The sequence below is a fragment of the Halichoerus grypus genome, chromosome 5, assembly GCF_964656455.1.
Source record: "Halichoerus grypus chromosome 5, mHalGry1.hap1.1, whole genome shotgun sequence".
Taxonomy (NCBI): Eukaryota; Metazoa; Chordata; class Mammalia; order Carnivora; family Phocidae; genus Halichoerus; species Halichoerus grypus.
In genome coordinates, this window is record NC_135716.1 from 163474749 (window position 1) to 163546186 (window position 71438).

General features: G+C 44.0%; 2 protein-coding genes and 1 long non-coding RNA gene across 8 annotated transcripts in view; all 3 read right to left on the reverse strand.

Annotated features, from left to right (window-relative positions):
* Positions 1–335: 335 nt before the first annotated feature.
* Positions 336–58569, reverse strand: KPNA6 (karyopherin subunit alpha 6). Of its 2 annotated transcripts, XM_078073480.1 has the most exons (15): positions 58021–58569; positions 25036–25121; positions 17052–17185; positions 15817–15909; positions 15309–15408; positions 14159–14253; positions 12714–12845; positions 11283–11371; positions 10276–10375; positions 9793–9956; positions 9570–9648; positions 7723–7848; positions 7269–7396; positions 6090–6268; positions 336–5513 (listed from the first exon to the last, which is right to left on the reverse strand). In XM_078073480.1, exons 3-15 carry the CDS (start codon positions 17178–17180, stop codon positions 5326–5328), a joined length of 1602 nt encoding a protein of 533 aa, XP_077929606.1. In that variant the 5' UTR covers positions 17181–17185; positions 25036–25121; positions 58021–58569; the 3' UTR covers positions 336–5325. The 2 variants fall into 2 exon arrangements, with proteins under 2 accessions (XP_077929606.1, XP_035937724.1); XM_036081831.2 differs by lacking the exon at positions 25036–25121 and having other exon boundaries at positions 58021–58568.
* Positions 23570–44225, reverse strand: LOC144381950 (uncharacterized). The gene is made up of 2 exons (XR_013448290.1): positions 41786–44225; positions 23570–23822 (listed from the first exon to the last, which is right to left on the reverse strand). It is a non-coding gene; the product is annotated as an uncharacterized LOC144381950 (long non-coding RNA).
* A 2137-nt stretch (positions 58570–60706) lies between the features above and the next one.
* TMEM39B (transmembrane protein 39B) overlaps positions 60707–71438 on the reverse strand; it is a 19487-nt gene continuing 8755 nt past the window's right edge. For all 5 annotated transcript variants that reach the window (XM_036081837.2, XM_036081838.2, XM_036081835.2 and 2 more), the window contains 4 exons: positions 68647–68983; positions 67513–67700; positions 63042–63162; positions 60707–61159 (listed from right to left, as the gene is read on the reverse strand). In XM_036081837.2, the coding sequence (XP_035937730.1) occupies positions 60917–61159; positions 63042–63162; positions 67513–67700; positions 68647–68983 (889 nt within the window). In that variant the 3' untranslated portion in view covers positions 60707–60916. The remainder of the gene's footprint in view (positions 61160–63041; positions 63163–67512; positions 67701–68646; positions 68984–71438) is intronic.

The window sequence follows — 71438 nt, forward strand, 5'->3', positions numbered from 1 at the left end:
GTTTGAGACCTGTGTTGGGCGTAGAGCTTACTTAAAAGCAATTCTTGGGGTGCCTGGCTCAGTTGGTTAAGCATCTGCCTTCGGCTCAGGTCACGATCTCAGGGTCCTGGAATTGGCCAGGTGTTGAGCTCCTTGCTCATTGGGGAGTCTGCTCCTGCCCCTCCCCCCCAGCTCCTGCACTCTCAAATGATTAAAAATCTTAAAAAAATTTTTTTTTCTTTATAAGCAGGAGCAGGCTGCTGCAATCCTAATTCCACTGTTAAGCCACACGTTTAAACACCCTTGGCTCATTCATTTCCAAAAAATCCAGTTTAGGATGATTCGAAAGAAGACAATTTAGAACTTTGCAACAGGTTTTTATTTTTGCTTTATATCTAGTACAGTGTTTGAAACCTAAAGAAATACATTTTCTCTTCAAATTTGGATGTGTATATAAATATCATTTGTCTGGACTCAGCACACTCAATGCCACGGTTTCTTGGCCTATGTCTGCTCTGAAATCATCAAACTTTGTCCGTCTACCCAGGGGCCCTGAGAACATGGAAAATAGCCAGAGTCTATAGTTCTTAGAAAACTAAAAGCAAATGAATTTGGAAAGAATAAACCAATGGGGAAAAGTTTCGATTCACCTTCCTAGGGTCTTTAGCTGGGAACCCAAGCTGTTTTTGAAGGACATCCAGTCTGACCTCGGTGGATGGGACCTCATACCCACCTCCCACCCCTCCTTAGCTTCTTTAGTCATCAAAGGCAATTCCCACAGAAGCTGGCTAAGAGAGACAATACCTAACTCCAGGGTCTGAGGGTTCTGGTAGAGGTGGACTCTTTTTAATGACATCCTGAGTCAAGAAGTTCCCAGCCAATCTCAGGATCTGAGCTTTGACTTCCTTCACTGGCCCCAGGGCATGGCAGTTTTTTCTCCCCAAACCCAGGAGCTAAAAATCTAATCTACACAAGGGAGGAGGGCTAGCGTTAGGAAAGGGGTTTAGGTATATGCTAACATGGACATCAGCAGTCAGGCTGGCCCAGAAATACCGAGGTAGGCCCAAAACCACTGGAGACCTTTATGACACACTATAGGAGCCTTTTTCCTGGGTGTTCGGGGCCCAAAATTTAATGTTGCTGCCCACACCCAGTTTTGGTTCTGCACATACCCCAGGCCTGATGCAAAATGCCCTCTCAGAGGAAAAATAACAGCTTTAATTCGCAGACTTGATTGGTATTGACTTCAAATTCTTCCCTTGTCATGGCCTTAAAGTGGGGGTGGGGCTGGGGGTAGACAGTGGGATGACTGAATCACTTACAAAGGCCTTGGACAAAGAGCAGCTAGTGCCTACCACATGGATCCCCGCAGGGCCAAATTCTCAGCTTGCTGGCTTAACAAAAAGACTTCAAAAGTTAAGACACAGAAAAAATACTGGACAAGATTGGTCTAGAATGTGCAATCCTAAACGGCTGTGGAAGAAACCTACTCTGAGCAATTACTCAGTCTCACACTCACTCACTTCTAGGACAGTCCTACCTAGAAGATGTTGCTACTGGTTACGAGTACATCCTATGGTTCAGTGCACTGAGCCTCACACCTTTCCCCAGGCTGCCAGGGAGGCCTCCAGCCAGCCTGTCCTCCCTATGGCTCCCTGCCTTCAACTGAAAATCCAGAGTCTGGGCTCACAGATTATCTACTGAAGAATCCAAGATGATGGATACCAAGCTGAGTGAGTCTCAGGGAGAAGAGGAGGGAAGTACTGTTCATCTTCCCTTTTAGTTTGCTGGAAACAAGTAGCTCTAGGGTATAGAGAGAAACAGGTAGACATGAGAACATAGAAATCCAGTTCATTCTGTCAGATGGTTTTCATTTTAAACTAGTGTGACTTGAGAGAAAAAGTGTGCCTGAGAGCCTTCTTTCACTCTTCCTTGACCAAGTACAGTAGCAGCTATTATCTGTGCAGTTTAGCTCCAAAAAATAGGGCTCTTGGGAAGTGGCTTCCAGGGCAAAGAGTAGGAGTAGATCTAAGGTTCTTTGTAAAGGGGGAACAGCAAGGGTCCCCAAAAGCTGAGGTCATCAATGCCTGCTTTTCGGAAGAGTCATCTGTCTGCACTGCCCCAAGTAACCAGGCTGGCCAGCTGGAAGTGGAACCCATGAAGTTCTACCAGAAGGCAGCAGCCAATGCCAAGGCCATGCAGTCACCTGGGGGCAGCTCAGAATTGAAGGCAGACTTGTAAGACCAAAGACTATTAGTACTAGAGATGTTGGGGGTAGGATAACCAGAGGGGCTGGCAATAAAGAATAGCCAACAGTCTTTAAAACTTCAGCTAAAAGGATCCTTATCCCCTGATCCACACCTAGATATCTCCACCTCCAGCGGAGATCTTAAATGGATATACCAGCCATGTGCCAGCATATGAAGATTCCAAAAACAGGTCTTTTCAAGGCTATTCCCGACAACAGGCTGCGGAGCCCCTTCATCCCTACAACATCCATTCAGAAATCTACCGGAAAGCAGACTGTGACCTCACTGAGGCCAGGGTCTGAAGTCCAGATTGGGGCTGCCCACGAAGAGTGGCTGTCAAGGCTGGCCTATGGAAATAATGTTTTGCTTTCCAAGAGGACCAAAGGAGAGAGGAGACACTGAAGATGTTATTGCCCCTGTGGGCTGGAAGAATCTCACCTGCTGACTGAAACAGGGGTAGAAGGAAATAATGGGAAAATATGGTCTGAGGAAGACGCCAACAAAGGAAAGCTCCTAGAGGCCACTTTATCTGATGAGAAATCTGTCCTCATGTTGTACCCTGGGAGACTTCAGCCTTTCTAGTCCCTGGAGAAAGCTGGCTTGTAAGCAGCAGCCAGATGGATCAGAAAAGTCTTCCATCTGGTATAGGCCCCAGATCTGAAGTGCAAGATTTTAGAGTAGTTGGGAAAAGCAGAGTGTGTATGTCTCACAATAAAAATCTGGCCCCAATGACAGGGACTCAACTATTGCTTGAGATGTACACAATAGGTCCTACTAAAGTGCTTTGCCCTTTGGGAAGGACGGAGCGGGGGCAGGTGGCTTCTCTTTGAACTGTAGGGGAAAAGTTTTGTAATGGAGTCAGTGGGCCAAGTAACAGAGGTCCCGCCCCTTGTCTCCTTGTGGGCCGGTATCTGTCATTCCTAAGCTGAAGAATAGCATCTGACGTACTAAGGTCAGGGTACTAAAGTCTGACGTCCTGAAGTGGCACAGCATTGGTGTGACCTTTCAGTGATAACTGCAAGCCCCACACCACCTTCCTCAGCGAATGGTTCTGAAGTTGGATCTCAACACTAGGAGAGGGCAAAGTTAAGACCAGTGACCGACAGTGAGCACCTGAACTTTAGATCTGTAAGCAGAGGGGCAGGGATTTAACCTGAGCCAGAAGGGATTTGCAGGAATGGGAGTGAGAGTGGCACTGTCCCTGGGGACGGGTAACGACAGCTCGGCGCAGGCACAGGACTGACCGCAGTGGGGAAGCAGGGGCAGGGCAGACTGTGCCCACAGCTCCACAGTTGGTCTACACTTAGCCAGCAACTTTCTCCACTCCTCTCCCCAACAACTGGGCTTTATTCTCATGTAATCCACCAAAGCGTAGGCAAGCCACTGAGGCACTGCTCTAGCTTTACTCAAAGAGAAAAGGCATTAGGATTATAACTGTCACAAGGAAGGGAAAAACCCAAACCAGGCCCAAGGATCCCAAACAGGAAAGATACCAATAACTCTCACGAAAGTCCCGAGGCTGCTAAGTTTCTATGATCACTGGAGAGGCAGCTGTGTCTGATACTTTGTGTGGCCAGGGCCTTTGAGACTGAATCTGAGAAGGCAGACTGCTTTCTGGGTTTCCTGATATAAGCAGGACGCTTAGCAATAAGGACTAGAGTGGTAGACTTCTCCGGGCCCTGGGGCCATCCTTGCTCCCTTCAGGTACTGGGACAATTAGACCAGGCTGACCTGCTATATGAAGGTTCCAGAGCTAAGGGTTGGTCCCAGGTGGTGGCCCAGAACCTAAGCAGAGAGGAAAAGGACCAAGCCCAGGCTCCCTGAGCGAAGCAGCTTCCTCCTCTCTTTTTGGTCGTCCTCACAGTATCCTACTTACAGAAATTACAGACAGTTCTTCCTCTTGAGACCAAATAAGATTGACCTACCTAATATATAGAATATAAAAAAATACAGAACTTTTTGACATTCTCTCCTTTGGAAGTAAAATATACATGATCCAACTATGGAAGAGGAAGAGGAAGAAGGAAGGCCAAAGGCAGGGATCCCTGGCTATCCCAATACATGACACTCTCACTCCACCTCCTCTGCAACTTATGGGTCACCAGAGCAAGGACTTTCTCCTCAGGAGAGAGGAAGGACCACTGCCCCCGTCTCGTGCTTAGGAGAAAATACAGCTACCTCAGAGGTTCATTCAACTCCGAGGGGAATTTTCAAGTAAACAAATGAAGTTGGGTCGCACCACTGGAAGGTGGGTAGGAAACATGGGATCAGTAGCGACACATGGGAAGACCCACCTGAAGGCCTGCGCTCCTCCCCTCCACGCCCACTGGTGTACGTGCCCCTGGAGAGAAGGCGAACCCCCAAACTAAAGAGGTCTGCGGAGGGGTTAGAGGGAGGAAGGAACCTTTGTCTCATGGTGACCTCCCCCTCAGCCTCTAGTCCCAGACCATGCTGGCAGCTGGGATTCCTAAAACCAGGAACTCATGGCTCTTGGAAAGAGCAATCTTAATACAAGAAAAATGTGCAAAAGAAAAAAAAAATTAAATAACTCAATCCAAGCATACAAGATTAATATTCTGTCAGAGCAAGAACACTTTGTTTTGAATTTTTTCCCTCCCCTCCCACCCCCCCACCTCTGGAATAGTCCATCTGCTCAAGTACCCAAGATAAGAGTTACACAGATCAGGGCAGAGAACTGGGAAGGATGAAGGAAGATAAAAGGGAAGGAAGTCACCACTAAAGGAAAAAAAAAAAAAAAAAATTAAAAAGGTGCAAAATTGATTACCTCAGTCCTCCTTTGTCTACCCCTGGGCTCCTGGGTTAAAGACATATGTGCAGCCAAAATATAGTGTAAGGAAGAAAAACCCAACACGTCCCCTTCTTGTCACAAAACCCAAATGTGAGCCTCAGATGGTTCCGTCTGTCCAGAGGGTGCTCCCTCCAGGGAAGGGGGCGGAGCAGGTCAAGAGCACAGTTTCCAGGGCAGCAGAGGTGTGTGGTGGCTGATGATGGGGGGGCTGGTTTCCCGCCCACCAGAGGGCTGCTTTTCCGCTGGTTGGTGGTGCTTCCCATCCCCTCCCCTCCCCGGAGGCAGACATTATAGCTGGAAGCCCTCCATGGGGGCCTCAGGCTGCTGGAAGATGAACTGCTGTTGTGTCTCATCCACTTGGGGAGCCAGGCTGCTATCATCATCTTCTACACCAAAGTAGTGCTCAATGAGGTCGAAGGCCTTCTGGTAGATTTCCTGGTTCTCATGGCTCTGGAGAAACTCAATTTTATCCAAGCCTACGATGGCGGTGGCAAGGAGGAAGGAGGGACAAGAGTAAAATGTAACTGCTCTTCTATGGGGCCATGAAACATTTATGTTTTTCTTTCCCTGAGGTATGTTAGTGTTTATCAACATAAGTAATACGATCAGATCTCTCTTTGACAAGAAAGAGGAGAGCCAAGACTTTTTCCTAAAACTACATAGCCCCAAAGGAAAAAGACCAAAATGTCAGTTATAAATCAGAAGTTCTAGTCCTGCTTTAAATACCTGTGTGGCCTGGGCAAATCATTAGCTTCTCTGAAGCTCTCAGAGATGAGTGATGAACACTCTTACTGGAACTTGCTAGAAACTGGAGCTCTATTTTTGCATCAGCGCCATGCCTACTTACTGGGGGCAGAGCCTATCAAAAAGAGAAGTGGATCTATTGCTCCTCAGAGGGAGAATGAAATGATGGGATAAAACCTTGTTCAATGATGACCCCCCAAATCCCACAGCCTTACATGTAAACTACCTTGGAGGCCCTCAGTCCCTGGGGTCCTGACCTGGAACCTCTCTACTTAAGGCAGAGGTGAGGCTAAAGACAGGACACATACCATAGGCTTCCTCAATGAGGCCACAGTAGGGGTTGACCCCTGAGCCACTGCGCTTGCCCTCTTGCTCTCCAAGCCGAAGGATGTTCTCTAACCCATTGAGGGCCACCTGCACAATCTTCGAATCCATCACAGTCAGCAAGTCACACAAGGGTTTGATGCAGCCCAGTGAGACCAGGTACCTAGGGGCAGAGACCAGGGAAGTTCTAAATTAATGCAGGGCAGAAGAGGTGCTAGGCAGGTGCCGTAGGGCCTGTGGGTCTCCTTCACACATGTCAATACTCTCAGCAACCCCCTTTTGCTGAGCCTTCATATCCACTTCTTTATCTCAGTCTCTCCACTCTTCCAATGCTCTGGGTCTAGTTCATTTCCATGGCGAAGGCTGCCATAGATTGCTCCTCCTTGTCTCTATTGTCCCCTTGCTGTAATGTTACCACTCTGAACACATCACTTCCCTGCTTAAAATGTTCAGCCCAAGCTCTACAAGCCTGACAAAACAGACCCTCTCCGATCTGGTTCCTACCCTCCCATCATTCCCTTCCAAGGACATTACATTCCAGTCAAACAAGTAAACATCTCCAGGTTTCTGATTCTTGTACCTTTACTTATGTTTTCTCCTGTCCAAAAGGGCTTTTACAACCCTAAATCCTTCAAAGTTTAACTTAATGGTTATTCCTTTTCTCCTAAGGCTTTAAATATGCTGAATATATTCCTACTCCTCTTCCTGGGCAACAAGCTGAGGGCAAAACACTTGTCCAGTTCCCATCACTCCTACTCATGCTGATGATGGAAACCAAAATCAAAGAGCACACACACACAAAATGGCTATTTGCTTCTCCCAAGTGTCAACCCCCAAAAATGATTTCCCCCAAAAGTTGCTATGAATGAATCACAGCATGGTTTCTCCTTCATTTGTATGGGTGATTCTCTGGAAGGTGGAAAGTAGAGGAGAGATGGATGTCTGTGTCCTAGGTTTCTATTCTCTTGGAAGAAAAGAGGTACATGCTTTAGAGGAATCTATTCCAGATTCCAATGCCAATCTAGTAGCTTACCAGTTAAACCTGGTGCTGTTGGACTGGGGGCAGACCTATCCCAGGAAAAGCAGTTTAGTGGTTACTGTAGACCATGAACCAAGAAGGAGAGTACACATATCACTCAAGACAATGAGAAACAAATGGATACCTGATCTGCTCAGGTGTTCCTCCTGATGTAGCATTGGTGATGGCCCAGGCTGCCTCTTTCCTTGTACGGAACTCTGCTTTCTGAAGGATTTCGATCAACACAGGGAAGATATTTGCATCTATGACAGCCTGAGAGAGGATGGGGGAGGGGGAAACACACAGCGAAAGTCACTTTAAGAAGATTAAGCTTACAAAAAGCCTTAACAAATCTAGCCTACAAAATCAGCTAAGATTCAGACATCTTCCTCCTCCTGGGGGTCCTTTGTTCTTCCCATAGACTAAGAGGATACAGAGGAACTGGGCTTCTTAAAAAGAATATTCAACAGCACATACTGACCCCAATTTCTAAAGGGGAACAAATTATTTCTTCTAGAAGCAAATATCCCACAACCTCTCATGTTCCCTTGCCTTCCCACCTGCTCCTGCCCCGCCCCCTTCCCTCCTGCTTGTTTTACCTGTATTTGAGCCCTGTTGCCAGCAGTGATATTTGAAATGGTCCAGCAAGCTTCCTTTCGGATTGACTCCTTGGGGCTGCTCAGCAAGTGGAGCAGACAAGGGAGGGCTGAACAGTTAAGAATGACCTAGAACACCAAAAGCACAGGCAACAACAAAAAAAAACTAGGTAAACAGGACTTAATCAAAATTAAAAACTTCTGTGAATCAAAAGATACCATCGACAGAGTGAACAGGCAAACCACAGAATGGGAGAAAATATATGCAAATCATGTATCTGATAAGGATTAATATCCAGAATAAAGAACTCCTACAACTAACAAAAAAACTGAAGAACCCAATTTAAAAAATGCTGAAAGGGCTTAAACAGACATTTCTGCAAAGAAGAAATACAGATGGCAAGTGAGCATATGAAAAGATGCCAAACATCGCTAATCATTAGGGAAATGCAAATCAAAACTGCAATAAGGGGGCACTTGGCTGGCTCAGTTGGTGTAGCATCCAACTCTTGATCTCAGGGCTGTGAGTTCAAGCCCCACGTTGGGTGTGGAGCCTACTTAAAAAACACAACAAAACAAAAAAACCACCAAACTTCAATAAGATACCATTTCACTTATTAGGATGGCTATTATCAAAAACCTCAGACAATACAAGTGTTGGTAAGGATGTGGAGAAATTGGAACCCAGTACATTGCTGGTGGGGATATAAAATGGTGTAGCCACTGTGCGAAACAGCAGGTGGTCCCTCAGAATCTTAAACATAAAATCAGCGTATGATCCTGTAACTCCACTTCTGGGTATGTACCTAAAAGAACTGAAAGCAGGGACTCAGACATTTGTACGCCACTGTTCAATGTAGCTTTATTCGTAATAGCCAAAAGGTGAAAACAACCCAAGTATTTATCAACAAGACAAATGGATAAACAAAATGTGATATATGCATACAACAGACTACTATTCAGCCATAAAAAGGAATGAAGGCATGCCACATGCTACGTATGAACGAACCTTGAAGACATTAGGCTAAGTGTAATTAGCTGACACAAAAGGACAACTATATATAGTTCCACTTATATGAGAGACCTAGAGTAATCAACTCCTAAGAGAGAAAAAGTGTTATGATGGCTACCAGGGACTGAGGCCCAGGAAAGAGGAAACAGGGAGTTATTATTTAATGGGCACAGAGAAATCAGTTTAGGATGATGAAACCCTGTGGGGATGGGTGTTGATGACAATTAAATAACAATGTTAATGGGCTGAATGTCACTGAAGTGTACACTGAATGGTAAAAGCAGTACATGTTATATTATGAAAATTCACACATATATGCAACACACACACAATGACCTAGGAATTGAGTGTGGTTTGAATGAGATCACTCAACTCTTAGAAATTTGTCAAGAATCCCACAGAATTATGCCAACTTCTCAAGACCAAACGAATACTCTGATCTCTAGCATTTGAACAAAGGAACCCTTTTTACTGTGCCCTCATCAGAGGTGTTATTAACATGAGGAAGTGTCTGTAGGATTCTAAGGGTGTAGGAAGTAGAGGTAAGATTCTACAGCTTTGTGTCTCAAGGGGACCATGACTCAAAAACTTAAAAATTACCCTACAATGTCCCAGGTAGTCAGTCTATGACATTTAGTTTTCCTTCAGAAGCACCCAATGGACAATGATTTGCTTCCAACTTATAAAAGAAATTAAGGCAATCAAGTCAATCATTCAGGAAGTGGCAAAGTTGGAATTTTTCACCCAAGCCCATGCTTTGTCTCCTGGACCATGCTGCCCCCCAACAAGACCCAAACCCTTGGTTAGGGCTTTTGTCCCTAAACAGCTCCCTCCTTACCTGGGTTTGGATGTCATCCCCGGTGACAATGTTACCCACTGCTCTCAGGGCAGGAGAGGCCACTTTGTAGTCATTGTGCCTATAGAGGGGGGAGACCTGATCAGCAGAGGGCCAGCAGCACTGTCACGGCTCCAGCCCTCTGCACAGAGCAGCAGACTGCTTACGGCAGCTCTTTAGTTGGAGCTTGGAGAACTTTAGGGAATCTTTCCAACCAGATACTCACATTAGAAGCTCTACCAATCTTCGGCAGACTCCAGAATCTATGACTGCCTGGATCTTTTCGTTGGGGCCATCGGACAGATAAGAAAGGGCCCAGCAAGCATCTGCCAGCAAGTCTGAGTCACTGCTGAAGAGTAGGCGAGACAGCACAGGTAAACAAGGGGAGACCTGTTGGAAGCAGAGTGAGAGGGACTCATGAGGGGACAGGGCTAATCAGCTCTACCACTAACCCTAACATCGTTGTCTCCTCCCCTACAAGTAATTCTAAGCCCTAGAGATTTCTGCTACATTAAACCATCAGGACTACCTTTTTCACTTTGCCATCCAAAGCACACAAGATCACCTACTTCATTGACAATTGCCTCTTTCAGTTTCCCATGGACTGAGACCCTAAGGGGTCCCCGAAAGACCTGAAAACTCCTATATCAAAATGCCTGCATATGAAGGAAACTGCTTTCATTCAGAAACTGGTAAGAAGCTCTCTCACCTTTGCAAACTCTGGGGGTGGGTTCTTTCCTCGGCAGAGGTTTGACAGGGCCCAGACTGCATTCCTTGTCATTGTCAGTCGTGTGGACTTGGTAAGGAGTCTGAAGGAAACAGCAAAGCCAGACAGATCCTAAGCAATGATGCCCTTGGCATAGGGCTGTCACCTATGAACCCCAGGAGCAAATCCAATCAGACCCCTAAGACTCTAGCAGCCTCACCGTGTCTTTCTACCCATAGACCTAAGTTAACTGAGCTTGTCTGGGCCAGGAGGCCGACCTACAGCTTCACAGGATAAGGACCAGCTGTGGCTTGTTAAGACCATAGCTAGTAAGGACATACAAAGGGCTGAAATTTGAGTAAGCCTGCAAGCCTTTTAAGATAGGACATACTGTGCTCCTAACTCTGGCCACAAGATCTAAACAAGGAGTACTGTTCTCTTTGGAAATAAAAGCTGAAGGTCTAGTGTGAGATAAGCAATGATTTTCTGTGAAGGGCCCAAGAAAGAGTTATAGTGGTAGTCTTTGAGATTGTGGTCTCTGAAGAAGTACAACTCCTCCATCTATTTTGATTTAGATGAAGCTCTATTTGAAGGGTATGGGAGGGAGGGATTGGCGAAGGATCCCCATGCCCCTTCCTGGGGTCTTTAATCTGTCGTTTACGACATAGCTCTCCGATATGCCTATGCATAAAATAGCAAATCAATGCATTCCATAGAAAGGGTTGGATTTTTCCAGATGGGCTAGTCTTGCCTCTCTCTTCTGACTCAACAATGAGGCAGGTATGACCAACATGAGAATCTATAGTGCCATGAAGTAAGGAAACAGAAGATCCTCCTTGGCACAGACACAATCTTCTTACTCTCAAAAGATACCTCTCTTTTACTTTGGCAATCAACATACTTTTAGTATTTTTGCACTTACTCAACATCTTAAGGTAAGCTGCCCCGCAAAGATCTGCCACGTGGCTGCCTTACAGAGGCCCCAGGTGCACATGATCATAATTACTCACGTTAACAAAGGATTAAGGATGGAACAGTTCAAGACGTAATCTCGGCAAACGGAGCTGTCTCCAGCTATGTTTCCAAGTGCCCAGACTGCCTGAAAAGGAGATGATGGAACCGTCACTCACAGACTCTAGTGGCTCCTGTCACTATTTTATACCAGAGTGAGTACCCACCAGTAACTTGGACAAAAACCGTATCAAGGTACCCTCCTTGCTGACCTCCTTATTGAGCATTTGCTCTATGAGGGCCTTTCCTCTCGGAGTTCCTGATTTAGTAGGGGAAGACAGGCTGACATCTGTACTGCTGCCAAAGAAGCCAAACCAAGACCTCCCTATGCCCACTCCTCAGAAAAAGAGAAAGTGATTGGAAAGTTGCATTCTTGCAGCCTCACAGGATCTAGCCAGTATGTAGTAAGGGAGGAAAAAATCTAGGCACCACTTTCTTTCTTTCTTTTTTTAAGATTTTATTTGACAGCGAGAGACACAGTGAGAGGGAACACAAGCAGGGGAAGTGAGAGAGGGAGAAGCAGGCTTCCCGCTCGACCCCAGGACCCTGAGACCATGACCCGAGCTGAAGGCAGATGCTTAACGACTGAGCCACCCAGGTGCCCCTAGGCACCACTTTCTACTTTCTATCCAATCAGTAAAAATCCAATGAAAGAAATGCAAGTTGTGTCTTAATCTCTACGATCTGTAGGTATTGAGAAATGCATACTGTGGTGTCTTCTTTCCAATACTACCTCTGATGCCAAATGTGTGGAGTTTTTTCTACATCAGCAATCAATTCTCCAACACCACTTGTGTGTCCAACAGTCTAATTCAATTCTGACACTAACTCTTAAGAGTTAACACAGACCCTACAGGTTAAGGGCTCAGGCCCACAAGAATGCTCCCCACTTTAGACACCAGCTACAATTACCAGGTGCCACCATACTTCTGACCAACTGGCTATAAATTCAAAAGTTCCCATAATCTCCTCCTCAGAGTCAATAATTCACTAGAATGATTCACAGAACTCAGGGAAACATTTTGCTTACATTAGTAGCTACTGTAATGGATATCACTCAGGAAGAGCTAAATGAAAGAGATGCATAGGGCAAGGTATGGGGTGAGCAGTCATGGTGGTACCGAACTTCCATGCCCTCTCTAGGGCACTGCATCAATGTGCTCACCAACCCAGAAGTTCTCTGGGGAGGTTGGGGTGGAGGCATGGGAAGAGTTGGGGGTTCTGATGACCACCTTCCTCATCTTGAGGCTACCTAGGGGCCCCACCCAATCATCTCATTAGGTGTGTTCCATTATAAATAACAAAAGACATTCTTATCATGCAGGAAATGCCAAGGTTTTTAGTAGTTTTTAGGAACTGGGCACAAAGATCAAATATATTTTTTATTATAGCACAGGGACCCCAAGAATTAAGCCAAATGTGAACATTACCTGTTCCTGTACATCCTCAAAGTCCGAGTTAAGCAGCTCTATAAAAATGGGGACTGCCCCTGCTTCAATGACAATCTTGGTCTGCTGAGAGGTTCCAGAGGCAATGTTCGTTAGAGCCCAGGCAGCCTCAAACTGAAAGTGAGATTAAGCCATGACTGAGAGATCATTCCAGACAGATCAGCCGTGCCTACCAGCTGGCTGAGAGCAGTGAGCCACGTGCCCCTGACTAAAAAACTGAAACATAAGCCTTTTCCTCTTCCCCTTTATTTATTTTTATCTTATATTTAAGTAGGCTCCACGCCCAGCATGGAGCCCAACGTGGGGCTTGAACTCATGACCCTGAGATCAAGACCTGAGCTGAGACTAAGAGTTGGAGCCTCAACTGACTGAGCCACCCAGGAACCTCCTCCTCTTCCCCTTTAAATGACAAAAAGCACGGGCGCCTGGCTGGATCAGTCAGTGGAGCATGTAATTCTTGATCTCGGGGTTGTTGAGTTCAAGCCCCATGTTGGGTGTAGTGATTACTTACAAATAAAATCTTTATTAAAAAAAAACTGACAAAAAGCAGTGTGGCCAGTGAGTAACACAATGGGAAGGTGGACCCAGGCTTCAATGGTCCCAAGTGTAGCTCTGCAGCACCAAGCACCCACGTCCTTTGGCAAGTCGCTTTATTTTCTGAGTTTCACGTTCTTCATTTCCGAAACCAGGATTAGAGTGACATGCATCTCTCAAAGTCCCTTTCAGCTGAGTTTCTGGCTAGGTTCTAATGGATGGACTCACTACCTATTTCTGAAGAGACACCTAGAGAGGTTAAATGATTTGCCTCAGGTCACACAGGTAATTAGAAGTGGACTAGAACCTTTGTATGTATTTTTAAAGTAAACTCTACGACCAATGTGGGACTCAAACTCATGACCCCAAGATCAAGAGTTGCATGCTCTACTGACTGAGCCAGCCAGGCGTCCCTAGAACCTTCTTTGATTTATAACTGAATAATCAAACTGTCATATTAAGGTATCTTTCTTTCTTCTTTTTTTAAAGATTTATTTATTTCAGAGAGACTGAGCCAAAGCATGTAAGTGAGCACCGGGAATGGGGGACGTGGGCAGATGGTGAGGGAGAGAGAGTCTTAAGCAGACTCCATGCTGAGCGCAGAGCCCAACCTGGGGCTTGACCTCACGACCCTGAGATCACCTGAGCTGAAGCCAAGAGTCAGATACTTAACCAACTGCACCACCCAAATGCCCCTCTGGTATCTTGCCTTTGAGACTGTTTTAGGGAAGAAATTTTGGCTCTCTTATTTGAGACCAAGACCTCTGATGCATCTCTTAAATACTTCCTCATATTACTTGTCTATTTCTTGAGAGATGTGTCTATAGAAACACCCCACAACAATTTCTTGGGAAAAGGGCTTTTATCTGGTACCCTTCTACACCAGGCCTCACCTGTAATGTACAATTCTCATTCCTCTTCAGAAACTCCACAAACCGATCCACCACTCCTGGAGTGTTGATAACTTCATCTATTGGAGGACTAGGCTCTGGTAGAGGGAGAAAGGAAGGAAAGAAAAAGTCAGGAGAGGTTTTGGCTGGTGTATTCACTGGGGTCAGTCCACGCATCCTTCCTAGGTAGTTCTGACTGTCCTTATTGATATTCTCAAACTCCTTTTTGGTGAAGTAGTTTTCACAATAATTGGTCATCTTTGAAATGTGGGATACAGTTGGGATGCTAAAGAGAAAACCAATCCCAAATTAAGTATATTCACCTTTGGCTTCCTGAAACTTAATTCCTGAAGTAAAGAATTAAGGAAGAGAAGAAAGCCCAAGAGATGGGGAACCCTCGTCTAAATATTTCCCTTATAAAAAGAGCATTTGTTTTCTCGGGAGGACTGCTTCATATCCTGAGACAAGAAGTATTTTCCTATCATACATCAAATTTTTATTGAGTACAAACTATGTGCCAGACACAGTTCTAGGTACTGAAGATACAACAATGAACAAAGTCAACAAAAGTCTCTGCCCTCATAGAGGAGAGACATTCTATCATGTTAGTAAGTATAATGAGAAATAAAGGAGAGGTAGGGCAGGGTAAGAAGATTAAAAATGCTGAGTGGAGGGGACCTGCAATTTTATATAGGGCATCAGGGTAGGCTTGCTGAGAATCTAGAATATAATCAGAGAAGTGGGGAGCTGTCACACAGTTATCAGCGACCAGAGGATATCAGGCAGAGGGAAGAGCCAGTGCAAAGATAAGAATGTGCCTGGCTTGGGGTGCCTGGGTGGCTCAGTCGTAAAGCGTCTGCCTTCGGCTCAGGTCATGATCCCAGGGTCCTGGGATCGAGCCCCGCATCGGGCTCCCTGCTTGGTGGGAAGCCTGCTTTCTCCCTCTCCCGCTCCCCTTGCTTGTGTTCCCTCTCTCGCTGTCAAATAAATAAATAAAATCTTAAAAAAAAAAAAATGTGCCTGGCTTGTCCAAGGAATACCAAAGCAGTATGGTTAGAGCAGAATGAGTGAAGGGGAGTAGCAGGTAAGGTCAGTGAGAGGAAACAAGAGCTTAAATCATGTAGGGCCTCTGTACGAGGACCAGGCTTTGTACCTTTGGAAAGCAGTTTCCGGAATTTCTGTGTGGTTGCTAACTGCAGGTCAGAATCATCAGAAAAGAGCATCTCCACCATCTCTCGTGTGATCACACTCTCCTAGAACGTAAGACAGATTTAAGACTGCAAACCAACACCAGAGCTAGATATGAGTACACACTCCTGCTTGGCATCCTGCTTTCTAAAGACTTGAGGGCAAGAGGATGGCATAACAGCAGGCTCAGGAGAAGGTATTTGTTGTTTAATCCATGGCTGCTTTAAGTTGGGACATTTGGATGATTCCTAACCTCTGAGGCAAATGATGGCTTCCCTTAAATGTTTCCTCAGGTGTCTCCATCACCGAGGTAACCCTATTGATTCCTTATGCTGACCAGTTACAAAACTGGACCATGGAAGAAAGAACTTAGCATGGCTGTCGGCAAAGCCACTAGATGAGAACTGCCCAGTTTCTGTTCTATAGACACCGGTACTTCCCAGGTCTACCTGAAGCACATGCAAGGGCCTTACCCCAGTGGTAGAGCTCACATAGGAGTCCATGAGGAGACTGTCGAACATGGCAGCTTCTTCATTAATCAGCTCCACATTTCTCCGTTTAAAAAGCTGAAAGAGAAGAGAGTGGTTAAACTATTCACTGTAATAAAGAAAACCAAGAATGATCCAATGCTAAATTATGGCAGTAACTGTCAAGGATATGCTAGCATAGCTGAGATAATGCCAAGCTTAATATATTGACATGGAAAGATACTCAACAGCTTTACTATGTTATACCTAATTGTTCACATTTTTTAAGAGAACATTTTTCCTTTTTTTTAAAAGTAAGCTCTATGCCCAATGTGGGGCTTGAATTCATGACCCTGAGATTAAGAGTTGCATGTTCTACTGACTAGGCCAACTAGGTGCCCCTAAGAGAACATGTGAAGATTTCTGTGCCCTTTGTATAAAAGTTGATGGGTATAAAAGGCTTTGAAGGAAAGAAATAAGAGTAAAGCAAGAGGGTGGGCAAAAGCAGGTTAGGTAACTGCATCTAGACCTGGGCAAGGCACCAATCGTGGTGGTTTATGCCAGAATAGATGATGAGGCATTAATAAAGTCTCAGTCCTAGGGAGACTTACAAAGAATGGACTTAAGACAGAGAAGTAAGGCAGCCAGAATGGCTGATGAACCTCTTAAGGAGCCAGGCCTAACACTGACTATGGGGGTGAAGAAGAGAGAAGACAACAAGGGGCTAGAACTAGAATATTATATTGAAGACAATATATGAAAAATGATATATATATATTTCATATATGTGAAAATAGACAAAAATGACGTCTAAATTTTTTTTTTTTTTTTTTAAATTGAGAGAGAGCATGCGTGAGTGCAAGTTGCGGGGAGGGGCAGAGGGAGAGAGAGAATCTTAAGCAGGCAGGCTTCATGCCCATGCAGAGCCCGATTCGGGGCGGGGGGGCGGCCTCGATCTCACAACCCCGAAGTCATGACCTGAGCTGAAATCAAGAGTCAGATGCTTAACCAACTAAGCCACCCAGGCACCCCGTAAGTTGTTCTAAATTATGGAAAAGGAGTAAGAGATTGGTTCTTTTTTCAAAGCTTCCAGCATCTTTACAATAAAGGAAACTAGATGAGTGGCCCACAGAGCTAAGCTATTTTCCTAAGGGGAAAGTGAGAATGTAAGGTGGAGACCAACCATGGTGGCTGGATTGTTTTCCTGAACAGTATGTTTGAGCACACTCAGGTTAACCTACTTGTTGCTCCCGTTTCTGCTTCCGGAGCTGAATGCCCTCCTCCTCTCTTCTTCGTCTCATTTCCTCAGGGTTTAGGGCATTGTTCTTATAGCTCTTCATTCGATAATTGTCTTTCCCGGGGCTCGCCATGGTCTCTAGAAAAAGAGAAGATAACAAATACAAAAGCTTTTAAGAGGACAGCATTTCTTTTTCACTGGGCTTCTGTCCCTACCCAGCCTCCCAATCTCCCCTACTCAGGGGACCGACGCTCCTCAAGGAGGCCGGATAATCTCAATAACTTAGCACCTGACATCTCATCTTTAAAACAGGGACATGACTTCCTACTTCATAGAGTTGTAAGGATTAAATAGGTTAGTACCTGTGAAGTACTACTTAAAACAATGCTAGGCCATATGGTAAATGCTCACAAGTTATGATCACCTCTATGACAAGAGAGAAAACTTGACTTGCCCAATAAACTCAAATATATTTAACTGAGCTAGGTGAAATACATTACAGCATATCTAATTCAGTGGAATACCATGTTATCTTTAATAACCCGTATGCCCACCATCTATTTTTCACATTAAAATTTAAACTTTATTCTGTAATATTTGATACATACAAAAATATGAAACATAATGTTACCAAGCAAAAAATACAATGAGCATCTGTAAACCCACCACCAAATCTAAAAACTAGAACATTATCAATATGTCTGAATCTTGTGGGCCCTTACCCTGTCCCAGGCTCCTCCAGCCCCACTCCAACTCCAGCCAAAAGGAAACTGCTATCCTGAATTTCATTCATTTTGAGAAAACATCTGCCCAGTATCTAAGTCTGAATAACCAGTTTGTCTGTCAGTCACTCTTTCGAGTAAAAATAGTGTCAACTTTTTAAAAATATTCAAGTATAGTTAACATATGTTATATTAGTTTCAGGTGTACAATATTGTGATTCAACAATTGTATACATTACTCGGTGCTCATCAAGATAAGTGTGCTCTTAATCCCTATCACTTCTTTTACCCATCCCCCTGCCCACCTGCACCATCAGTTTGTTCTCTATAGTTCAGTCTATTTTTTGGTTTGTCTCTCTCTCTCTCTCTCTCTTTTAAGATTTTTATTTGACAGAGAGAGAGAGACAGCGAGAGAGGGAACATAAGCAGGGGGAGCGGGACAGGGAGAAGCAGGCTTCCCACTGAGCAGGGAGCCCGACGTGGGGCTCGATCCCAGGACCCTGGGATCATGACCTGAGCCAAAGGCAGACGCCTAACAACTGAGCCACCCAGGCGCCCCTGTCTCTTTTTTTCTTAAAAAATCGTCTATTTATTTATTTACTTATTTTTAAAGATTTTGTTTATTTATTTGACAGAGACAGCGAGAGAGGGAACACAAGCAGGGGCAGTGGGAGAGGGAGAAGCAGGCTTCCCGCCGAGCAGGGAGCCCGATGTGGGGCTCGATCCCAGGACCCTGGGATCATGACCTGAGCTGAAGGCAGACGCTTAACGACTGAGCCATCCAGGCGCCCCCAAAATGGTGTCAATTTAAAAAATGTCTAATTTAGCTAGTAACTCAATTACCCACAGGTGATTCTCCTCCAGACACATTTTCAAAGGTTGGGTTTGTACTGTTTCATCAAGGACATTCTTAAGTGAAACTAGCAAATTTTTTTTCCAACAGTGAGGGAGTTAGTGGCAAATACATGGACTACTAGTACAGTTTGGTACCACTGTCCTGATCTGTGCTAAGGCACCAGAAATTTCACCCATCATTGCTTTTGAACTACTTCTGCAATACAAACATCAAAATAGTAGAAATTGGCCAATAACATTTTTAAATTTTTTCTAGCTATATTGAGATATAACTGATCTATATCATTTAAGTTTACAGTACACAAAGTGATGATCTATGCATCATACTGCAAGATGATTACCACATAAGGTTAGTTGACATATCCATCACCTCAGTTACTGTTTTGTGTGTGTGTGTGTGGTGAAAACATTTAAGATCTATTCTCTTAGCAACTTTAAAGTATATACTACAGTGCTGTTAACTATAGTCACCACAATCAGATCCCCAGAACTTACTTTACAACTGAAGTTTGTACTTGTTGACCACCTTCATTCATTTCCCCCACCCCAGATTGGCAACCACCCATCTACAGTTTCTTTGAGTTTGGTCTTTTCAGATTCTACACATACATGGATTTATATTTGTCCTTCTCTTTTTTACTTATTATTTCACTTAGCATAATGACCGCAAGATTCATCCATACTGTCACAAATAGCAGAATTCCTGGGGCGCCTGGGTGGCTCAGTCGTTAAGCATCTGCCTTCAGCTCAGGTCATGATCCCGGGGTCCTGGGATCGAGGCCCGCATCGGGCTCCCTGCTCCGCGGGAAGCCTGCTTCTCCCTCTCCCACTCCCCCTGCTTGTGTTCCCTCTCTCGCTGTGTCTCTCTCTGTCAAATAAATAAATAAAATCTTTAAAAAAAACCAAAAAACAAATAGCAGAATTCCTTTCTTTTTATAGCTGAATAATAGTCCATTGTTTATATATACATCATGTTTTCCCTATCCATTCATCTGTTGATGGGGCACTTAGGTTGTTTTCATGTCTTGGCTCTTGTAAATATTGCTGCAATGACACGAGGGTACACATATCTCTTTGACATAGTGATTTCATTTCACAGAAGTAGTACTGATAGGTTATATGGCAGTTATATTTTTAAATTTTTGAGGTAGTTCCATACCCTCTTCCATAGTAGCTTTACTTATTTACATTATTTTTAAAAAAAATTTAAAGTAAACTCTATACCCAGTTTAGGGCTTGAACTCACCACCCTGAGATCAAGAGTTGCATACTCTACTGACTGAGCCAGCCAGGAACCCCTACCTACTTACATTCTTACCAGCCGAGAACAAACCTTCCCTTTTCTCCAAATTCTTGCCAACACTTGTTATCTCTTGGGGTTTTTAAAGTTTTTATTTATTTATTCAGTTAAGTAACCTCTACATCCATGGTGAGGCTTGAACTCATTAACCCCAAGATCAAGAGTTGCACATTCTTCCAACTGAGCCAGCCAGGCATACCTTACCTCTTGTGTTTTTGATAATAGCCATTCCAACAGGTGTGAGGTGGTACCTCACTGTGATTTTGATTTGCATTTCCTTGATGACTGGTGATGTTAAGCACTTTTTTCATGTACCTATTGGCCACTCATATGTCTGGCTCTGGGGAAAATGTCTATTCAGGTCCTTTGCCCATTTTTTTTTTTAGATTTTTATTTATTTATTTGAGAGAGAGAGACACAGCGAGAGCAGGAACACAAGCAGGGGGAGTGGGAGAGGGAGAGAGAGAAGCAGGCTTCCCGCTGAGCAGGGAGCCCGATGCGGGGCTCGATCCCAGGACCCCGGGACCATGACCCGAGCCGAAGGCAGACGCTCAATGACTGAGCCACCCAGGCGCCCCCTTTTGCCCATTTTTAATTGGAATATTTGGGGTCTGTTGTTGAGTTGTATGAGCTCCTTATATATTTTGGATATTAACTCCTTATCAGATACATGGTTGGCAAATATTTTCTCCCATTCTATAGGTTGCCTTTTCATTTTGTTGACTGTTTCTTTTGCTGTATAGCAGCTTTTAAGTTTAGTTCAAGCTTTCTTAGTTTGATGTAGTCCCACTTGTTTATTTTTGCTTTTGTTGCTTATGTTTTTGGTGTCATATCCAAAAAAATCATTGCCAAGACCAAGGTCTTTTTTTCCAATGTTGTCTTCTAGGAGTTTTATAGCTTCAGTTTTTACCAATTAAGTCTTTGATCCATTTTGAGTTGGCAAATAACATCTTAGTCTTCACTTCCCAGGCCCTCTGAAATACTCTGCAGATCGCACTTTGAGAACTCTAAGGAATGAATTGCTGGGTTGTAGGCAGGTAAATGTTAAACTTGACCAACTAGCACCATGTTGCCTTCCACTGTGATACCAATTTACACTATCTTAGCAATACACAACAGGTTCCCATTGATATATATCTTATTACTTGGAATTTTCACTTTTGCCAATCCCTACTGTGTATGAGGTATTTCACTGATAATGATTTGCACATCCCAGATTACTAATGAGGTTAGATTTTATATTTATTAGCCATGTTTACCCTTCTCTGAAAAATCTATTTGTGTATTTTGAACATTTTTCTATTGAATTATTTGCCCTTTTCTTATCAATCTGTAGCTCTTTAGATATTCTAGTTGTTAATCTCTTGTGGGTTATTTGTGTTACAAATATCTTCTAGCATTTTGAAGCTTTTCAGTTTTTTCAATTTTTACTTTATGGAGTTCTTTAACAAGTTCTTAATATATATATATAATATATATATAGTAGTTAAATATATATATACAAATACATATATTATATATATAACATAGTTAAAATTTTTTTTATACTTAGCTTTTTCTATGTGTCTTGTTTAATAAACCCTTTCATGCTCCCCAAATCAGAAAGATAGCTTCTTATGTCTTCTAGAGGTTTTAAAACTTGCCTTTTACATGCAAGTGTTTCATCTACCTGACACTTAACTGTATATGAGATAGGGATTCAATTTCATTTTTTTCCATGTGGATAAATAATTGTCTTGGCACGGTTTACTGAACACTTTCCTTTCTCACTATGCCACTCCTGTCATCAAACAAATCTCCCTTTCTGACCAAGTCTAGTTTTAGTTTTTTTTAATTTTTGAAAAATTTTAAAAGATTTTATTTGCACACAGAGAGAGAATGCACAAGTAGGCAGAGCAGTAGACAGAGGGAGAAGGAGAAGCATGCTCCCAGCTGAGCAAAGAGCCTGACATGGGGCTCTATCCCAGGACCCCAGGATCATGACCTGAGCCGAAGGCAGACGCTTAATCAACTGAGCCACCCAGGTGCCCCCCCAAGTCTAGTTTTAGAATCTCTTGATCAATTTCTTTCTTGCCCCAACATCATATTTTCTTAAAAAAAAAAAAAAAAAAAAAGATTTTATTTGTGGGGTGCTTGGGTGGCTCAATCGATTAAGCGTCTGACTCTTGGTTTTGGCTCAGGTCATAATCTCAGGGTCATGGGATCAAGCCCCCTGCTGGGCTCTGCTTGAGATTCTTTCTCTACCTCTCCCTCTGCCCCTCCCCCACTCTCTCTCTCTCTCTCTCTCTCTCTCTCTCACACACACAGACACTTTCTCTAACATAAATCTTTTAAAAAAAATTTTAGGGTGATGGGCATTAAGGAAGGCATGTGATGTGATGAGCACTCGGTGTTATGTGCAACTGATGAATTACTGAACTCTACATCTGAGACTAATGATGTACTGTATGTTGACTAATTGAATTTAAATTAAAAAAAGATTTTATTTATTTGAGAGAGAGAGAACATAAGCAGGGGGGAGCAGCAGAGGAAGAGGGAGCAGCAGAGGAAGAGGGAGCAGCAGGCTCCCTGCTTAACAGGGAGCTTGATGTGGGGCTTAATCCCAGGACCCTGGGATCACGAGCCAAAGGCAGTCAACTGAGCCACCCAGGAGCCCTGGCATACATCTTTGATCAGTTTAAAAAAGACCCCTGTATTCCTAGTTTTCTACACGTTTTTAATCATGACTAAGTGTTGATTATTTTCCAATCCTTTTTCTGCATCTACTGAGATGATATGTGGTTTTTCTCTTTAAAAGGCATAATGAATGAATTAAACTATAGATTTTCTAATATAAAATTATCCATGAGGGGCTCCCCATGGGTAGGCTCCCTGCTCAGCAAGGAGTCTACTTCTCCCTCTCCCTCTCCTCCCCATACATGCACTCTTGCACACTCTCAAAAAAATTTTTTTTAAAGTAGAACACAGAAAAATCATACAGTAGAGAGGATTAAAAAAGGAAAAACTTGGATATTTCAAAAGACTAAAAGAAGTCAAATCTGGTAAGATTTTTAAAAGAACAAAAGAGAGGGGCGCCTGGGGCGCCTGGGTGGCTCAGTTGGTTAAGCGACTGCCTTCGGCTCAGGTCATGATCCTGGAGTCCCTGGATCGAGTCCCGCATCAGGCTCCCTGCTCGGCGGGGAGTCTGCTTCTCCCTCTGACCCTAACCCCTCTCATGTGCTTTCTCTCTCTCTCAAATAAATAAATAAAATCTTAAAAAAAAAAAAAAAAAAAAAGAATTTAAAAAAAAAAAAAAAAGAGAGGGGCACCTGGATGGCTCAGTCGTTAAGCATCTGCCTTCAGCTCAGGTCATGATGCCAGGGTCCTGGGATCGAGCCCCACATCAGGCTCCCTGCTTAGCGGAAAGCCTGCTTCTCCCTCTCCCACTCCCCCTGCTTGTGTTCCCTCTCTTGCTGTCTGTCAAATAAATAAATAAATAAAATCTTAAAAATAAATAAATAAAAGAACAAAAGAGGACACAAATACTAGAAATAAAAAAAGAACTACAAGTAACTAGGAAATTAAAAAGAACATTAACTTTATGCTAACACCTCTGAAAAGACAAATTCCTAGAATAACATTAAGTTACCACAATTGACTCAAATAGGATGTTTCACTAGCTTTATAATCATGAAATACATTGAATCAACAGTAAAGACTAGTTAACAAAGAAAACGCCGGGCCGGGGTGCCTGGGTGGCTCAGTCGGTTAAACGTCTGCCTTCGGCTCAGGTCGTGATCCCAGGGTCCTGGGATCAAGTTCTGCGTCGGGGTTCTTGTTCAGCGGGCAGCCTGCGTCTCCCTCTGCGTGCCGCTCCCCTAGCTTGTGCTCACTCTCTCCCTCTAATGATAAATAAAATCTTAAAAAAAAAGAAAGAAAGAAAATGCCAGGCCTAAGTGGTTTTACAGAGTTCTGCCAAATTTTCAATAAATTATTTATTTACTCTTATACATTCAGAAAACAGGAAAATAAGGGGTATTTCTTTTTTTTTTTTAAGGTTTATTTATTTGAGAGAGTGAGTGGGGGGAGGGGCAGATTCCCCGCTGAGTGCCAAGCCAGACTTGGGGCTCAATCCCAAGACCTATGAGATCATGACCTGAGCAGAAACCAAGAGCTGATGCTTAACACCGTGCCCCGAGGAGCATTTCTTTTGATAACAACACCAAAGAATAATAATATGAGAAGGTCCTATACTTTTCTTAGGTCATTTGTGAACAAGGATACAAAAATTCTAAATAATATTAAAACATAACCTGCGATGTATAAAAAAACTAATTCATCTTGACCAAGTGCAGCTTATCACAGGATTTCGTGGGTAATTTCATTTATTTTTTTAAAAAGACTTTGAGAGAGAGAGAGAGAGAGAGAGAGAGAGAGAGAGAATGAGCACTAGGGAGGATCAGCGGGAGAGAGAGAAGCCAACTCCCCGCCAAGAAGGAAGCCCAATGGGGGGCTCTATCCCAGGAGCCCCTCCTGTCTACTTTTTTCTAACTCATGTACCTAAGTCATTCATGTTCAGACTTTTTATTTTGGTTATTATCTTCCTAAGGCTTTTAAATTTCCTTCAAATTAATATTTTAATTGTAATTCACTTCTGAATACCTAATTTCCATCAGTTTTATTTGGATCATGAGTGTTCTTTTAAATTAGTAATATTTGGGGACTTACTTCTTCTGTTATTTACTTCTAATATAATTACACTGTAGTTAGAGTCTCAGAGATTCTTTTAAATTTACAGATCTTCCTTGACTTATATGATTGAGCTATGTCCTCATAAACCCACTGTTAAGCTGATGATACTGTAAGTCAAAAATGCATTTAATACACCTAACCTACGGAATATCATAACTTAGCCTAGCCTACCTTAAATGTGCTCAGAACACTCATATTAGCCTACAGTTGGGCAAAATCATCCAACACAAAGGTATTTTATAGTAACATATTTACTATCTCATGTAACTTATTGAATACTATATGGAAAGTGGAAAAAAATTGAATACTATATGGAAAGTGGAAAAAAAAAAGAATGGCCATATGGGCACAGAATGGTTGTAAGTGTATCAGTTGTTTACCTTTGTGATCACATGGCTGGCTGGGGGCTGGGCCTCACTGCTGCTGGCCAGCATTAAGAGAGAGTAGTGTACCACATATCACCAGCCTGGAAAAAGACCTAAATTCAAGATTCAAAGTCATGGGGGCGCCTGGGTGGCTCAGTTGTTGGGCGTCTGCTTTTGGCTCAGGTCATGGTCTCAGGGTCCTGGGTTCGAGCCCGACATCGGGCTCCCTGCTCAGTGGGAAGCCTGCTTCTTCCTCTCCCACTCCCCCTGCTTATGTTCCCTCTCTCGCTGTGTCTCTCTCTGTCAAATAAACAAAATCTTAAAAAAAAAAAAAAAAGATTTTATTTGTTTGACAGAGACACAGCAAGAGAGGGAACACAAGCAGGGGCAGAGGGAGAAGCAGGCTTCCCGCTGAGCAGGGAGCCCGATGCGGGGCTTGATCCCAGGACCCCGGGACCGTGACCTGAGCCGAAGGCAGACACCCAACGACTGAGCCACCCAGGCGCCCCTGCTTTATATATTCTAAGACAATTTTATTAGAGGTACATACATTTAGAACAGTCCTGTCCTTCCTGGTGTATTTAGGAATTTTTTTTTTAAACTGTAAACAGCCTAATTATTCCTTAACAATGCTTTTTGTCTACTTTGTTAGACATTAACATAGCTATCTATCACTTCCATTCCAGTCATGGTGGAATAACAGGGATTGATTTACCTTCCTGCTGTAAACTGTTTCAGATATTGGACATGAGGCAGTGAAAACCTGTGATCCCCAAGAGTGTGAGCCCTACTTATCTCCTTGACTTTCTGCCAGGAAACATGTTCTAGACCACTGAGCAGGGAGAGGGTTACCAAATAGCACAGGAATCTTATTAGTTGGGGAAAGAGACTGGACGGTTTAAAGAGATTGAGACAGCTGGAAATTGTGAGGCAGAGTTCCAGAGAAGAGTGAGATACACAGAAAAAAACTGAGGAAATCTATTTGGGGTTCCCGTAAATCCATGCTGAAGACTAAGGGCGGGAAGGCACTTGATGAATCAGAATGGAGATTCCTCACTGATCACTCAGGGCATTCAGTGAAGACCCTAAAAGGGCTATGCTTTAATAGTGAGATTAAACTATCCCTACAAAAGACTACTAACAAAGTTTAAAAACAAGACTTAAACTGATCAACTGAGCAGAATGTAACAACTGCCTATAAAGCTCTACATCCTTTAAAAAAACAAAAACAAAAAATTCCATCAAAAATCCAATTAAAAACTTACAGATGTGCCAAAAAGCAGGAAAATATGACCTACAGTCAGAAGAAAATAGACCCCAAAATGATGCTGCAGTACAAATGTTATCAAATGGCCTAATATACCTGTAGCTGGATTCACAGGAGGAAAAGTGGGGTGGAGGAGGAAGGGAGACAGAAAAAAACTTATGAAGAAACAAAGACTGAAAAATTTCCAAATTTGATCCCATATACCCAAGAAACCATGATAAACCTTAATTATGATAAAAACAAAGAAAATCAGGGGCAGCTGGGTGGCGCAGTCAGTTCAGCGACCGACTCTTGGCTTCAGCTCAGGTGGTGATCTCAGGCTCGTGAGATTGAGTCCTGTATGGGGCTCCGTGCTCAACATGGAGTCGGCTTGGATTCTCTCCCCCTCTCCCTCTGCCCACCCCCCACCCCCTGCACACACATGCGCGCACGCTCTCTCTCTCATATAAATAAATAAATCTTTAAAAAACAAAGAAAATCACACTAAGGCACATCATAGCAAAATTCCTGAAAACCAGTGATAAAGAAAATCTGAAAAACAGCTAGAATGACTCATTACACATAGAAGACCAAAGATAAGAATGACGTGACTTCTTGCCAGAAACTACAGAAGTCAGAAGATAATGAAGTACCATCCTGAATTTACTGAAGGAAACCTGTCAAACTAGAATTCTATACTCAATGAAAATACTTTCAAAAATGAAAGTGAAATAGAAAACAAAAGCTGAGACTTTGTCTCTAGCAGACATGCACTGAAGAAATACTACAGTTCTAAAACAAAACAAAAACAAACTACAGTACTTGAAGTAGAAGGAAAACGATATCAGATGGTAACTCAGATCCTCACAGAAGGAAGGATACTAGAAATGGTAAACATATAGGTACATATAAAATAACTTTTTCCCATTTAAAACATTTCTTTAAGCCAATAATGGAGATAAAATGGAATTATAAAAGAAAAAAACACAAATGGGCCAAGAACACATGACAAATAGAAAAACTGATTTCCAGGGTGCCTGGGTGGCTCAGATGGTTGAGCGTCTGCCTTCAGCTCAGGTCGTGATCCCGGGATCCTGGGATCAAGGCCGCGTTGGGCTCCTGGCTCAGTGGGGAGCCTGCTTCTCCCTCTCCTTCTGCCTCTCCCCCCTGCTCATGCTCTCTCTCTCTGTATGTCTGTGTCTCAAATGAATAAATAAAATCTTTAAAAAAAAAAAAAGAAAAAGAAAAACTGATTTCCAGAGTTACAATATTATAATATTCAAATTTCCAGTTTTTAATTAAAAAAAAAATCACAAGGCATATGAAGAAAAAGGGGAAGTATGGCCCATTCGAAAGGACAAAATAAATGGACAGAAACTATCCCTGAGGGGGCGCCTGGGTGGCTCAGTCCTTAAGCATCTGCCTTCGGCTCTGGTCATGATCCCAGGGTCCTGGGATAGAGCCCCGCATCAGGCTCCCTGCTCGGCGGGAGGCCTGCTTCTCCCTCTCCCAGTCCCCCTTGCTTGTGTTCCCTCTCTCGCTGTGTCTCTCTCTGCCAAATAAAAATATAAAATCTTTAAAAAAAAGAAAGAAACTATCCCTGATAAAACCCAGATACTTGACATACTAGGCAAAGACTTTCAAACAATGGTTTTAAATACACTCAAAGAGCTAAATATAAATAAGCAAACAAACTAAAGGAAATCAGGAAAACAATGCATGAACAAAATGAGTATCAACAAACTGAAAAAGGACCAAACAGAAGAAGAAAAACAGAAGTTCTGGAGTTGAGGGGTGCCTGGCTGGCTCAGTTGGGAGGAGCATGCGACTCTTGATCTTGGGGTTGTGAATTTCAGCCCCACGTTGGAGGTAGAGATTACTTAAATAAATAAATAGATAAACTTAAAAAAAAAGTTCTGGAGTTGAAAAGTACAATAACTGAAATGAAAAATCCACTAGAGGGGTTCAATGGCAGATGTGAGCAGATGATAGAAGCAGCAAACTTCAAGACAGGAACACTGAAATTATGAAATCTGAGGAGCAGAAAGGACGAAGAATGAAAAGTAACAGAGCCTAGAAGACCCATCAGATTCCAACAATCATTATGGGAGTCAAAGAAATAGAAAGAGGGACAGAAAGAATTTAAGAAATAATGGCAGAAAACCTCCCAAATTCAATGTAAGTCATGCATCTACACATAAAGATGTTCACTGAATCCCAAAGAGAATAAACTCCATATCTAGAACACACAATCAAACTGCTGAGAGCCAAAGACACAAAGAGAATCTTGAAAACAGTGAGGGAGAAGCGACTCATCACATAACAAGCCAATTTCTCATTAGAAACCATGAAGGCCAGAAGGCACTGGGATGACAAATTTAAAGACCCAAAAGAAAAAAAAAACCTGTCAAACGAATTCTATATCTGACAGAATTATGCTTCAAAAACAAGGGAGAAGGGGCGCCTGGGTGGCTCAGTTGGTTGGGCATCTGCCTTCAGCTCAGGTCATGATCCCAGTCCTGGGATCGAGCCCCGCATCAGGCTCCTTGCTCAGCGGGAAGCCTGCTTCTCCCTCTGCCTACTGCTCCCTCTGCTTGTGCTCTCTTTCGCGCTCTGACAAATAAATAAATAAAATCTTTAAAAAAAATTAAATAAAAAAAACAAGGGAGAAATTAAGACATTTCTGATAAACAAAAGCTGAGGAAGTCTGTTACCACTAGACCTGCTAAACAAGAAATACTAAAGGGTGACCTTCAAACTGAAAACGAAAGGAAATGAAAGGACACTCCACAGTAACTTGAAGCCAGTAAAGGTAACTACACGGGTAAATACAAAAATCAGTATTATTATATTTTTGGTTTGTAACTCCACGTTTTACTTCCTAGATGATTTAAAGGACAAACATATAAAATAATTACAAATCTGTTACCAGGCATACAACGTGTAAAGATGTAATTTGTGACGGCAACAACATAAGGGGAACTGGAACTGTATAGAAAAAGACTTTTTTAAGTTAAGTTGGTACCAATTCAGCCTAGATTGCTATGAATTTAGAATGTTAAATGTAATCCCTATGGTAACCACAATACCTAAAAATACATACACAAAATAGAAATTAAAAATATACACAAAAGGAAATGAGAAGGCAATCAAAACAATTCACTACCAAAAATCAACTGAACTCAAAAGGCAGTAATGGAGGAAGAGAAGAACAAAAAATGTGTAAGACAAAGGAAACAATGAGTAAAATTCCAAAAATCCTTCCTTATCAGTAATATATTATATGTAAATGGACTAAGCTCTCCAACCACTATACACTGTCTGCAAAGACTTACTGCATATCCAAAGACACGGACAAGTTTAAAGTAAATGGATGGAAAAAGGTATTTCATCCATTTGGTAACCAAAAAAGAGCTGGGATAGCTATACTAATATCAGACAAAAACTTCAAGTCAAAAATTGTTACAAGAGATAAAGAAGGACATTATATACTGATAAAAGGGTCAATTCATCAAGAAGATATAGCAATTATAAAACATAAATGCACCAGGGTGCCTGGGCAGCTCAGCTGGCTAAGAGGCTGACTCTTGGTTTTGGCTCAGGTCATGATACCAAGCTCAGCACAGCATCTGCTTCAGATTCTCTCTCTCCCTCTTCCTCTGCCCCTCCCCTGGCTCGTGTGTGCTCTCTCTTTCAAATAAATCAATCTTTTAGGGCGCCTGGGTGGCTCAGTTGGTTAAGCGACTGCCTTCGGCTCAGGTCATGATCCTGGAGTCCCAGGATCGAGTCCCGCATCAGGCTCCCTGCTCGGCAGGGAGTCTGCTTCTCCCTATGACCCTCCTCCCTCTCATGCTCTCTGGCTCTCATTCTCTCTCTCTCTCAAATAAATAAATAAAATCTTAAAAAAAAAAAAAAATCAAATAAATCAATCTTTTAAAAAAATGAACACTTAATAGAAGATTTAATAAGGAAACAGAGGACTTCAACAACATTATGAATCAGCTAGACCTAAAAAGATCTATAGAACACTCAAGAGAATATATCTTCTCAGGTATACATGGAACATTCTCCAGGATAGACCTTGTAGGCCACAAAGAGTCTCAATGAATTCTAAAAGATTGAAATCAGACAAAGTATCTTCTATGACCATATGGAATGAAGCCAGAAATTCACAAATATGTGGAAAGTAACAACATACTCTTGGATAATAAAGTTGGAGGACTTACACTTCCTGATTTTATAACTTACTACAAAGCTACAATAATCAGAATAGCGTGGTACTGGCATAGGGTGTTTACAGATCAACGGAATAAATTTCAGAGTGTAAAAAAAAAATTCACACCTCTATGGTCAGCCAAATAATTTTAATAAAGGTATCAAGTCCATTCAGTGGAGTATGAATAGTCTCTTCAAAAAATAGTGCAGGGACAACTAGATTTCCAGATATGAAGGAACTGTGTTGGACACCTAGCTCATACCATATACAAAAATTAACTCAAAATGGATCAGCAACCTAAATACAAGCGAAGACCATAAAATGCTTAGAATAATACAGAGGGGGGCACCTGGGTGGCTCAGTTGGTTAAATGTCTGCCTTTGGCTCAGGTTATGATCCCAGGGTCCTGGGATGGAGCCCCATGTTGGGCTCCCTGCTCAGTGGGGAGTCTGCTTCTCCCTTTCCCTCTCCCTCTGCCTGCCGCTCCCCCCGCTTGTGCTCTCTTGCTCTGTCAAATAAATAAATAAAATCTTAAAACAAAATAAAACAAAAAACAACCAAAAACTAGCCAGTCCTAAACTGTTTACTATGCCCTGCCTTCACTTTACCTCAGAAATCTCAATAAAGGCTCTGGCCTAAATCAGCTTGCCCCTGCTCCTTCTGCCTCCTGACCACCTGGTGCTTTCTGCTGGGACCCTACAAGCATGCAGTGGCTCCCTCTCTGACCTGTGAGCATAACAAACTTCTTCCTTCTGCACCTCATTCCTGTCTCTTCCTGTGGCCAGAGGGACCTTATCATACCTTCCACCCCATATTTACATTTTAAAAACAATCTCAGTATTTAAAAAACTGATAGGAGTGACGCTGATTGGGGCACCTGGGTGGTTCAGTGGGTTAAGCGTCCCACTCTATTTATTTAAAAGATTTTATTTGAAAGAGAGCGAGCGAGCACGAGCGTACCTATGTTAACGCACAAGTAGAGGAAGCCTTACTTAGTCTCCCTCTAGAGGCATTTCCCATTCTCTAAATTTCCTTTTTTTTTCTTCTTTCCTTTCTCTTTTTTTTATTTTTTATTTTTTTTTTTTTTTAAAGATTTATTTATTTATTTATTTGAGAGAGAGAGAATGAGAGAGCAAGCACATGAGAGGAGGGAGGGTCAGAGGGAGAAGCAGACTCCCTGCCGAGCAGGGAGCCCGATGCGGGACTCGATCCCGGGACTCCAGGATCATGACCTGAGCCGAAGGCAGTCGCTTAACCAACTGAGCCACCCAGGCGCCCTCCTTTCTCTTTTTTTTAAAAGTGGCTCCATGCACAGGGAGGAGCCCAATGTGGGTCTTGCACTCATGACCCTGAGATCAAGACCTGGCTGAGATCAAAGTCAGAAACTTAACCAACTAAGCCACCCAGGTGCCCCCCATTCTCCTCAATTTCTAATTGGAAACAGTTACTAAAGGTATTGCTAAAGGGGTGAAAAATAAGTTTTACAGGCACACAGAACGAACAAGTAATTCTAAGATTGCTCTCTTCTGAAGTGGTTGGGGTGATTGTAGTGAGAGTTTATTTTTTTTTAAAGATTTTATTTATTTATTTGAGAGAGAGAGAGAGAGCGCGCGCACAAGCAGGGGGTAGTGGCAGAGGGAGAGGGAGAGGGAGAAGCAAGCTCCCTGCTCAGCAGAGAGCCGGATGTGGGGCTGGATCCCAAGCGCCCCTGTAATGAGAGTTTTAAAAGAAATCTCCCGGGGCACCTGGGTGGCTCAGTCGGTTAAGCAGCTGCCTTGAGCTCAGGTCATGATCCCAGGGTCCTGGCATCCAGTCCCACATCCGGCTCTCTGCTCAGCGGGGAGCCTGCTTCTCCCTCTCCCTCTGCCTGCCGCTCTGCCTACTTGTGCTCTGTCAAAGACCTGTACCTCTGAAACAAATAATACATTCTATGTTAAAAAAAAAAAAAGAAGATAGTAGGAAGGGAAAAATGAAGGGGGGGAAATCAGAGGGGGAGACGAACCATGAGAGACTGTAGACTCTGAGAAACAAACTGAGGGTTCTAGAGGGGAGGGGGGTGGGGGATGGGTTAGCCTGGTGATGGGTATTAAAGAGGGCACGTATTGAATGGAACACTGGGTGTTATATGCAAACAATGAATCATGGAACACTACATCAAGAAAAATAAATTAAAAAAAAAAAGAAATCTCCCAAGATAAGATTTGGGCTGGTTCTTCAACCAGGAAATCATGTTGGGAGTGAAACACCCATATATAAATGGGAGGGGGGCAGAGTAGAGTCTACTAAGAGAATCTGAGTGAAAGAGAAATGAAAATGGAAGTTGAAAAAAGAGCTGAATTCCGGAGCTAGAGAAACTGAGGAAATGAAACTTCAGAGAAGGTGCCTCGGTCATTCTGGAAGTAGCTTGGTGAACCCAATTGCAGTAGTGGGTCTTAGAATGTGCATGTCTCCACATCCACTTGGTGAAACCCAAGTGAATTTATTATTTTTTTTTAAAAAAAGATTTTATTTGTCAGAGAGAGAGAGAGAGAGCACAAGCAGGGGGAGCAGCAGGCAGAGGGAGAAGCAGGCTTCCTGCTGAGCAAGGAGCCCGATGCGGGGCTCCATCCCAGGACCCTGGGATCACGACCTGAGCCAAAGGCAGACCCTAACTGACTGAGCCACCCAGGCATCCCTAAGTGAATTTTTATTAAAAAAAATTCTAGGGGACTGCAGTGGCCTCCCTTGGAGTTCCTGATTACTCCTGTGCCTGGAGACTAAAAGGCACAGGACAAATTCCTAAAGGTAGCACTATGGATTGCTGTCCCCCATTACCTGACACATGGTTTTTCATGACTCTGAGTCTGGGCTCTCCTAGAGGGCTGTCCCCTCCTTTGAGCAGAGCTGACAGCAAAGCTGGAAGGAGAACCAGGCTGTGCTTCTTCAGTCACCACGGTGACAAGAAACTATCACAAATATTTGCTTATGACTTCACTGGAGAAGCAAGGCAGGGGAGGTTAGATTGGAAGAAGGAACAACCGCAGAAGCACATCTGGAATCAGCAACCAAAGGAATGCTGGACTCTCATTTAGGGACCAGAAGGCAAAGGGGCTTTTTTCATCATGCACTCCTCTACTTGCTGGGGCTGGATCAAGAAATCCAGGATACGAGGTGCCTGGGTGGCTCAGTTGGTTAAGCATTTGCCTTTGGCTCAGGTCATGACCCTGGGGTCCTGGGATCAAGCCCTGTGTCAGGCTCCCTGCTCTGCAGGGAGTCTGCTTCTCCCTCTGCCCCTCCCCCCACTCATTCTCTCTCTAATAAATTTTTAAAAATCTTAAAAAAAAAAAAAGAAATCCATGATAAAAATACCTTTTCTAGCATCTGTCTTAGACAGCCTTTGGGTTTTCTTAGGCAAGGAACTCTCTCAAAGTGAATAGTTCCCTGAAGTTATACCTCCCATTTCTAGGAAATAAATGTCAAATGTTACCATGCACTCTCTATAAACTTTTAGAACCAAGGAACCAGTAATAATAATACAAAATAGGCAAGGACCCTGTTATGGCCTGAATTCTGCCCTGCCTCCAACTCCTATGTTGAAGGCCTGGCCCCCAGTCTCTCCAAATGTGACTATATGGAGACAGCGTCCTTAAAGAGGTGAGGATACTTGGTTAAGGCCCTAATCCAATATGACTAGTGTCCTTATAAAAAGAAGATTAAGATACAGATGCACACAGAGGGAGAATACCATGTAAACATGAAGACAGCCATTGATAAACCGAAGAGAGAAAGGGCTCAGAAAAACCCAACCCTGCTGATATCCTGATCTTGGAATTCTAGCCTCCAAAACTGTGAGAAAATAAATTCCTGTTGTTTAAGCCAGACAGGCTGTGGTACTTTGTTATGGCAGCCCTAGTAAATTACTATAAGCCCTAACTGCCAGATAAAGAACCTGAGTCTCAAGTCACACACTGAGTGAGTAGTAAGATTACTGCAGTACTCCTTTTAATCACTGATGTTTAAAATTTTGAGATCCATAAAACTTAAAAATTTTGCACATGTTCTCAGAAAAAAGCGTTACTACGCACAGCCAGCTGTCCTGTGTGTGGGATCGGGATGATACTACTACACCTTCAAGCTCAGATCCTGTACACCTGCTGGCTTTAGGGCTTTCCAAATCAAAGCTTTATGTTCATGGTCTGTACTTCAAAAAGCTACCAAGCAATCACTTGATTGAAGGCATCTGCCTGGGAGAACCCAAAGGAGCTATATTTAGGAGATAAGGGAACTAGCTTTATTTTCTAGGCAATGACCTGACAATCTTCAAAGGAGATGGGACCTGGAACACTATGAAGAGTCAGTCTTTTCAAATGATTTCCCTTGTCCTGGTGTTGAGTGGGCGCTCCTCGGCAGAGGGAGGTTCTAAAGAAATGTTATTATAGCTGCCCGGGAATGAGCTAAGGCTTTAAATCACACAGACTGACTATATGGCATATGCTACAGTTAGAAGCTTTACAACTCATAATGATGCATTAAAGGTTTCTTAATGGCACTGGGAAGAGAGATAAAAGAGATAAAATGGTTACTCCCCAATTTAAGGCCTCTTCCTTCAAGAAAGTAAGAAACCTGATTCCTCACAGGTTGAATGGCTTTTTTCAGTTGGCTTCTCATACCTTTCAGGAGGAATTCTCTAGCAAATATGTATCAACATAAGATTCCTGGGTTAAAACACTATGGCCATATGCCTGTTAATTGAAAAGGGTAAGAGGGTAGGTACCAGGATAGAGTCCATAAGCCTTAGCAGGCTAGTAACATTTGATAATGAGCCAACCTTTTCGTCGATAGTGCCAACCTCTTCGTTGATATCTCTAATCTTCACAACAATCCTGAGAATCCATTTAACAAACAAGAAAAAAGACTCAGAGGGTAAGTGAACAAGTCAGGAAGCTAATATCAACCCTGACCTATTTGGTCCCAAACTCCAGGTTCTTCTCATTTCCTGAAAAGGAAAGCTATTGGTAACAGCAAATCCATCAGAATTCTGGGTTGGAAGCTATTCCATCACTGATAAAGAAACAAATCTGGTTACATCCCAGAATTTCAGTTAAACACAAACTCAAATGCCTTAAAAGGAGTAAAGAGGTGAATTATTTTTAACAGGACAGTCATAATATTACATCAGGGATTGCACTCATACTCAGTTTTTACAACACTGTGCCAGCCGAACAAGATTTGACAGGGGCTATGGTGAAATTAGCTGTTTTAAGCCCTGGGACAGTAGCTAAATAGCAATTAAGAGCTAAAGAACCAGGTTCAGAAGTGTTATGACTTACACAAGATCATTCAGCTATTAAATTGTGAAGCGGGGACTGGGATCTAGATCTCTAATTCTAAAGGCCTCCACTTTCACATCCAACCTCTGAGAATTACTTCTTTCCATCCCCCCAACACACAATTCTATTCAATTTGGCTCCTGCCCTTGGACTAGGTTCTGTCTATATTGATCTATGTACTCAGTCATTTTAACTTGAGAATTACTGGCAATCAATTCTCTAATTAGTGCATATGAACAGGGAGCAATTGAAAACTTTGCCAAGATGTCTGCCTAAGAGTTCCACCTTCTATCCACTATATCTGATTTTTAGGAACTCATTTTCATAGTAATAGGTTTTTCTTTGCAGTGACTTCTCTCCTTAGACCACAAATCCAACCAGCCATAAACTTAAAGTACCTCTGACGCTGTGTGAACACCTATACAACCAGAATTAACTAAATCAAAATTCTTCCAAAACAGATAAAGTCAGCCATGATGAGATTGGAAGGGTGGGAAGACAACACACAACACAAATGACAGAGGTAAATTTGGACATTTTCAAAGATGCTCTTCCGAAACTTACCTGGCTCAGTTTCTTATCATAGGCTGGCTTAAATTTTACCTGTCTTCTTGCTGGTCTATCTAGTAGATAATTACGAAGTTTATGGCAAAGTTTTGGTATTACTGATTTACAACTTTGCTAGTTAAAATCAGCACCATAGGAATAGTTCCAGTAATCTCACCACCTGAAATTCTTTTTTTTTTTTTTTTAAGATTCATTTTTAAGTAATCTCTACCCCCAACATGGGGCTCAAACTCACAACCCTGAGATCAAGAGTCACATGCTCCACCGACTGAGCCAGCCAGGTACCCCTACCACCTGCAGTTCTTTATCCTAAGAATCAGTCACTTGTGAGTGTATTTTTTCATTCACCCCCCTACCCAAGCTACTGCCCCATTTCTCTGTTCTCATAAAGAGCAAAAACACTTTCTGTCCCCCTTTTATTAAGAATTATTTATTTATTAGGGGCGCCTGGGTGGCTCAGTTGGTTAAGCAACTGCCTTCGGCTCAGGTCATGATCCTGGAGTCCTGGGATCGAGTCCCACGTCGGGCTCCCTGCTCAGCAGGAGGTCTGCTTCTAGCTCTGACCCTCTTCCCTCTCGCGCTCTCTGTCTCTCATTCTCTCTCAAATAAATAAATAAATAAAATCTTTAAAAAAAAAAAAGAATTATTTATTTATTAAGAATTTATTTTAGGGGCGCCTGGGTGGCTCAGTCGTTAAGCGTCTGCCTTTGGCTAAGGTCATGATCCCAGGGTCCTGGGATCGAGCCCCGCATCGGGTTCCCTGCTCCGCGGGAAGCCTGCTTCTCCCTCTCCCACTCCCCCTGCTTGTGTTCCCTCTCTTGCTGTGTCTCTCTCTGTCAAATAAATAAATAAAAATCTTAAAAAAAAAAAAAATTTATTTTATTTTTAGAGATAGCAAGAGAGCACGTGCAAGCAGGGGAGAGGGGGAGAAGGAGAGAGGGAGAGAGAAATTATCTTAAGCAGACTCCAGGCTCTGCGCAGAGCCTGATGCAGGGCTCAATCTCATGACCCTGAGATCATGACCTGAGTGAAATCAAGAGTCAGACGCTTAACTGACTGAACCACCCAGGTGCCCCATGAATTACTTAAACACTAAAAAATTGAAATAGCATAAGAAACATCTATAAACTCTCTTTTAAGATTCAACAATTAAAACAAAACAAAACAAAACAAAAAAACATGGGGCTTAACTCATGGACCCTGAGATGAAGACCTGGACTGAGATCAAGAGTCAGACACTTAACCAACTGAGCCACCCAGGTGCCCCAAGATTCAACAATTTTTAACAACGCCATATTTGTTTTACTCCATCAGATGTACGGATATTTTTAACATACATGTATATATATTTTAACTGGACATTTCAAAGTTGTAAATGTCACAACTTGCACTTCACCCTTATTACTTTAGTATGTGCCTCCTAATAAGGACCTTCTTACATAACCACAATTTCAAACCTAAGAAAATTAACAAAACATCTATTATCTAGTCCATATTCAAATTTTCTTACTTATTTCAAAATGGTTGTTATAGCTAGTTGGGGTTTTTTTTCCCCCAACCCAAGCCAGAATCCAGTCAAGGTTCACCCACTGTATTAGTCTTTTAACATTTTATTATAGAAAATTTCAAATATATACAAAAGTAGACAGAATAATCTCAATGCAATCACTCAGATTCAATAATCAACCAGTAGCCATTAATCTATGTTTCTATCTACTCCCAGATCCTGAATCACTTAAGCAAATTCCTGACACCTCATCTATATATATTTCAGTATGTAGCTTCAAACAATAAAAACTTTTTAAAAATAACAATATGGTTATTCTAACATCTGGTCATTTTTAATCTATAAAATCCCTATCCTTCTCTCCCCCGATCCCTTTATTTACTTGCGATACTGACTTTCTGAAGAGACTAGGTCAGTTGTCTTAAATGAATGCCCTGCATTCTCATTTTTTGTCATTAATTTATATGCCCATCTCTTGTATTTCCTGTAAAACCGAAGTTAGGTCTTAAGGCTAGAGTAGATTCAGGTTCACAATATTTTTTTTTCAAAAAAGTTTTTATTTATCTGAGAAAAAGAGATCTGTGCAAGCAAGCATGTTGGGGGGGGAGGGGCAGACCGAGAGGGAGAAGTAGGCTCCCCGCTGAGCAGGGAGCCTGACCAGGGGCTCAATCCCAGGACTCTGGGATCATGACCTCAGCCAAAGGCAGAGGGTGAACTGACTGAGCCACCCAGGCGCCCTGGGTTCACAATATGTTTTTGGCAATAATACATTAAGGGGATGCTGTGTTTCATGCTTATCACATCAGGAGGCATGTAATGGTGGGCTGCCCAAATGATAATAAATTTGATAAGATGGCAACCAGATCTCTCTTGACAGTCATCTACATACCCTAAGTCTCCATTCACTTTAATTTTGTTGTGACATGTTTCTTGAATATTACATATTTTATGATAAAATGACCAAGTTTTAAAAATAGGCATTAATCATTATTGTTCAATCTGTGTGCTCTGTTCACTCTTCTAACTCTTCAAATTGACTTCTATTCCTTCTGTTCCACAGAAAACTGCTTTTATCAAGGTCACAACCTCCCTGTTGCCATATCTAATGGATAGAAATTTCTGTCCTCTTCTAAGCCCTCAGTAGGATTACTAATCCCTTCTCTCTCGGAAACACTGTTGTCTTGGCACCATTCCCAACTCATCCAGTTTTCTCTGTCCTCTTAATGGCTCCTCCTCCCTACATCTACATACTGGTTTCTATCTTCACTCACTTACTAGCTGATTTCATCCATTCTGGTGATAACTTAGAAATTTATGTCCCAAGCTCAGCCTTTTCCCTTGAGCTCCAGACCCATATATTCAACTACCTATCAAAATCTTTACTTGGATATCCAAAACTAACTCTAACTCCCCTCACCCAAAAAGCAACAGCAACAACATTTACAAGTTACTCAACCCAAAACCCAAGTAAAAGCCATCCCTGATTCCTTCTCTCTCCACTTTCATCTAATCTATTGCCAAAACCTATCTCAGTTTTATCTCCAAATATATCTTGAATGTATTTACATGTCTTTCAATCCTGACCCCCACACCATCCAAGTCACTACTATCTCTCACCTGGCTACTAAAGCAACCTACCTCTTCCTTTCTTCCCCCACACCCCCATTCATCACCACAATAAAACCAGAGACACCACTGCTCCCATGTAGAATAAAATCCTTTTTCCAATTCAAGGTCCTGCCTATATATTCATCTCATCTCATTCAACTCTGTACCTTCATTCATCATATGCTCCGGTCACAATGGCCCTATCAGTATTTGGAGGCTGTTTCCGGTTGCAGTCTTCACACTTCCTGTTTTCTCTCTGCCCGCAATGCTCTTCCCTAGCTCTTCGAATTGCTAGGTCCTTTCCTCATTACCCTAACCCACAGTCAGCTACTCTATTTTTGTCAGAACACCTGTTTTATTTCCTTCGTTACACTATTTTACAGTCTGTGTCTATTCTCTTCTGTAGGATGTTTTAAGTTCTGCAAAGGCAGAGACCTTTGTTTTATCTCCAGTACTTATTCAGTATTTACTGAACACCTACACTGCCTCAGACACAAGGCCTAGCTGTAACAGCTGCGTAATACGTGTTTGCCGGTAAGTGAGGAAGGGTACAGCAAAGAAATCTTCCTGTGACTGGAGTGGAGCACAACTTCCAAAGGCAGATTTTAGAAGGGTTTCTTCCTAGAAACCCAGAAACCATAGGTTTCCTCCAGAATTGATATGAAAACTGAATAAAAACAAGTCGTAAAGCAGGACACAAGTGCTTCAGAATACATTTTGGACTGCTAAATCCAGTGACCTTGACAGCCTTGATTCTGACTTTCTAATTTGTCACTGATGATCACCTTTGTCTTCTTAAAACTCCACCCATGATTCTGACAGCACCACCTTCTCCCACTTCTACCTTTCCTACAACTCCTCAGGTTTCATACTGTGTTCTCTTCAGTGCCCAACTCTGTCAGTGTGGATCAAAGTTCTACCTTTGGTCCTCTTCTCAGCAGGAGCAGCCCCCTCCTCAAGCCTCCACTTTTATGCCAAGTATCAAATCCCTACTGTTACTGCCTCCTGAAAGTGTATTTCCAAATGCCTACTGGCTATATCTCTACCTCCCTTTCTCTTTAAACCAGTTTTTTCTCTTATCTTCCCTCATTCGGTTAATGCCATTACCATTCATTACCTTCCTCCCCCCCAAATTTCAACTATTGATAAACTGATTTTTACCTGTGCCAGTCTCTCCGTAACCAGTCTATCCAGCTTCCTCTGAGCCTTTTCTCAACTAGGCCTCAACCATGGCCTATAAATCATTGAACAAAACACTAACATAGTTTCTAACGGGTCACTAGTATGACCCTAGTCCCCCCTTAAAGTACCCGCTTGAGAAAATCTTAAGGCTGCGAAAAGAATTTACTGTTTGTTCCACCAATACCTGAAAATAGGGCCCCATCTCCGAGGCTCTGTGGGAGGGTAGGAGCCTAAGGTCAATAAGCACCAGTTAGCAAACCCAGATGGGTTTCAGATGGACTAATCCCCCTTTCTCACATTTTGTAATTTTTCACTTCCCTTACTCTTCTGAGCCCCCTTTCTCTGGCCCCTCTATTCGTCCATCCTCCCTTTAAAATGCCCAGTTAACCATGTAGAAATCGACATTGAATTCAGAGCACACGTTTCCCTGTTATAATAGTAACATTACTGATTAAAATCTATCTGCCCTTGTCACTTTAACTAGTGTCCACTTTATCTTTGACTCGTTACCCAAATTGGTTCCTACTGACAACCTGCAATGATACTGTTTTAGTTTATAACTCATCACCTCTCACATCTAAACCATTAAATCTTTGAAAGCAAAAATCCGTGGCACAGTGCACACCACACACATGCTCTCCAATGTTCCATCTAACATCTTAAACTTCAGTTTCCCAAAGGATCCAAAGTGGTTAACAACACATTCAACAAAATAAAAATATAAAACCAAAAATCTGGTATAGGAATATACCAATTTGTATAGAAGACAGGGAAAGATGAGGGCCACCTAGGTGGCTCAGCTGGTTAAGCATATGACTCTTGATTCTGGCCCAGGTCATAATCTTAGGGTTGTGAGATCGAGCCCCACATTGAGCTCCATGCTCAGGGTGGAGTCTGCTTGTCCCTCTCCCTCTACTCCTCACCCCCTTCCACTTATGCTCTCTCAATCTCAAATAAATAAAACCTTAAAAACAAAACAAAACAGGGAAAGATAGAGATAGACAGACAGCAGGATAAGAATCAATTATTAAAACTGAGTTGCATTTTGTGGCAATTGGGTGGCTTAGCTGATTAAGCGTCTGCCTTTAGCTCAAGTCATGATCTCAGGGTCCTGGAATTGAGCCCCTTACCAGGTTCCCTGCTCAGTGGGGAGTCTACTTCTCCCTCTGCCTCTCCCCCCAACTCGTGCTTGTTCCCGGATGTGTGCTCTCTCAAATAAATAAATCTGAAAAAAACAAAAACAAGAACAAAAACAAAAACAACTGAGGTGCATTTTGACATGTTAGCTGCCTGGCAGCCAAAACAAAGCAACGAGTGAACACTTACATAATTTTCATTATCCATGATGGTGCTTTTTTTTTTTAAATAAAAGATTTGAGAGGAATCCTCACTGAGAGCGGAGCCCGCTCCCAAGCCCCCGAGATCATGACCTGAGCTGAAATCAAGAGTTAGACGCCCAACCAACTGAGCCACCCAGGCGTCCCTGTGATGGTGCCTTTTGAAGGACAAAAGTTTTAAATTTTGACTAAGTCCATTTTATCTTTTTCCTTTTTGGTTGCTTGTGCTGATGCTGTATCTAAGAAACTGTCTAACCCAAGGTCATGAAGATCTACTGGTTTTTTTGTTTTTTTTTTTTTAAGAATTTTTTATTTATTCATTTGAGACAGAGAGATACAGAGAGAGAGAGAGTAGGAGCAGTGGGGAGAGGTGGAGGGAGAGGGAGAAGCAGACTCCCCACTGAGCAGGGAGCCCGATGCGGGGCTCGATCCCAGGACCTGGAGATCATGACCTGAGCCGAAGGCAGACGCTTAACGACTGCGCCACCCAGGCGCCCCTTTGTTTTTTTTTTTTTTAAGATTTTATTTATTTATTTGACACAGAGAGATATAGCAAGAGAGGGAACACTGGCAGGGGGAGTGCGAGAGAGAGAAGCAGACTTCCTGCGGAGCAGGGAGCCTGATGCGGGGCTCGATCCCAGGACCGTGGGATCATGACCTGAGCCGAAGGCAGACGCTTAACGACTAAGCCACCCAGGTGCCCCTACTCCTGTTTTCTTAAAAGAGTTTTATAGTTTTAGCCCTTTACATTTCTCTTTGATCCACTGAGTTAATTTTGTATAAGGTGGGGGAGGGGGTGAGTGTCCAACTTCATTCTTTTGTAAATGGATACGTATTCTTTTTAGGCATTATATATAATACCTAACACATGAGAATAAAGACAAACCAGTGATCCACATAAGTCCTTTCTTAATGAATCTATCTTTAACTGCGATGCCTTCAAAGTTAATGGTTTTTATGATTAAACCAGTCTATTAAACTAACAAACTGCTGCAGAATACAAGTTTCTTTCCTATGTCAAGTTTCTTAGTTCTCTGTCAGGCCCCAACGCCAGCAAGAATCATGACGCCCCTGCCAAGAAAATCACAGATCTGTGTCCTCACTGCTAGGTATGAAGCAGTCTTCTGAGTTCAGCCCAGAATGCTTTCTAAAGTCTCTAGCCATGGTCAAAAGGTTTTATCTAAATCCAGAGGAAAAGCCAAGATACCCTTTTGAAAGATCTTTGAAATATCCCAAAGTATGTCTAACCTCTATGAGGGGATATTCCCAGGGAAAATTCAAATTTGAATGGTAATAATTTAGTAATAATCTGCTTAGCTTTTAAGGCTAAACTCATATAAAACCCCCATTTTAGTGGTAGGGAGACCAAGGCATAACTTGCAGAAGGACCCAGCTAATTAAATGGGTCTAATCCAGGTATTTCTTAAAAGCCAATGCTCTCTCCATTACATATACCTTACTTAACAGCCTACTAGCCACAAAGGGACTCCCTTGTTATTTTCTGGAAGGAGTGTCAATGTTCCTTCTACTACCCTACCCATTGCCTGAGTCAATCCCTCAAATGAGGTGTGATCCAGTTCTTGCCAGGAATGGGGAATACAAATATTAGGTGACAACAACACTGATAGGACCAGAAGTAGAAAAATGTAGGGACTGGCAAGTGGTTAGGCAATCACTTGAAGGCTGTTTGCCACTTCAAAGGAAAAGCAAAAACAACCACTTGAGTTAATCCTCCTTGTTTTAGAAGTGCCCCACGTGCATGTGTTTGTGTGGAAGGGAGTCACTGGCGGTGGCGGCAGCTACACTGATGATATCAAGTTGAGGGAAATATGATGAGCTGAGATAAATGTCATTTAAGTCTGGTGTAGGGCTTGAAAATGTTTTTAAAAAGTTCAACATTATGGGGGTGCCTGGGTGGCTCAGTTAAGCATCTGACTCTTGATTTCAGCTCAGGTCATGATCTCGGGTCGTGAGACTGAGCCTGGCGTTGGGCTCCAGGTTCAGTGGGGAGTCGGCTACTCTCCCTCTCCCTCTGCCCCTTCCCCTGCTCATACTCTCTAAGAAATAAAATCTTTAAAAATAAAATAAAATAGGGGTGCCTGGGTGGCTCAGTTGTTAAGCGTCTGCCTTTGGCTCAGGTCATGATCCCAGGGTTCTGGGATCGAGCCCCGCATCAGCTCCTTGCTCGGCAGGAAGCCTGCTTCTCCCTCTCCCACTCCCCCTGCTTGCGTTCCTGCTCTCGCTCTGTCAAATAAATAAATAAAATCTTAAAAAAAGAAATAAATAAAAATTAAATTAAAAAATCTTTTTAAAAAGTTCAACATTATGTAAATGGACAAGGGTTCATCAAGGGTTTGTATTAGAAAGAAATAGGTAGGCTGAGAGAAGGCAGCTGTGCTAGATGGATCACCAAAAGGCATGCCAGAAACAGTGTGGTACTGGTGAAAGGAGCTACAAGGCTAGACAATCTGATTTCTGGCCTTGCTATTTAATAAATGTACAAACTTGGGTGTCATTTAACTGTACCTTGACTTTCCTACCCTTACCCTGTCTCATACCAGAGTTATAATGAAGATAAATGAGAATATACACAAAACTACTCTAGGATTAGGTTTGGTAATAGCTTTTCAAACTTCTGGAATTTCTCCCCTAGCTTCACGACCAGGAAATACTGCAAACAAGAAAACAGTGTATCAAACAGGTACGACAGCATGAAGCTCTCAGGGTATTATCTGCCAGCCTGTCAGAAATGCTAGTCACAAAGACAATGGGAGAGGCTCTTCTATGGGACAACTGGGTCAGTCCACAATGGGGCCATAATAAGGCTACTCCTATTCTGGCCGATCCTCACCGGACTGGGCTGAGCAGTGATCACTCTAGGAAACAAAGCTGAATCTATGAACTAGGTGGTTTGGCTAGAAGACCACGTGGAAAAACTGTATCTGCATACACAACTATGTATTCAAAGCTCAAGGTCTAAGTGAAGTATGGCACACCGAGGTACTCAATCAATCAGATGTTCATAGTCCCAGAGACTAGTTCTCTAATGCTAATTCTCCCACAGATTTACTAGTCCTTTTGGCCTTTGAGTCTATATGTAAGTGCAATGGTCAGACCTAGGGGTGGGAAGTAAGGGGTAGTGAGAAACACAGGACAGTACTAGGATAGCTATAGTCCAAAATCCAATTTCTCCAAAAGAAAATTTCCAACTATCCTTTGTAGACTGTGCAGAATCTGGCAGCTCTCACCTTCTTAGGGACAACCCACTGCCACTGCCACCAGGTGCTACAAGGAACTAAGATGAATTAAAGTAGGGAAATCAGGATGCCTGAGTGGCTCAGTTGGTTAAGCATCTGCCTTTGGCTCAGGTCATGATCCCAGGGTCCTGGGATCGAGTCCCCCATCGGGCTCCCTGCTCAGCGGGGAGTCTGCTTCTCCCTGCTGTGCTCTCTCTGACAAATAAATAAAATCTTTAAAGAAAAATTAAAAAAATAGAGGAGGAGCTCAACTTCCATTGAAGCCAGCCCCAAAATATTCACTGAATATCTTCCAAGCACTCACACTTTTCAAGGAATCAAGAAAATAGGAGCACCTGACTGGTTCAGTCGGTAAAAGTGTGTAACTCTTGATCTTGGGGTTGTAAGTTCGAACGTCACATTAGGTGTAGAGATTACTTAAAATAAAACCTTGGGGCGCCTGGGTAGCTCAGTCGGTTAAGCGTCTGCCTTTGGCTTGGGTCATGATCCCAGGGTCAAGCCCCACATCGGGCTCTAGCTCCAAACTGGGCTCCCTGCTCAGCGGGGAGCCTGCTTCTCCCTCTCCCTCTGCTGCTCCCCCGGCTTGTGCTGTCAAATAAATAAAATTTTATCAGACTGATGAATCACTGAACTCTGCCTCTGAAACCAATAATACATTATATGTTAATTAATTGAATTTGAAATAAATAAAATCTTAAAATATATGTTTGTATATATATATATTTTCCAAATAATCATCTCCAAACTGACGCAAATAGACAAGTGATTTATTATTCATTTAAAAAAACGCGTGTGCCAGGCACTGTGTAAAGGTTTCTGCCTTTAGGAAGTTTTACAACTTGGGGCGCCTGGGTGGCTCAGTTGTTAAGCGTCTGCCTTCAGCTCAGGTCGTGATCCCAGGGTCCTGGGATCGAGCCCCGCATCGGGCTCCCTGCTCCGCGGGAAGCCTCCTTCTCCCCCTCCCACTCTCCCTGCTTGTGTTCCCTCTCTCGCTGTGTCTCTCTGTCAAATAAATAAAATCTTTAAAAAAAAAAAAAAAAAAAAAAAGGAAGTTTTACAACTTACTTTACTCTCATAGCATCAAGAATATAATAGACAATGAATCTAAATGTTCAATGAGTTCAGAAGGTGGGAGTGAGAACTATCTGCCCTAAGTATAAGCTCTACAGGGGTCTTTAGAGGCTAGATGGTTAATATTTCTTTTTTTTTTTTTTTTTAAGATTTTATCTATTTATTTGGGAGAGAGCACACTAGAGAGAGAAAGAGCAAGAGTGTGCAAGTACGAGCGGGGGGTGGGGGGGGGGAGCAGTTTCCCGCAGGGCAAGGAGCCCAGGACCCTGAGATCATGACCTGAGCTGAAGGCAGACCATTAACCAACTGAGCCACCTAGGTGCCCCACTAGATGGTTAATATTTCTGAAGATAATAGGGGTGGGGAGGGAGAACAGTTCACCAGGAGCAAAGATTAGGAGATTAGAAAGCCCAAGGTTGGTTTGAGGAACAGTAACAGTTTGGTTAGGTATAAAAACAAAGGTCTACAGCAAAACGTCCCTGAGATATACAAAAGAACTGCCGGCCAGTTGGCCTCTATTCTGCAGCACTACGCTGCTCCATCCCTAGTCCGTAACAAGGAGGGTTCTACATTGTCAGTGTCTGTAGGTTGAATTATAGAAATCTCTCTGATTAGCTCTGTTTTAACCTTTAGTAATCTGAGAAAGGGCTTTTCCAAGAGCCCTTCTGACAAATTAAAAGCAGAGATTTCTCTAACCCGTATATATTAATCCAAAAAGAAGGAGCCAATTTTGGGAGGCAGTCTTCTGAGGCCCCATATACAAAGGGCCCAAGACAATATGGGGGAGGAGCACCAGACTGAGAGGCCACACAAAGGGAATCCTTTCTGCCCTCAGAAGGCATGCTGTGGACAGACATCCAGTGTTGCCCCCTTAAACCCTATCAACTCCTTCCAAAATGATGCAGTGAGAAAGAGCACCAATTTGGAAGGCAGGTAGATTGGGCTCCAATCCCAATGGCAGAACCACTACCTTTGAGTCCCTACATCCATTATCTATAAAATGAGCATAATAGACTTCATAGTCCTGTAGGACTGATGAAGTAATATGATGGTGTCTAGGGCCTCAGTGCTGAATCAATGATACTTTCTTTTTCTTCTCAGCTCCTACTCTGAAAGGTCTCAATTCCCCGTGAGGGCAATTTCTAGGATGTTAGGGTCAAAGAGGACAGCTATATTTTCTTGCTCTCTACAATAGGTGGTTTTTCCTTTTCTCCTAACACTGTAGCTCCTTTCTCTTGATCCTTACCCTTCTAGTCCATCTTCACTCCCTCCAAAGCTAGGCTGTAAGAACCAATGAGCCAGCATTTTAAAAAAGGGCCTATTCCTGGGGTGCCTGGGTGGCTCAGTCAGTTGAGCATCCAATTATTGGTTTCTGCTCAGGTAGTGATCTCATGGGTCGTGAGATCAGGCCCTGTGTTGGCTCCCCGCTCAGTGGGGAGTCTGCTTGAAGATTCTCTCCCTCTGCCACTCCCTCCAGTCTCTCTCAGATAAATAAATCTTTAAAAAAGGGGGGGGACGACTATTCTCTACCATTTACGTCACCCCAAAGCAATTCCAATCATGTCTCATTAGACAATTATTGCCTCTTTGGAAGATGGTGATAACTTTCAAATCTACACCTGCAGTCCACACTTAATACCCAAGGGGTTCCTTCCACCCATATCCCAGAAACATCTTTTTTTTTTTTAAAGTAGGCTCCCTACCCAGCGTGGAGCCCAATGCAGGACTTGAACTCAAGACCTGAGCTGAGATCAAAAGTCAGACACCTAACTGACAGAAACATCTTTTTAAAAAGCATGTTAAGGGTGCCTGGGTGGCTCAGTCGTTAAGCATCTGCCTTCGGCTCAGGTCATGATCCCAGGGTCCTGGGATCGAGCCCCGCATCGGGCTCCCTGCTCCGCGGGAAGCCTGCTTCTCCCTCTCCCACTCCCCCTGCTTGCGTTCCCTCTCTCGCTGTGTCTCTCTCTGCCAAATAAATAAATAAAATCTAAAAAAAAATAAATAAAAAAACAAAAAAATAAAAAGCATGTTAAAATTTTTTTTAAATTGTCACCTTTTCCATAAACCTGCTCCTTATACATTTCTTTTAATTCACAATCCACAATCCCTAATTTGAAATTCCGAAATCAAAAGAGCTCTGAAAATAAGACATTTAGTAAATACAGCTTCAAAACATTCAGCAAAACTCGAACAAAACATGAGACTACAGCCTTTATTTATCCCACTTAATGGTTTGCTACAAAATATTAATAATACTTGACTATATAGGACTCTACCCCAGATTCTGTTGGAGGTGCTATCCAACTCTTATACACTATAAGGCCTTTCTAAAATCTAAACGATTAAAATTCTGAAATATCTGGCATAAATGGTTTCTTTTAAAGGCATGCATTCTCAATGGGGGAAATACTGCACCCAAAAGGGTAAAATTGGTTCATGGGGAGTGGGGGGACTTACATATTACAATGGTATGTGGTGCTCCAAAGCTCAACATTATCAATAAAGTCTTATTTCTCAGTATTTAATTTCTCTCAATGGGTTTTCTTGAATATCACATGAGCAGCACTGACACTGATTTCATGGAAAGCAGACAACAGGTATGCAAGATCCATACTCAAAGTTATGGTGAACAGAGGGCCACAACTGGGGGACTTTCTCTTGACTGACCACTAGATCTCAAAGTCATACAAGAAGTGGCCTGTGCATACCTGTTATGCCTTCTGGATGTTATTTATGCTTTATACTCGGTGCTTTTGTGTGTGACACTGGTTTTCTGGAAATTAAAAGTTTATATTTTATTATTTAATTCTACAAACTAAAATTTGTCATGATTAGTTATGCCAAGTATTGAAAAGAAAAATGTCAACAATATCTAAAAGAATATCTGAAAGCTAGTTAAGTTGTAAGTTTCTTCATATCAAGCTGTTTAAAAAAAAGTTCACTAAAAATAACTTTAAGTGATGTTTTCCTATTACTGAAAAATGAACAGCTTTGAATGATTTTAATTTATTACATTAGTTATTTATAAATGCTAATTTGCATGTGCAATTTGATACATTAGCATTCACGTAAGTAAATTACTTTAAAAGTTACTCAGCAAATACAGCTATAAAACTTAGTTAAATGCAAACAGCTTTTAATTTTAACTTTTAACCTAAAATTTTTGTTTCATCATTCTTAACCTTACATTGAATAAAAAGCAAGCGTTATGTCTACTCTTTTTATGTATAAAGCATAGACATACTACCATACATAAAAAGAGTAATATCTGTGTGTTAAAATTTCATGGGAGGGATGCATCAGGAAAAAAAAAAAATGTCTAAAAGGGCTCCTTAAGAGGGGAAAGAAAGGTTGAGAAAATACTGATAACAAGGAATTAGGGGTCTGTACCAACATCTCAGCTTTTCAAGCCAGAAACTTGGGAGTTACTCTTGACAACTTTCCCCTTATCCCCACATCCAATCAATAAGAAATGCCAGTTTTATTTCCTAATTATTTTTGCACTCTTTTCTCCACTCCTACTGCCAACTGCCCTAACTCAGGTCTTCAGGATTTCTTGTGTAGACTTTATAAGAGCCTCATTAACCTCTTCTTTCTCCATATAATACAAACTTCTTGAAACAGTTTGCCTCTCCTCGCTCATTCCTTAGCCCGCTCCAATTTGCTTGCATGCCATCAAAACTGTTTTTGTAAAAGCAACTGATCAGGTGCACGATGTTAAATTCAACCAATCTTTTTAGTCCATGTTTTGCTGGTCCTCTTAGCAGCACTCAACCCTGACAACCATTTCCTTCTTGAAATACTCTTTTTCCTTGGTTTTTGAGACATCAATCACTGTTTTCTTCTTCCAATTCAGGCTGCTGATCCCCATCTTGCGTATTAAGGCTGATGCACGTTGGGATTCTCTTTTCAGCCCATCTCCCATGATACATCAGTGATTCCATGATTTTAGTTACCATATATAGATAAATAGATGATCAAACATCTATCTCCATCCCCAGACCTCACTCTTGGAGCTTCAGACTTCTATAATCCAATTGCTTTTTGGACATTTTCCCCTAGAGGTCAGAGAGACACCTCAAAATGTCAAAATTTAAACTCATCCCAGTTAACAGCATCACTATCCACTCTGCTGCTGAAGGCAAGAGGTCTAGGAGTCATGCTTTTAATTCCCCCACCCGCCCCATCAGCCTCCTGGTGAAATTAATAACCAAGTCCTGCTAATTCAAATTCCTAACTCTCTTATTCCCTACTATTACCACCTCAATCGCCATCATCATCTCTTGCCAGGACTACTGCACTACTTAAGAACCAACCACTTTGGGGCACCTGGATGGCTCAGTCATTAAGCGTCTGCCTTCGGCTCAGGTCATGATCCCAGTGTCCTGGGATCGAGCCCCGTGTCAGGCTCCCTGCTCCGCCGGAAGCCTGCTTCTCCCTCTCCCACTCCCCCAGCTTTGTGTTCCCTCTCTCGGTGTGTCTCTCTCTCTGTCCAAATAAATAAATAAAATCTTTAAAAAAAAAAAGAACCAACCACTTAAAGAACCTCCTGGTTGGAATCCTATTGCAGCCTAATTCATCCTCCTACAGCTGTCCAAGTCATATAAATAAATAAATTTGATCATATCACTTCTAAGATTAAAATGGCATTTCACTATCATCAGGATAAAGTCCAAATATCATTCCCCCCATGCTACCAATCCCTTTAGTCTACCAATCTTCTGCTTCTGAAATAATCATTCCCACCCTGCCACTGACAATTCTTTTCCCTAGGTCAGATCTCACTTAGCTTAAAAGGCCTTCCCTGATTCCCCTGGGCGAGGGTGGACCCCCTTACTATATGTGTCCACAGCATTCTGGACTGCCTCATCCAAATACTTACCATTTTTCACTGGTCTCCAAAGTGTGGGACACAAGATTAACTAGGAGGTAGGAAGAAAAACATATGTATATATGCTAATATACTAATATATGTATTAGGAAGGCTTACCTTTATTGTAGGTGTATATATACATATAAGCCTATTAATATTGGCAATGTGGCAATGTTTATCTGTTGGTCACATGGCCAAATTTTCCTGAAGGAAGACTGGAAGTTATACCAAGGTGAGGATACTTGTTCACTCACATTTAAGATACTGCCTCATAATGTAGTTTGTTTGGGTCCCTAGTTAAGTGGATTTACAAGCTACTTAGTTGTTTTTTTTTTTTTAAAGACTTTATTTATTTGACAGAGAGAGAGAGAAAGCACAAGAGGGAGGGGGGTGTAGCATGCAGAGGGAGAGAGAGAAGCAAGCTCCTTACTCAGCAGGCGCCCCTCTCTTGTGCACCTTACTCCAAAAGTATATTATGCTTAAAAAGAATACCTACTGGGATGCCTGGGTGGCTCAGTTGGTTAAGCGTCTGCCTTCGGTTCAGGTCATGATCCCAGGTCTTGGGATCGAGTTCCATATCAGGGAGCCTGCTTCTCCCTCTCCCTCTGCCTGCCGCTCCCCCTGCTTGTGCTCTCTCTGTCTCTCTCTCTCTGACAAATAAATAAAATCTTAAAAAAGAATACCTACTAAATACATAATGCTATCATGATCTGCAAGACTTTAAAAATGTCTGTTGTCATCCTCTTTTTAAAATATTTATTTTGAGAGAGAGCGCGTGTGCGAGCGCACATGCGGAAGGGGCAGAGGGAGAATCCCAAGTCAACTCCACGCTCAGCAGTCTGATGTGGGGCTCGTATCTCATAACCCTGAGATCATGATCTGAGCCAAAACCAAGAGTCAGACGTCTAACCCATCACTGCCACCCAGGAGCCCATCTTCATCCTTTTAAAATGTTTTTTTAAAATACATAAACTAAGAAATATTTTATAAAATACATAGAATATTATTTTCTAATATTTTACAAGACAGGCAGGTCTTGGGCTATATTTGGCTTCAAATATCCAAATATTTGGTTAGCTTAAGGTTTTTAGAATTTTTAAGTTGGCTCCATGCCCAGCATAGAGCCCAATACAGGGCCTTAACTCAGGATGATGAGATTGAGACCTGAGCTGAGAGGGAGTCGGAGGCTTAATCTACTGAGCCACTAAGGTGCCCCCAAGGTTTTTAGATTTTAAGAGTTAAGTTGTAATATTTATAAATGTTTAATCCAATAATATCATGAAAATCTGGATTTCCAACTTCAAGGGGAGAGGGACTGTGGAAAGGAATGGGAAATTAGGCAATGCTAGACCTCCAGTCCCCCATGGAAACAATTGGCTAGAGCTGCATAGACCACATCGAACTCTGTAGCTGGCCTGCCAGTCTCCATGTGGTTGATTACCCATTAGAATTTAAACTCTGAAATTTCACCAGAAAGAGATTTCCAGGGCCTAGAGCAGAATAGTCTTCAGCTCAGGTCATGCACATACTAGGTATTCAATAAACATTTGCTAAAATTGATGAATAAATAACCACTGCCTGCCTGGCACCTAAAAGTATATTTCTGACAAATTTTCATAATATGTTACTGCCTTCCCCTCAAAGACAAACTATTTAATCTATTAATCTATTTTTAGCATAGGGCCTGAAACACAGTAAGTCCTTTATTTATTCACTAAGTGACTAAAAGCAATTACTATTAAGTATTTACTACTTGATAATAAACACCATGCTAAAATGGTTTACACACATTTGCTCACTGAACCCTCTTAACACTCCTTTGAGGTAGATATTATTCCTATTTTTTTTTTTTTTAAAGATTTTATTTATTTATTTGACAGAGAGAGAGAGAGACAGCAAGAGAGGGAGCACAAGCAGGGGCAGTGCGAGAGGGAGAAGCAGGCTTCCCACGGAGCAGGGAGCCCGATGCGGGGCTCGATCCCAGGACTCTGGGATCATGACCTGAGCTGAAGGCAGACGCTTAACGAATGAGCCACCCAGGCGCCCCGATATTATCCCTATTTTAGAGATGAGCACTCTAAGGCTGTGGAGATTAAGTTACTGGTTGAAGAACGAATTATATTAGTTTTTTTTTTTAAGATTTTATTTATTCATTTGAGAGAGAGTGAGAGAACATGAGAGGGGGGAGGGTCAGAGGGAGAGGCAGACTACCTGCTCAGTGGGGAACCCGACGTGGAACGAGCTCGATCCTGGGACTCGGGGATCGTGACCTGAGCGGAAGGCAGACCATTAACCTACTGAGCCACCCAGGTGCCCCTGTATTACAGATTAAGTAACTGTTAACACAAGAAAGAATATAAAATGGGCTATATGAAAGGCAAGAACAAAGTGCTACAGAATTCAGAGAGCTCACTTCTAGTTTGGAAGGCATAAAGTATCTGAGAGCTCATGAAGGAGGTAGCATTTAAATCAGACCTTGAAAATCAGGCAAGATTTCCATAGAAAAAGATGGGTGGGGAAGGGACTGTAAGTAATCGCCAGTAATGCTAACATACAAAGGAGGTAGTCTGAGTGGAATGCAGGATATGTACATGAATCTCTAAATACAGTAAGATTAGTAAAATCATTAGGAAGGCCTTGAATACCATACTGTATGGGTTATGATTTTATCCTGTAGATAGTAAATCCCTGAAGTTTCCTAAACTAAGGAGTAGAGTGGTAAGATCAAATGGGTGTTTTAGCAACATTGCTACAGCAAGAATTACAGCAGTGGCACAGGAAGCTATAGAAGAGATCTGGAGGGCTTCTAAAATACCTTTACAATTTATATTTTTTGGTATCTAGTACTTCACTGAATCTTCATTAATATTAATAAAGTGTTACCCATATTTTCACTTTTTTAAGATTTATCATTTGAGAGAAATCATGAGCACCGGCGTGCAGGGCGGTATGGCAGAGGGAGAAGTCTTAAGCTCAGCGTGGAGCCTGATGTGGGGCTTGATCCGACGACCTCAAGATCATGACCTGAGCTGAAATCAAGAGTCAGACGTCCAACCAACTGTGCCACCCAGGCACCCCTATCCACATTTTCACTTTGAGGAGCCTGAGATTCGGTAAGGTTAAAGAGCACAGAATTAATACTCTTTGTGGGTCTTTGCTGTGAGAAAAACCTACACAAAGCAATTTAGAAGTAACATGATCACAGTCTTCAACAATTGCCAATACAGAAAGGGAAGAAAAGAGTGAGGAACCAAAGATGGATAGATGCCCCAGTGCCTGGGCCAATGGTTCTACCATTTACAGAAATGAAGGAAAAGTTGGCCAGGAAAGGGGAGTAAGTTTGATGCTTGTGGGACACTTAGGTGGTGACTGACAATTAGGTGCCTACTCTGCAAGTAGCTGTTATACACGGGTGGGTGGGCAACCCGGGTTGGAGGGAAAATAAGAGATGGGCTAAGTTACCTCTGGACCAGGAAGTGTTCTCAGTTAGAAAGGTTTTGTTATTTGCAGCCAAAAACCAAACTAGAAGTGGCCTTAAGTATCCTAGTTAAATCAAGAGATAAGACAGTTCCAAAGTTGCCCAATTCAGTGGCTCAAAAACATCAAGAAAATATCAGATTCTTCCCATCTTCTCTACTCTCACCCTTAGAGCTGACTGCTCTTACTTATAAATTCTGCCTCACGACCCCAGCATTACTAATGCCAATTTTAGAGTCAGAAAAGGGCTCTTTCCTTTCCAGAGGCAGAACACAGCCCTTAATAGCCCATTATGTTGGTTAGAACCATACTACCTGAGTAAGTGGTTCTATTGACTAGCTCTGACCTTTCACAAGTTACTGAACTTCTCTAGGCTTCAGTTTCCTCAACTACAACATGAGAATCTGAGAAGTAAAGGAGTTAGTATTATAGTACTTAGTGCCTAGCACATAGCAAGTTCTATTTAAATGCTGGCTATTATTACAGCTTGCCCATCTCTCTCTCTTCTTTTTTTTGAGGCTCTCATACTTTGGTGATACCCAAGTTAAAATAGAAGAAGCTGGCAAAAAAATAATAAAATAAATAATAAAATAAAACCTGGCAAATCTCTTTTAAATAAGGAAGTCTTTGCCAGAAGTCCCCCAGACTTCCCTTCCTGTCTAATTAGCCAGAGCTGCATCACATACCCAGGCCTAAATCAATCACTGCCTAGGGAGATAGAATTACAATGACCGGTTAATAGTTTATTTAATCAAGTCCTATCCTTGGGGCTGGGTTAGCAAGATGGCAGGAATGGGTGATAAAACAACCAGTGTCTGCCAAAGCTTAGTTTTTAAGAGACTGTGGTCTCTGCTAGGGAGGGTCAGAATAAGTAACTTCTAGAGCTGCAAGCATCACCCCACAGGCTCCTAATGGCAGTGAAATCACTACAAAAGTCTGTTAAAGCTAATGACCTTTGGCACAGGACAAACAGTATAGGATATAGTAGGGCTTGAGTAGAGCCCACCTGAGAGGCAGTGACATACAGCATGTTCTAGATTCATGGGGGGGTGGTGAGGGCTATGTTAGTATCCCCAGAACACAAAGGGCCTAGATCACCAGCCTTGGATGAGTGACCTAATCTTCACAAAGCCTCGGTTTACTCATTTATGAATGGGGATAACCCAAACTACCTTGGATTCCATGTTAGGATTAAATGTATCCTTAGTTTCACTCACACCGTATGTATAAGGATCAACCAAAAAACATGAACACCAATAGCTGGACATTCAGAAAGACCAAGTGGGACAGGGAAGAGGTACCTAAAATGGAGTTGGAGAGAAAAAGGGAGGCCACCTAACTCTAGACTAATAATCCCCTTCAGGACCCTGCTCAGGCTTTTTTGCTCCATATAATAAGAACTTTCATTTCAAAGTCTACCAGAAAAGAATTAATTTTACTTCACACCTTAACTCTTCTAAAAAGTTTGTGTACAGCAAAATGGGTAAGGATATCACTTCTGGCTCTGCTACTTACTAGCTGTTATCTTCTCTGAGGGAGTTTCCCAATCTATAAACTTATTTCACTGAGCATAATAAACTTAACATTAGCTCCTTCCCTTTGAGACACCAGTGTTTCTAAAATTGAAAGCCAATAGAAAATCTATAACATAAAAGTCCCCTAAATTTTCCATTGATACATAAAGCTGCAGTTAACAAAGATAAGCCCATCAGGCTTGACAGTAGATTCTGGAAACCGGAATGCTGAAGGGAAAGGAATGCTATTGAAGGTAGAAAAGAATCTGTTCTGATGCCTATGGAGCCTTTACTAGGCTCTGAACACTGTTATCTTAGTCCTCAAAACATCTTGATAACACTCCCTTTCCCCTCCTTCTAGAGATGTGGAAAAGGAAGAATCGGAAAGGAAAATAACATTTATTGTGCACTGTGCTAGATGCTTTCTACTGCATTCGATACTTACATGATTTCTCTGGATGGGAAAGCCAGAAAGTGGCAGGCAGGATTATAATACCAGATCTGATTCTAAAGTTATTGCCTTGCAACTCAAGGGAATAATTTATGGTTCCTTAGGATCAGGGTTCTTACAAAACTCAAACCCAGAATCTCATTTAGCTCTCCCTCCACACACAATAGTTGGGGTGAGCAATTCACTTTGGAGTTTTTCAGTTTCATTCAGACTAAAGATTTCAAAGCGGGCCCACTAGCACAAAAAAACCCACCTTTACAACTTTGCCTAGGGTTAAAGCTTTCTTCCCCCCTTTCCCGCCCAACCACTAGGTGGCCAAGCCATAAAGAACTGCAGCTATACACTAGGGCTCTGGAGGGATCACCCTGGTTTAGCCACTAACTGTGTGACCTTGGGTAAGTTACTTTACCTCTCTCTAAGTCTCAGTTTCCTTACCTGTAAATTGGGGTAACAGCTGTATCTGTCTCATTAGGTTGCGCATATTAAGTAAAACGTGACATGTAAAGCCGTCAGAACAATGCCCACGCGCAGGAAGAGCTTAACAAGATGCATAGTTTTTTAATGCTTAAGAGGAAATAGCTCTTCAGTGATGGTTCTGTCGCTAAGTCCAAACATTTAGCCATCGGATTCTCTCTGAGCACAGGCCTTGCCAGCCAGAGTCCCTTCAGAGAGAGCAACAGGTCGCTCCTTTCCTCCTAACCAGGGCCAGGCCCACACCTGAAATCCCCAATCTACTACATATGGCCCCAAGGTCTTGGCCTGCGGTTTTCTACTACTAGGCTGTCACTCTGACTCCAACCGAACCACCCCATTTCCGCCCGTGGCTCGGGAAGTTCTGCCGGCCTTCAGCGGCCCGGGCTGCTTACGGCATGGCTGCCCCTGGTTACGGGCCTGGAGCCGGCAAGCCTGGCGTTCCCTCACCAGAGGACTCTACTCGCGACGTAGGCAGGATTTCCCTTGAGTTCAGAGGAGCCCCCGAATCCACTCAAGATGCGCGTCGGTCAGACACACGCCTGGAGAGGGCTCCCTCAACGCCGCCCTGGCCTGCCGCCGGGAGCCCGTCCCCCAGCCCCGGTCTCGGCGCAGGCCGGAGGAGCGGCCCCTTTCCAGCCCCCGGGAACGCGTGGGCTCCAGCCCTGGGCCACCACGTGGGGGCTCCAGGCGTGGCAAGGTGCTCCGGGAACCAGCTCCCGAAGACTGCTCCTGCAAGGGCCCTAGCCCGGCCCCAAACTGGCCTGAGCGGCTCCCCCGGCCTGGCTTCTCCCCTCAAACCTATTTGGAGGGGCCTCAGACATCTTCTGCAGACCGGAGACAGGCTCCCGCTAGACCCCAAGCCCCAGGACTGCCTCAACTCGAGTCCCCAATTGCCTGGCGTCCTTACTCACCCATCGCGGCTCCGCTCGCTCGTACTTGGCGGCGGCAGCGGCAGCGGCAGCGGCGGCGGCTTCAGCGGTAGCTTCAGCAGACAATATGGCGGATCTGCAGGACGGCAGGCCGAAATGGACAAACAACTTAACATTCAACCCGGGGAAGAAACGCGCTCTCCGCCCCACAGCCTAGTTTACAGGGATGAGCGCATTTAAAGAGACCGCAGCTACTAAAGGCGGGGAATAGGGGTGGAATATAAGAGCAGTGAAGAGAGACTAGGAGGGGATACTTACTAAAGAAAGTCAAGTGTGCTTAGGAATTCTCAGCTTTTTCTGCTCCTATTTCCTCTTTTATAGTGAGGTCTCCTCCCCTAGAAAATTTTTCTCCTTTCGTAGTTAAAGCCAATCATAGACCCTGAGCTGGATATGAATAAGGAATCCTCTGGAGAGGGGGAAGAGATTTGCTTAGGATATGGAGATAAGGAAATAAAGAAGCTAAGAGTCAACCCGATTACAACCTTATTGGGAGATAAGAAGTGGAAAAATAATGAGACTGGTGCAGGGCTTTATAGTTGATCCAGCGATTTCGTCCCCCACCCCCACCCCTAGCAAGCTGAGGGCAGGGGTAGGTTCTGTACATTCATCACCACATCTCCAGCACCTTGCACAGGATCTGGCACATGGTATGTGTTCCATAAATGTTTACTGAATAAGCAACAAATGAATAGGCCTGTGACTTCCACAAAGTGAGGAATGATCTCCCTTTTTTAGAGATGAGGAAATTGAGGCTAAGCGTTCATGTGCCTTTTGTAATCATGGAATTTATGACTGGTACACATCAGACCTGCCTTTTTGCATAATGACAGGCCAGTCCTGGTCCCCCACCTCAACAAACAGGAGAAGGGTATATCTTCAAGTCACTAGTCAAACAGGGAATTGTCTTTCGGAAGCTGAATGAGGGACCTGGGTTTCCAGGTTCTGTTGCAACAAATTGCCTCCTCCAGTTGTGTGTCTGGCCTGTGCCTGGCCCATTAAGGGAAACAACTCAAAAAGCCACCTCTGGAACTCAGGGTCAGGAGAGGTAGCATTATCTTTCTCTTCCTACTGCCTCTGCTCAAGGTCAGACTTATTTTCTCCTGGTCTATTTTGCCTGCTCCTCAGTGGTCTCCCGCCTCCAGGCTCCCCAGTTGCACCATCTCGGTAAAGCAGAGACCTTGTCAGGTTGTTCCTCTGCTTAGCAAATTCTGTCTGTCTGCTCTTAGGTAATGCCCAAACACTGCAATCTGACACACAGGTGGGTCCTTATTCACTTCTTGGGCTACTCCCCACCAGGCAACCCAGGCTCCATCCATATTTGGGGAACCCCCTTTCCCCAAGTATGCTATCTTTTCTGCCTTTGCATATGCTGTTTCCTCTGCTTGGAATGCAATGCCTTCCCTTCCTCCTTGACCATGGGGTGAACAAATTCACTTTCAAGACCCAATTCAACTTTCCCCTTCCTGAAAAACTCTTTCCAGTCTGGGTATCTGTCCTCTCTGCTCCCCAGTGCCCTGGACACACATTTTCCTCAGCTAAAACTTAGCATCCTAATTTGCTCACAAGTTATGCCTCTCCTGGTTGTCTAAGGGACAGTATCTCCCTCACCTCTGTATCTGTCCCATGCCTAGCATGATGCCTTCCTCACCAGAGACACCAAAAACTTTTGTTGTAGTGTCTCCCATACACCACCACAGACTCATCTGCATATCCTGTGGCCAACAAGGGCTCAGTGAACACAAGCAGAGTAGATGAGCGGCTAGGACTGTCCTTTTCTCCCAGCCTGAGCCCTCCAGCCTGTCTTATAGGAGCCAGGGGGCTCTCCCAAGCGGCTTTGTTTCCACTCTAGCACTTGGCCTTGCTTCCACACTCTCCCTCGCCTAGAGCCATTGGTCCTGATCCAGCACCTCCCTGCAGACCCACCCCATCCCCACCCCATCCCCACCCTCTGTTCCTTATCCTTCCTGCTCTAGGAACCATTCTGCTTACCCTCCCCAAATATACCAGGATATTCCAAATCTCTGTGCTATTCCATATGTCCTTTCCTCTGCTTGAAGTGCCTTTCCCCCATTTTGTCCACCTAGGAAGTGGCTGACAACTCAGACTATCCCTGCCTCCAAGAAGTCCAGAGAGCATTAAACATTCTCTCCTGTGCTACTCTGTATCTTGTAACTGTTATACCCATCCCAGTGCAGTATGACTTTTTTGTTTCTGTGCCTGGGCATCCTGACACAGAGCAGGGTCTCAGTGACTGCAGGCTGAGAGAATCAGGACATCACATTCTGCTAGGATAGTGGTGGTGTCTTTTGGGAGGGTTTTTTGACTACTGTGTTGTCTTTGGCAAGTCACTATAGTTCTCTGAGCTTGTTCTTCATCTATAGAGTTGGAATGACAGCACCTACCTCCTAGGGTTGTCATAAAAGTTGGATTGAGACAGGCCTATAATGCACATAAGATTAATGTCCAGTACACAGCATTTAGCCATCAGTAGCTACCACTGTTACCATGACCTCTGGTGCCTCATCTCTTCTCTATTGGAGAAGGCAGGACCCATAGGGGCCCCAGAAGCCACACAGGGGCTTCCTGGCCCAGAGTCCTAACCTCTAACATCTGCTCTCTACCTGATAGGCAAGAAGAAGGGAAAGAAACAAAGGACACACAGGCTTAATGGGAGTATAAAAATAGGACTTTTTTCCCCCCCATAATCACATCAATTATCAAAGAAACAAACAGTATGTAACAAAAATACAAAGCTCTGGTGAATTTTTTTGTCTGTTTTTGTGGGTTTTTTTGCCCCTCACCCAACCCTCCCCAACAGCCCCTTCCCAGAGAGCCCCTGGCTGAAGCCTGGATGCTGTCCCTGGGGTCACCCTGGGGCTTAGGAGAACCGGTGGTCCAGGTCCCTCTGCGGGCTGGCCGAGTAGGAGTAGGCCTTGCCCAATACCAAGCGGTCCCGCAGCAGCTTGAAGAAGGCATAGTAGTTGCTGAAGAGGATGAGTGCCAGGGAGATCGTCTGGTGCCACTTTTCAGAAGACATTAAGGAGTATAGCTGGTAGACAATGACAGCACCCTCCAGCAGCAGAAGGATGTTGAGGATCCGCAGGGGTTTGCTGAAAAAGAACTGCCCAGGAAAGGGTAGGCAGGGACTAGAAAGTATGTTCCAGAAACCTGCCTCCTGGATGGGGGTTCTGGGGGGGCCAGTGAAGGGGACAGGCTCTTGGGGCCCCATGCAGACATGGGTGGAGACTCTGCCACCCTCTCTCCTTTTGCTTATGGTCTTTCTTCCGTCAAGACTACTGTTTTGGGTGCCTGGGTGGCTCAGTCATTAAGCGACTGCCTTCGGCTCGGGTCATGATCCCAGGGTCCTGGGATCGAGCCCCGCATCAGGCTCTCTGCTCAGTGGGGAGCCTGCTTCTCCCTCTCCCACTCCCCCTGCTTGTGTTCCCTCTCTCACTGTGTCTCTCTGTCAAATAAATAAATAAAATCTTAAAAAAAAAAAAAAAGACTACCGTTTCCCACAGAAGTTAAGATCTTGTTGAACTTCTACCTTCCTCTAGGAAGCTTTTCTTGAGAGATCTTGCTTGCTCACTCAAACTTTTTCTGGTCTGCAATCAACACCTTTTTATATGTGATCCTCCTGGGTACAGCCTGGCCCGAACAAATTAGAATCTTACGACATAGATACGGAAAGTTATTATAGACTATAGAGTCTGAGTCACCCACTTCTTCATGGGTAGCATCCCGACCTAGGCCAGAAACTTCCAGGGCATGTGGTGACACCTCACTCTGACCTGGTATTTAAAAAGCAGGGTAGAGTGGGGCGCCTGGGTGGCTCAGTCGTTAAGCGTCTGCCTTCGGCTCAGGTCATGATTCCAGGTCCTGGGATCGAGCCCCACATCGGGCTCCCTGCTCGGCGGGAAGCCTGCTTCTCCCTCTCCCACTCCCCCTGCTTGTATTCCCTCTCTCGCTGTGTCTCTCTCCGTCAAATAAATAAATAAAATCTTTAAAAAAAAAAAAAAAAAAAAAAAAAAAAAAGCAGGGTAGAGTGCAGGGACTCAAGAAGAATGTTTTGATCAGTTCCAAAGAGTGGTCAAGGTCTAGGGAATCTCGATTCTTCAGGGGCCAAGGTACCTAAACCTCAAAAGCTGCTTACAGGGTGGGAAGAGACGTGGCAGGAAATAGGAGTCCAAGAAACCAGCACGCCAGGCTCAGCTCTGCACCTGACAGCCTGCAGGACCCTGGGCAAGTCCCTTTCCTGTCTGGGCCTCAGGTTTCTCTACTGTGAAGAGATCACCCAGATCAATTTCTTAAACTGGGTTCCTTGGAAGCCCAGGATCTGAGGAGGCCTTTTTGGGGCCTAAGGTAGTGGTGAGTGGGAAGTGAAGGGAGTCCCAACCCTTTCAAATAGAGGGGTGCCATGAGGTCCTATATACCGGACTTTAGTCTATGACTGTGTTGGAAAAAGGATTTTGATAGCAAGATAAGTAAATAAAATGGAGACCACTGGCCTCAGTGATTTTGAGCAGCTCTTTTCATAATGCTGAGTCCGTGAGTCCTTACCATCAGACCCAAGGTTCCCAGCAAGGCACCCTTGAACAAGTCAGACGCTAAGCCAATTTCAGTCTCAGAAAATGGCGATAGCCCTGGCACTTCTCTCACGCGCAGGGTGAAGGCTGAATGGAGGGTGCGTGGCAGGTGCTTACCACCGTGCCCGGCACACCATATGAATGAGGATAGTTATGATTTTTGCCCCTAAAAATCCCTCCTTTTATGGTGTCATCTTTCCCGCCTCCACCCGACGTTTTCCAAGATCTGCTAGCACGTGAGCTGCGGTTATAGAGTCACCGTCTGAATGGCTGTCCAGTGCTGCACATGTGGGGTTTCCTTTGGATTTGAGAAATACTGAAAATAGCTTTCTGTTGCTAGGACATCACCCTCCTGCCTTGGGATCCTCCCGGCTTGAGATCAGGCCCCACCCCTCCTTCCCAGGGGAGGAGACTCACGTGGAAGCGGAAGTGGGAGACGTCCGAGGGGATGGCCACGTTGTAGTGGCCCACGGCTTTGTAGACGTTCTTGCTGTGCTTCACCAGCACGCCCTGTGGCCACATGCATTCTTCCGTCCACCTGGAGGCACAACCCAACAGTGCCCCTTACACCCAGCTCACCCACAAAAGGGGCTACCAGCAGACTGGGCCTGGTGTGACCACCAGGGCCCGACTCCCCATTTCTATCATTTAGACACAGTGACTTTCCTTTCTTGGGTCTCAGGTGCCTCCTCTGTAAAAATGGGGTAAGAATCATGAGAAATTCATGGGAGTCAGAAGGTCTAGGGTTGACATTCATGTTTGAGGGGCTGTCAAGAAAACGCTTTTCCCTCTTTGGGTGCATTTTCTTTCTTTCTTTTTTATTTTATTTATTTATTTGAGACAGAGAGAGCAGGAGCAGGGGAGGGGCAAAGGGAGAAGGAGAGGCAGACTTCCCGCTGAGCAGGGAGCCCGACTCGGGCCTCAATCCCAGGACCCTGAGATCATGACCCAAGCTGAAGGCAGACACCCAACCGACTGAGCCACCCGGGAGCCCTGCATTTTCCTCACCTACTCTCATCTCTAGCCTCCAATTGGTCCACTGCACAGCTGCCTGAGTGGTCTTTGTAAAACACCAAGCTGAGCCTATTTTCCACTCAAAACCCTCTGAAGCGTTTTCAGTGCCCTTGGATTCAAGTCCCCAAGGATTCGCTGTGGCCTCTGAGGCCCTGCGTGGACTTTCAGGACTCCGGCCACATAGCTTGTGCTCAAGCCATTCCCAGCGGTTTCTAGTTCTCCAGCACAGCCTACGGTTTCATGTCTCTGTGTAAGTCACTCCCTCCAACTGGACTGCCCTTCCTGATGCAGTATCCTTCTGGCAAGCTCTTTCAAAACTCGGGATCCTCCAGAAAGCCTTTCTCAAACTCCCCACAGAGTTCAGCATCCTTCAACAGCAACCTGAATCTCCTGCTACTGGTCCACTTTCCCCAGTGTTTCGTCACTTATTTCCCTGTATCCCTCCCTCGTCTGGGAGCCCTTGAGGGAAGGGATGGTGTCCATTTCATCTCTATGTCCTCAGAGCACGGCACAAGGCCTGGCACAGAGAGGCCTCAGTGAGCATGTGAGTGGGATGGTGCGTTCTTCCAGTTCTGCCACATCTCCCAGGGACTCCAAGGGTCCTGGGCCAGAGGACAGAGAATCACAAAAAACTCTAACTCATGTTCCTACCTTGTTGATTCATTCATTTAAAAACCAGTTATCAGGGGCGCCTGGGTGGCTCAGTCGGTTAAGCGGCTGCCTTTGGCTCAGGTCATGATCCCAGGGTTCTGGGATCGAGCCCCGCATTGGGCTCCCTGCTCGGCGGAGGGCCTGCTTCTCCCTCTCCCTCTGTCTGCCGCTCTGCCTACTTACACTCTCTCTCTATCTCTGTTAAATAAATAAATAAATAAAAATCTTAAAAAAAAAAAAAAAACAGTTATCGGAGTACCTGGGTGGCTCAGTCGGTTAAGCATCTGACTCGTAGTTTTGGCTCGGGTCCTGATCTCATGGCTCATGAGAGAACTGTCAGGCTCCAAGCTCAGCGGGAGTCTGCTTGGATATCCTCCCCCACTTCCCCTCCCCTGCTCATGTGCACTCTCTCTCCATCTCTCTCTCAAATACATATGTAAATCTTTTTTTTTTTTTAAATTTAAAAACTAGTTATTATGTTATACCTAACAACATGGATGAACTTCACAGGCAATATGCTGAATGAAAAAGAAACTGAACCCAAGATTTCATTTATGTGAGGTTGTAGAACAGGTTAGTTTTGAAAGAAAATAGAAAAATGGTTGTCTGGGTGGTGGTGGTAAATGGGGGGCAGTCTTTGGGAAGAGCCAAGAGGAAATTTTCTGAGAGGCTGTAAATGTTCTATATCTTGTTCTATCTATATGTGGGGGTGCAGGTCTGCCTACATATGGGGGTACAGGTCTACCTATACATGGGTGTACAGGACTATCAAAACCCAAAGAATTGTACACTTTAAGGTTTATGCATTTCAGACTTTTAACTCTAGGAAACAAACCGAGGGTTGCTGGAGGGGACGTGGGTGGGGGGATGGGGTAACTGGGTGATGGGCATTAAGGAGGGCACTGAGTGTTATATGCTACTGATGAATCACCAAATTCTACCTCTGAAACTAATAATACGCTATATGTTAATTAAACTGAATTTAAATTAAATAAAAAAAAAGATTTGTGCATTTCACTGTATAAAAATTTTATCTTAAAAAAAGACTAGACACAAACCACAAAAATTTACCGTGGACCTATTTTAAGCCAGGCACTCTGCCAGGAGTGAGATGGCTGAGCGCTTGACAGGCAAGGACCCTGACCTCCAGGAGCTTTAGTCCTGGAATAACAGGTAAGTAACTAAGCAAACAGAGCAGAAAGAGTTAGGTGCAATGATCATGATATTAAGGGATTGTGGGAGCACGGGGTAGGGGGCACTGAACCTATCCTGGGTGGTGAGGAAAGTGTTCCCGGAGGAAGCAAACTGCTAAAGGATGCATAGCAATTAATCAGGAAAAGAAAGGTGGAAAGGGTGTTCTAGGCAAAACAAGCATCATGTGCCAAAGCCTGGATACAAACATGCATAGAGAATTTGAGGATCCGAAGCGGTCTGGTATGGCCAGAGCAGAGTATGAGCAGGGAAGGCATGGTAAGAGAGGAGGCAGAAAAGGCTGGGAGGGCCCAGTTCAGCAGCTGGGAAGCCATGCGAAGGAGCCTGGGTCTTCTCTGTGGACCATGGTGAGCTATGGACAGGTTTCTCCTCATGTTCACCTATATTCTACCTTTCTACTCCTCCCTCCCTTCAGAGGCTAAGGCTAAGCCGAGTCCCCTTTAGGCCCATTTGGCAATGTCTATCCCCTTTCCTTGACTATTTGGACAGAGCCTGGGAGGGACCCTGACCAGCATGGAGGGCTATGTGACCCCAAAGGTTATGCTCCTGACCACAGTTCTCCAAGTTCTCTTACTTAACCTTACCCCAGGGAGAATGGTAGCATCCCCGTTTTATAGACCAGAAAGCAAAAACCCAAAAAGGCCAACTGCTTACCCAAGGACATCATGTATCCCTTCTTGGAACATCAGAAAAAAGGAAGAAAAAAGTTACTACTGATAAGAAAATGTAGCATTCTCATTGGCCCTAACTCCTGGAGGCAGCCAGGGGACCCTTCTGGGGCTGTGTCTGAGGACCTGGGGAAATGGATAAGCCCTAAGCTAAAAGAAGGAATGTCTGTAAATAGCACCTACTACAATGTTCCATGGACCGTCCTAGGCACTTAGCTACTTTTCCTCTATCATCTATCTATCTATCTATCTATCATCTATCTACCTACCTACCTATCTATGTAAAGTAATCTCTATGCCCAACGTGGGGCTTGAACTCACAACCCCCAGATCAAGAGTCACATGCTCTACTGACTGAGCCAGCCAGGCGTCTCTGTGGCCTCCCTTTGCATCTCTGCTTCTTGATGGACCTACCTCTACAAACCTGTCCTAGGGGCCTCTTCTCTGCCACACCTTGTGCTGGGCCCGAGGCTCAGATGTGATTCAGGAGGGCCCAGACTTGAGGAGCTTCCAGCCTAATGGGGGGATACAGGCAGGAAAAATGAGGGTAACCTGGGTGAAAAGTACTGAGGATGGCACCATGAAGGATGAGCCAGGCTGAGGGGACGCTGGGCTCCTGAGCAGGTGCTTCTACCTCTGCAGTGCTGTCCTGCAGCCGGGCTTCCTTCTTCCCATCATCCTATAACCATTTGTGTACGCGGCTGTCACCCGCACCAGACTGACCTCCTCTAGGACCTCGTCTTGGTCATTCTCTCTTTGTGACTCTGCTTCCCTGGCCAGGGTTCACCATCGGCTAACATGGCACCCTATCCTCTGCCCAGATTGATGGTTCTAAGGCACCTTGGCATGGGTTCCTCCACTGTTCCAAAGCCTCCATAGCCCCCCTCTGCCTGTAGGTCAAGTCCAAGCTCCTCTGTCCAATACATAGCACCAGGACGGGTATGGCTTCAGAAGACGTAAACGTCTGCCAGAAAGGAGGTGACCTAATGACTGAACGGATGAGTGAGCAGGTAACAGAAGGAGAGAAGCAATGAATGAAGGCAAGAGCAAATCGGTCCGTGAGCTGCGTAAGTAACAGTCAGTGAATGAGAAAGTCAACGAGTCTATGAATTTACTGCCTGGCCTTCTCCCGTCTCTAGCACGCTGCAAGTTACCTAAGCACGGGGGACATGTCTGCCTGGGGCCCAACCATATCCCACTCTGGCCGCAAGACCTAGCTTACAAGACGTGCTCAACGACCACCCACCAGCTGAATGCATGAGCTGGTGAGGGGGGAGGCCCGTGGCTCCGCAGACACAGACCACGAGGGCTGGGGTCGGCCAGGGACGCGGAGGGCAACTCACGGGTGCTGCAGCACGTTGGAGCACAGCGCTGGGTCTACCTTCTGCCAGCAGCCCAGGTGGGCAGCGGCCTTGTGCAGGAGGTCGCAGTAGCTGGCGGGCAGCAGATGCTGCATGAGGATCACTGAGGTGCTGACGGACACCAGCAGGAAGAGCTCACAGGACCAGCGCTTGTCATAGTAATGCGTGTTCTGGGGGCAGCGGGAGATGGGTAAGGCCTGGGATGCCCAGAATGGCCTGACCCCCTCCCCTTTCCGCGATTCGATCTGCTTTGGAAACCAGGGCAGCCTTCCAGGGGGCCTGAGACCAAGGATCAAACACCTAACAAAGAGGGCTTAATCATGGACCTAGACCCTAGACCCTGTGCCCCCCACTCAGTTCTCTACAAGCTCCTCTTACAGAAAAACTGCTCCCACTGCCTACCACTCTGAGCCAGAGTACAGGCTCTGGGGTCCAAAAGGCGTGAGTTCAAATCTTGGCTCTGTTCCTTATTAACTATGTGACGCTGGGCAAGTCATCTCCCTTCTCTGTGCTCTAGCTTTCTCTTCTGTTACGTTGCAAGAACAGCTACCAAGCACCTCTGAGAGGCGGCAGGAGGATTATCACACTCATGAAAGCTCTAGCATGCTGCAGTGCTCAAGAAACATTAAGTCCTCTCAGCCTCAACTCATTCAGCGCAGTCCAGCCCTGGAGAAATGTTTCAAGCCTACTGGCTGCCGGGGAGGTACCTTCCCAGAAGGCCATACAAGCTGGAGAGAAAGCACAGGCTTTTGGAGTCGCTCGGGTCTGGATGAATCCTGGCTTTCCTACTTCATGATACAGCTGGACATCGCAATAGGCCTGGGCCAAAACAGCCCTAGTGAAATACACCACTGCTTCCTGTTATCAAGTATCATGAACAACAATGTCCTGTCCCCCTCACTGGCTGGGTGACCTTGTGCAGGCCACGCCCTCTCAGTGAGCCTTGTTCTCCCCGCTCTAAAATCGAGGTAGTCGTTACTCTAGCCCTCAAGAGAACTGATGGGAATCTTATCAAAAACGGTCCAGTTATTCATGCAAGCAGGAGGGCTCCTGTGGGGCAGGCAGCAGGGGAAGGCCCCAGGCAGGCCCTTTCTCCCCCTGGGTTGAGCCACGCACCTTCACGAACCAGACAGGCACAAAGGCCACATAATAGGCGCTCAGCATGGAGCTGACCAGCACTTCCTTCATGCGCCAGTTGAAGTCCATCTTGAGGAACTCCACCTCGCTGCGGATGAGACTGGGGGACAGGCAGCAAGCGTGCGTGGGCATGGCGTCTGGCCCATACAGCTGCCGTGTCTGCTGCTTCCACGTCTCCCTCAGCGTCAGCAGGTAGTCCCGGCTCCGCGCTAGGCCACTCACCGCCTCCCGGGGACCCATGGAGGCCATGTGGCTGAAGAGGTTCGTCTTGCGGAGGTCACAGTTCAGCTGCAGGAACGGAATGTACATCCCAAACCTGCTGGGGAAGACAGTGGTGAGGGGGAGGCCTGCCTGTGGGCCACGATCCCCACCCTTACCCACGGAAGGACTCTTCCTTCCTCCCTGGGCCTAGCTCTCCCGGCTACTCAGAGGGCAGAATGTACCCATCCTTCTATCCAGCCATCCTTTGATCAGTCAACATAGGTATCAGCATCGAGTGCAGGCCAAGCATTGTGCCGAGCATCGGGGACAAAGTAGGAAGCAGGAGCTGAGGCCCTGCCTCGTGGTCTATTGCTGACTAACAGTGATCCTAACAGCCCATGTTCATTGGGCACACACTATGCTCTAGACACTGTACTAAGCGCTTTACACGTGTTCTCTTCTTTTGCTTCTCCTAAGAACACTATGCATTTAGTACTATTATTTTGTATCCCCTTTGAAGAAGCTGTGGCTCAGAGAAGTGAAGTGGATTTCCCAAAGGTTACCCAACCAGTAAGAAAGCAATAGAGCCTGGATTCAAACCCAGAACCATCTCGTACCAAAGACCAAGACGCATACTCAACAAATACCATGAATAATTAATTAGTTAAAAATGTACAAGGGGTGCCTGGCTGACTCAGTCAGAGAAGCGGGTGGCTCCTGATCTCGGGGGTCATGAGTTTAAGCCCCACACTGAACACAGAGATTACTTAAAAAAAAATGTACGTGGTACCACAAGACAGGTCTAAGTTGTGACGGCTGCGTACTCAAGAGGTAGCTCTTCAGCTTGTGGAGAAAGGAGGTTCAGGAACAGTATTTATTGTGTGCCTATTATGTGCCAGGCACTGAAATGGGCCCCCCCCCCTTTTTTTGTAAGATTTTATTTATTTATTTGACAGAGAGAGAAAGGAGAGCACAAGTAGGGAGAGTGGCAGGCAGAGGGAGAGGGAGAAGCAGGCTTCCCGCCGAGCAGGGAGCCCGATGCGGGGCTCGATCCCAGGACCCTGGGATCATGACCTGAGCCGAAGGCAGGTGCCCCTGAAATGGGCCCTTGAACAATACAAATCCGTTTCCCTGAGCAGTACCCCTAGGGCTGGAGCTAATTAGTCAAGGGGTGTTTTGAGTGCATGGCTAGCATCTTTTGAGGAGAAAACTAGGTGGACCCAAAGCCCAGGAAAGTAGATAATCATAAAAATGTAGTTAAGAGCCAGGGTGCCTAGCTGGCTCAGTTGGTGGAGCATGTGACTCTCGATCTGGGGGTTGTGAGTTCGAGCCCCACATTGGGCACAGAGATGACTTTAAATAAAAACAAACAAACAAATAAATAAATAAATAAGTGGGGGGAAGTAGCTAAATGCCTAGCATGGTCCATGGAACATTATAGTAGGTGCTATTTACAGACATTCCTTCTTTTAGCTTAGGGCTTATCCATTTCCCCAGGTCCTCAGACACAGCCCCAGAAGGGTCCCCTGGCTGCCCCCAGGAGTTAGGGCCAATGAGAATGCTACATTTTCTTATCAGTAGTAACTTTTTTCTTCCTTTTTTCTGATGTTCCAAGAAGGGATACATGAGTGTCCTTGGGTAAGCAGTTGGCCTTTTTGGGTTTTTGCTTTCTGGTCTATAAAACGGGGATGCTACCATTCTCCCTGGGGTAAGGTTAAGTAAGAGAACTTGGAGAACTGTGGTCAGGAGCATAACCTTTGGTCAAATAGGCCAGGATTAAAATCCCAGCTCTGCTACTTACTAGTACTGTAATTTAGGGTAAGTTATTTAACCTCTATGAGCCTCAGTTTCCTTAATTTGCCCTAAGTTACATAGCTCGTATTGATTCTCTACACTCAGACAGGCATTACACCTAGTGTTTTCATAAATACTTTCTTTAAACCTTGCAACAACACTCATCACGGTGCTTGATTCAAAGTACAAGACTCATAAAATTTTGTTTAGAAAAGAGAGACCAGTGATTCTGTGGGACAGAAAAGAAGACTGAAATGGGATTCCCACAACACTCTTCAGGACACCTTGTGGGAATGAAGGAGTAGGGCACCTACAGGAACATACAAGGGATTCAGACCCAAACTTATGGCCAAGTACTTAAGAATCTCCCTGGTTTTGCCTCTAAGAAGGACTGCAGATATAATTAAATTATTTGGTGACAGCAAGTAACTGCTCCACAAACCACAAGTTAGAAGCTATTTCACATGCAAGACGGCAGATTCCCTCTCATCTTCTCCACTCAAGACGTGACAGTAGAAAAGTAGAAAATAAATTCATATCAGCAAAAAGAATGGGAGTGGGGTTATCAGTTCACAAATGATTCTGACAAATTTAGAAAGCAGATGGAAACATGTTGACAGATGAGGAAGGAAGCCATCATCTAGAGCAGTGCTGTCCAACAGAAATATAATGAGAATCACATATGTACTTTGAAATTTTCTGGTAGCCACATGGAAAAAAAATATGAAGTTAATTTTAATACTCTAGTTTACTTAACCCAATATATGCAAAACATT

Coding starts and splice junctions, on each gene's coding strand:
- KPNA6 (XM_036081831.2), bottom strand. Junction 9,957..10,275: donor CACCCCCAGAGTTTGCAAAG/GTGAGAGAGCTT, acceptor TGCTTCCAACAG/GTCTCCCCTTGTTTACCTGT. Junction 7,397..7,722: donor GCAACAGGGCTCAAATACAG/GTAAAACAAGCA, acceptor ATCCTCTCTCAG/GCTGTCATAGATGCAAATAT.